Source organism: Saccopteryx bilineata, chromosome 3, assembly GCF_036850765.1.
Source record: "Saccopteryx bilineata isolate mSacBil1 chromosome 3, mSacBil1_pri_phased_curated, whole genome shotgun sequence".
Taxonomy (NCBI): Eukaryota; Metazoa; Chordata; class Mammalia; order Chiroptera; family Emballonuridae; genus Saccopteryx; species Saccopteryx bilineata.
The window spans coordinates 32,983,930-33,056,018 of NC_089492.1; the positions used below are offsets into that span (position 1 = coordinate 32,983,930).

Consider the following 72,089-nt stretch of genomic DNA (forward strand, 5'->3'; position numbering starts at 1 on the left):
AGCTCTTCAGATAACCCAGTTGTCCTTGTAAGTCAGGAGATTTCTACTGTATATCCTTTTCCATTTTCCAAAGAAAGGACATGGCAGAAAGCCTGACTTTTCCTCTTTAAAATGGCATTGCCAATACTAAGTTCTCTGGCACCTTACCACAGAAGAAAGCAAATTTGGAGAGCAGAGGAGAGGGGACAGAACCCAGGTGCCTGGGAAGGATTTGATGGCAGCAAGGGCTACTTTATCCGGTATGCTCCCAGCTTACAGAACCAGCTGGGCTCCAGTTCAAGCAGGAAGCCACTTATTTTTATTCACAACTGGTTTTTCTCACTTGTAAGCATTTCCTATAGCCCCCAAGTGAGATGTTGTAAGGCCAGAGGCCATTGCCATAGTGGCCATTCACATTCAGGTTCTCATTAAATTCGGGTAAAGAAACAGTGGAGTCAGAAGATGGTGGGCCATTCTGTTTATTGGTGTGTAAAGCCAGTAGCCACGGCCACCATCACAGCTGCCTGGCCCATGCAGGTTCGCATTGGATTTAGACAGTCGGTAAAGAAATAACAGAGCCAAAAACTGATGGGCCATCATCTTTAATCCTAACTTGCACCCAGCAGGCAAGTAAAAACAAACACTGGACTCCAAAACCCACTCATTCAGTGCTCACAAAGCTACTGACTTATCCGAGTTTCCTAGAATCAAAGGTTTCTAGCTCACCAGCCTTATTCTCCTCTGTTCCCCATCTCCTTCCTTCTCCCTGCACAAACTGGCCTCTCACTCAACACTCTGCCATCTTGGTTGCTTCTCCAGGCCTCCTCCACGTGGCCTTTCTCTGCTCCCTGCTCTCTAATGCTAATCTCAGGAACTGAGAAGGCAAGCTCCCATTCTGCCCCCATTTTATAGTGTAGAAATCAATACCTTTAATCCAATATACAGGCCCTGGCTGGTTGGCTCAGTGGTAGAGCGTTGGCCTGGCGTGCGGAAGTCCCAGGTTTGATTCCTGGCCAGGGCATACAGGAGTAGCACCCATCTGCTTCTCCACCCCTCCCCCTCTCCTTCCTCTCTGTCTCTCTCTTCCCCTCCTGCAGCCAAGGCTCCACTGGCAAAGTTGGCCCGGGCGCTGGGGATGGCTCCATGGCCTTTGCCTCAGGCGCTAGAGTGGCTCTGGATGCAACAGAGCAACGCCCCAGATGGGCAGAGCATCGCCCCCTGGTGGGCATGCTGGGTGGATCCCGGTCAGGGGCATGTGGGAGTCTGTCTGACTGCCTCCTAGTTTCCAGCTTCAGAAAAATACAAACAAACAAACAAATAAATAATCCAATATACAAAATAGGGAAGTCTCTAATCCCAGAGATATGATGGGATTGCACCACCCCACATCAAAAAGGGTGGGAAAGGCTTAGTCCTAAAACCAAGCCCCAGGCTACAAGGATCCTGCCTGCCCACAGCCACCCCCAACACACATTAATATCACCTGGGTGACGGCTTCCACGGGGGCAGCGCCATCTTTAACAAAGTGAGCATAATATATTTTATCTGCCCAATATGGTGTTTCACCAAGACAGGCAAGCCACAAGGAAAGCCAAGGGAAAAGCAGAAAATACCTACTTTTCCCATGGAGGGCAAGGGATCAGGGAGAAGAAAAAAAGAAACCCTCCCGCACCTCTCACCTCTTGGTGGTGGGGTGGAATCTCTCTTTCAGTCAACATTAGCAAGACAATGGCCCCTCCCAATCAGGAAGGCAATCTGCAACCTCACAGACCACTGTATCTGGCATTGCCTAGCCCCCAATGCAAACTATAAATGAGCAAACATAAAAATCATATTTACAAAATTCTTTGACCAACAGATGTCAAGCAGATTCCACAGATTTTCAGCTTATCAGATAAGCCCTGACTGATATGGAAACTCGGAATCCTGGTCCACTTGTGTTGGTCAAATAAGTTTTTAAATATGATATATGTTTGCTCGCTTATAGTTTGCATTGGGTGTGGGGACAGGCTGTAAGCAGGCAGGGTGATTATAGCCTAAGGCTTAGTTTTAAGACTAAGCTTTTCCCCACACCCTTGACTGATTGCATGATGTGGGGTGGTGCACTCACATGAGGAATCCCATTATGCCTCAGATAAGTGACTTTGTATATCAGAGACTTCCTTGTTTGTATACTGGATTAAAGGTTTTGATTTCTACACTATAAAGTGGGGCAGACGGGGAGCTTGCTCTCTCGGTTCCTGAGATTAACGTTAAAGAGGAGAGCAGAGTAAGGCTACATGGAGGAGGTCAGGAGGAGCCAAGATGGCAGAGTGTTGAAGGAGAAGCCATTTTGTGTAGAGAGAAGATGGGGAACAGAGGTGAATGAGACTGGTGAGTGTTGGGCAGATAAAATGTATTATGCTCACTTTGTTAAAGAGGCCGTTGCCCAGGTGATATTAATGTATGTTAAGAACTTGTAGCCTGGGGCTTGGTTTTGGGATTAAGCCTTTCCCACTCTTTTTGCTGTAGGGCGGTACAATCCAATCATGCCTCAGAGAAGTGACTTTGTAGTAGAGAATTCCCTGTTTTGTATATTGGATTAGAGGTTGTGAAGCTACACTATAAAATGGGGGCGGAACGAAAGCTTGGGCTCTTGGTTCCTGAGGTTAGCATGAGAGAGCAGAGAGAGAAGGAGTGACGTCACGGAAATGGCACGGTGAGAAGCGCGTCCGACAGCTCTCCCCTAAATCACAACAAATTTATCAACTAGAAACAGAAAAATTTATCCTCGGAGCATTCCGGAGTTCCACACAAACTGAAAGCAAAAGGACTGTTATCACTTGAATCTGAGAGACGAGGGTGTGGAGGAAGCTACCGCAGCAACGCTCATTCAAGCCGCCAGGGAGTGCGCCTGCGGTGAGTCAGCCCATATACTTGGGAACCGCAAGCTGCCGCGAGCGGCCGACCGCGAGCCGCCGCGAGCCCCCGCGAACCGCCACCGAGAGCGGCCGCCACGAGCCGCCGCGCGAGCCCGGTCCAGTTGAGCACCGCTGACGTTCCCAGCGGCCCGCACACTGCGAGTGGGGGTCGCCGGCCACTGGTGCCCGGAGCACCCCATTCGCGCGCGTGCCTTGGGCATTCCACGCGCCCAGGGCGCCCTACTGGCTCGCACACCCAGGGGGCTCCATTATCCTGCGCCTGGTGCGGTCCAACCGCCAGCGGCGGGGCGAGCGGGAGAGGCTTGGGAGATTCTCTCCATGGGCGGGGCACCTCACCCAGCCATTCAAGCTAACAATCAAGCGTTGGGGGAGGGGCGCGCGCAGGCAGCCTAAAATACCTTCGGAAACACAGCTGCGACCCAATCACTGAAATTAGCTTAACCCATAAAATCTGCGCACCCTCGGTTCTAATTGATAAGATCTCTCTCAGTTCAGCGATCCAAGACAAGAGGCGTGATATTTTTTAGTGCCTCTCGCTAAAGGGGCGGGGGCAACTTCTGATTGATAGAGCCTCCATATTCAGGGATAAACGCTAACAAGAAGGACTTGGCAGATAATAAGGTCTATACTACACTAGTCGTAAGCAGAGACTAGTGCCTCTTCTTCCCTGCAAAAACAGGCTACAAAGTGTGGAAAGCCTGGGTTGAGAGGTCCAACTAAATGATAGGCGCTGAACAGTCACCTTGACAACAATTGACTCCCACCCCCGCCTGATTACACTGGAGGCCCTGACTGTCAGAGCCTTTCCCAAAGCCTTGCACTGAGTGGGGATAGAGTGGGGATTTCCCAGCTCTTTGAGCCTCTTACTCCCCAGGCAGAAGCAGTTGCAGCCTTATAGCTGGATCACCAGGCTGCTAATTCAGAAAGGGGGGACTAGGAGAGAGAATCCAGGAAAGCAAACTCTCTCATCGTTGGACCCTGCAAACGCCAACAAGCCTTTACTTCCAGCAAGACTAAAGCCAATTATATGACATTGCCATAGAATCCCATCAACTGCAAATCCCTACCTAAGAGTGACACAGGGGCAGAGCCTGGGGTACAGAGTCACCGACTAGGAAGAGGGAGAGAAAAGAAAAAGGAAGAAGTTAACCTCTCAAAATCAAGAAAAACCCACAGACTTTACAACTTGATCCACTAATTTTTGTTGTTGTTGTTGTTGTTGTTGTTTGTTTCTTCTATCTTTTTGCCTTTATTTCCTCCACCTCGGTCCTTCTATTCTCTGCCCATCTTATGCTTCCCCTTTCTTGAACTACACTACCCATGAGTGTTGCATTTTATTTTTCTTCTTCATCCTCACCCTCCTTTAAGGTTATACTCCAAAACACTTAACTCTCACTCTCTCCTCTTTTGTTTTTTTTTTTTGTCTTGCTTTATTTTGTTTTTTTCTCCTCCTATTTTATTTCTTCCCTCGTTTTTCTCTTTTTCTTATTTTTTCCTTTCTATTCGTTTTTTCTTTTCTCATTTTACTTTCCTCCCATATAATCCTCAATCACGAACAAATTAGTTAATTTGGGACTCAAGGCTTTTTTTTGGCTTTATTTCTCTTTTATGCTTTTGTTTTTATTTTTTTTTCTCTTGTTTGTTTATTTTTGTGGCATTTTGGGTCCTCCCAACCCAAGGTCTCCATTGTATTTAGTCTTCGCTCCACTTAATACAACAGATTTTTACTTATTTTTATTTTTTCTTCTTTATTATTCTTTTTTGGTCCTTTTTTCTGATTCCCTCTTATCCCTCTCATTATATCTCTTAGTTGACCATCACTTACAAGCAAATCATCTTATGCTTGTCTAAGATTTTCTTCCTTTTTTTTTTTTTTTTTGCATTTAGTAGGTCCCTACTCCCTTTTTTTGCCCCTTGAACTCTTCACCCCAAATCAGGCCCTCCATTATAGGCACGATATTTCCCTGAGGAGGGGAGAGGAGGGAAAGAGAAGAGAGAAAAAAAGGGGGAAATAATAAATTATTACTGTTTTTTTTTTTTGTGGGGTGTTTTACCCTTTTTTTTTTTTTTCTTTTTACTCTTTATTAATTCTAATTAGTGCTATCAATAAGACCACCCTCAGATGCCGATAAGAAAGAGGAAATCGAATATTATGGATACAAAAGAAAGAGAGGTAACACAAATAGATGTGGAAAAATCTATGGAGAAAAGACTTAACATATTGGAAGCCTTGGAGCTAAATGACAGAGAATTTAAAATAGAAATCTTAAAAATACTCAGAGATATACAAGAAAACACAGAAAGGCAATATAGGGAGATCAGAAAACAACTCAATGAACACAAAGAATATATTACCAAGGAAATTGAAACTATAAAAACAAATCAAACAGAAATGAAAAACTCAATTCACGAGATGAAAAACGAGGTAACAAGCTTAGCTAACAGAACAGCCCAGATTGAAGATAGGATTAGTGAAATAGAAGACAAACAACTTGAGGCACAACAGAGAGAAGAAGAAAGAGACTCAAAAATAATAAAAAATGAGAAAGCCCTACAGGAATTGTCTGACTCCATCAGAAAGAATAACATAAGAATAATAGGTATATCAGAGGGAGAAGAGAAAGAAAATGGAATGGAGAATATACTCAAACAAATAATAGACGAGAACTTCCCAAGCCTGTGGAAGGAACTAAAGCCTCAAATTCAAGAAGCAAACAGAACACCAAGTTTTCTTAACCCCAACCAACCCACTCCAAGGCACATCATAATAAAGATGACACAAACCAATGACAAAGAAAAAATTCTCAAGGCAGCCAGGGAAAAGAAGAGTACAACATATAAAGGAAGGCCTATTAGATTATCATCAGATTTCTCAGCAGAAACTCTACAAGCTAGAAGAGAGTGGACCCCAATATTTAAAGCCCTGAAAGAGAGGAACTTTCAGCCAAGAATACTATACCCATCAAAGCTATCCTTCAAGTATGAAGGAGATATAAAAACATTCACAAATACAGAAAAGATGAGAGAATTTATCAACAGAAAGCCCCCACTCCAGGAAATACTAAGGGGGGTTTTCCAACCAGATTCAAAGAACAAAAGAAAACAACACCACAAGTAACAGCTCCACCAAGAACACAATAAAACCAAACTTAAACTGTGACAACAAAGGAAAAAAAGGGGGGAGAGGATGGAGATTAACAGTAGCAGAGGATGATGAAGTGCAGAAATACTTATAAGATAGGGTACTACAATGAATATGGTAGGTACCCTTTTCATTACTTAATGGTAACCACCCTTAAAAAAACCACCACAAAAACACTTGACTTAAAAAAGGTAGCAACAGAGGAAAGAAGTATGGAACACAAACAAACAAAAACAAATGATAGAAAAACAAAAGAGAAGAATCAAACTAGATACAAAACTAACAGAAAGCAATTTATAAAATGGCAGTAGGGAACCCACAAGTGTCAATAATTACACTAAATGTAAATGGATTAAACTTACCAATAAAAAGACACAGAGTAGCAGAATGGATTAAAAAAGAAAATCCAACTATATGCTGCCTACAAGAAACACATCTAAGCAACAAGGATAAAAACAAATTCAAAGTGAAAGGCTGGAAAACAATACTCCAAGCAAACAACACCCAAAAAAAAGCAGGTGTAGCAATACTCATATCTAATAATGCTGACTACAAGACAGAAAAAGTACTCAGAGACAAAAATGGTCATTTCATAATGATTAAGGGGAAGTTGAATCAAGAGAGCAGAGAGAGTAGAGCCAGCAGTGGGAGGAGGCCACGTGGAGGAGGCCAGGAAAAGCAGCCAAGATGGTGGAGTGCTGAGTGAGATGCCAGTTTGTACAGAGTTTGTATCTGGGATAAGGAAGGAGATGAGGAACAGAGGAGAATAAGTCTGGTGAGCTAGAAACCTTTGATTCTAGGAAACTCGGATAAGTCAGTAGCTTTGTGAGCACTGAATGTGACTGGGTTTTGGAGCCCAGTGTGTATTTTTACTTGCCCGCCGGATGCAAGCTAGAATTAAAGACTATGGCCCACCAGTTTGTGGCTCCATTGTTTCTTTACCGACTGTTCGAATCCAATGCGAACCTGCATGGGCCAGAAGGCTGCTTTGATAGTGGCCCTGGCCATGCCTCCTGGCTTTACAGTGAGGTTAGAAACGTTTGATTCTAGGAAACTCGGATAAGTCAGGGGCTTTGGAGCCCTTAATGGAAAAGGAAGTGTTTTCCCACTGTGTGTATTTCTTGCCCGCCGGATGCAAGCTAGGATTAAAGCTAATGGCCCACCAGTTCTTGCATGGGCCAGGTGGCTGTGATGGTGGCCGTGCGTACTGGCTTTCCAACTTGAAAACCTTTTTCCTCTTCAGCTTGGGCCGGCTTTGTACACAGAGTGTAAAGCCAGTAGCCGTGACCATCATCACAGCCGCCTGGCCCGTGCAGGTTCGCATTGGATTTGGACAGACAGTAATGAAACAATGGAGCCAAGAACTGGTGGGCCATCAGCGTTAATCCTAGCTTGCACTCGGTGGACAAGAAATACAGTGGAAAACACTTCCCTTTCCATTCAGGGCTCCCAAAGCCACTGACTTATCTGAGTTTCTCAGAATCAAAGGATTCTAGCTCACCAGCCTTATTCACCTCTGTAAGGCCAGTATTCACGGCCACAATCACAGCTGCCTGGCCCATGCAGGTTCGCATTAGATTAGGACAGATGGCAATGAAACAACAGAGCCAAAAATTGGTGGGCCATTAGCTTTAATCCTAGCTTGCACCTGATGGGCAAGTAAAAACACACACTGGGCTCCAAAACCCACTCATTCAGTGCTCACAAAGCCACTGACTTATCCAAGTTTCCTAGAATCAAAGTTTTTTTTTTTTTTTTTTTTTTTTTTTTTTTTTTTTTTACAGAGACAGAGAGAGAGTCAGAGAGAGGGATGGATAGGGACAGACAGACAGGAACTGAGAGAGACGAGAAGCATCAATCATCAGTTTTTCATTGCAACACCCTAGTTGTTCACCGACTGCTTTCTCATATGTGCCCTGACCACGGGTCTTCAGCAGACTGAGTAAACCCTTGCTCAAGCCAGCGACCTTGGGTCCAAGCCGGTGAGCTTTGCTCAAACCAGATGAGCCTGCGCTCAAGCTGGCGACCTCGGGGTCTTGAACCTGGGTCCTTCCGCATCCTAGTCCCATGCTCTATCCACTGCGCCACCACCTGGTCAGGCAGAATCAAAGGATTCTAACCTCACCAGTCTCATTCACCTCTGTTCCTCATCTCCTTTCTACATAAACTGGCTTCTCCTTCAACACTCCGCCATCTTGGCTGTTTCTCCTGGTCTCCTCCATGTGGCCTTTCTCTGCTCTCCTCTCTAATGCTAATCTCAGGAACCAAGAAAGAGCAAGCTCCCAGTCTGCCCCACTTTATAGTGTAGAAACCAAAACCTTTAATCCAATATACAAACAAGGAAGTCTCTGATACAAAGTCACTTATCTGAGGCATAATGGGATTCCTCATGAGAATGCACCACCCTACATCATAAAGAGTGGGAAAGGCTTAGTCCTAAAACCAAGCCTTAGGCTATAAGAATCCTGCCTGCTTACAGCCTGTCCCCCCACACCCAATACAAACTATAAGCGAGCAAACATATATATCATATTTTAAAACTTATTTGACCAACACACCTCTGTTTCCCATCTCCTTCTCTCTACACAAATTCTGCACTAACTGGCTTCTCCTTCAGCACTCTGCCATCTTGGCTGCCTCTCCTCTCCTCCACATGACCTTTTTCTGCTCTCCTCTTTCTCCGCTCTCCTTTAGCATGGGCTCCTCTAATGTTAATCTCAGGAATCAAGAGAGAGCAAACTCCCGGTCTGCCCCACTTTATAGTGTAGAAATCAAAACCTTTAATCCAGTATACAAACAAGGAAGTCTCTGATACAAAGCCACTTATCTGAGGCATAATGGGATTCCTCATGAGAGTGTACCACCCCACATCATGCAATCAGACAAGGGTGTGGGGAAAAGCTTAGTCTTAAAACTAAGCCTTAGGCCAGGGGTCCTGTTGGGCAGATAAAATGTATTATGCTCACTTTGTTAAAGATGGCGCCACTGCCCACGTGGAGGCCGTTGCCCAGGTGATATTAATGTGTGTCTCTGTGGGCAGGCAGGATCATTGTAGCCTGGGGCTTGGTTTTGGGACTAAGCCTTTCCCACCCTTTTTGATGTGGGGTGGTACAATCCAATCATGCCTCAGAGAAGTGACTACTAGAGACTTCCCTATTTTGTATATTGGATTAGAGGTTGTGAAGCTACAGTATAAAATGGGGGCAGAACAGAGTTTGCGCTTTTGGTTCCTGAGATTATCAGCAGAGGAGAGAGCAGAGAGGCGAGCAGAAAAAGGCCATGTGGAGGAGGCCAGGGAAAGCAGCCAAGATGGCGGAGTGCTGAGTGAGATGCCAGTTTGTGCAGTTTGACGCTGGAGAAGGAAGGAGATGGGGAACTGAGGAGAATAAGTCTGGTGAGCTAGAAACCTTTGATTCTAGGAAACTCGGATAAATCAGTAGCTTTGTGAGCACTGAATGTGAGTGGGTTTTGGAGCCCAGTGTGTGTTTTTACTTGCCCGCCAGGTGCAAGCTAGAATTAAAGGCTATGGCCCACCAGTTTTTGGCTCCGTTGTTTCTTTACCGACTGTCCGAATCCAATGCGAACCTGCATGAGCCAGGCGGCTGCTTTGATGGTGGCCCTGGCCATGGCTTCTGGCTCTACAGGTCCCCAAACTTTTTACACAGGGGGCCAGTTCACTGTCCCTCAGACCGTTGGAGGGCCAGACTATAAAGAAAACTATGAACAAATCCCTATGCACATTGCACGTATCTTATTTTAAAGTAAAAAAAACAGAACAGGAACAAATACAATATTTTAAATAAAGAACAAGTAAATTTAAATCAACAAACTGACCAGTATTTCAATGGGAACTATGCTCCTTTCACTGACCACCAATGAAAGAGGTGCCCCTTCCGGAAGTGCGGTGGAGGCCGGATAAATGGCCTCAGGGGGCCGCATGCGGCCCGCGGGCCATAGTTTGGGGACCCCTGCCTTAGGTTATAAAGACCCCACCTGCTTACAGCCTGTCTCCCACACCCAATGCAAACTATAAGTGAGCAAACATATATATCGTATTTACAAACTTATTTGACAAACACAGGGCAAAAAAGGAAATATAATTGTTTTTTCTTTTTTTCTTTTCACCTGTCACCCCAATTACTAGCTGCTGCTGTAGTTTTCACATGAGAGCATGTTATCAGCATTGGGGTCCTAGGTTTTCCAAGAAAGAAATTGAGAGAAAACCTTAGAGAAATTTCCAGACAGATTTTACTAAGCTGGTGCTCGAGCACAAGGGAGGCAGCACAGAGGAAAGGATGGTCTTCTGAACTGGCTCCGGGGATGGACCTCCTTGGCTGCTTTTATAAGCTGGGGACAAAGCAAGCTTGTGCAAAAAGGCAGGTTCTTTGCCTGACCAGGCGGTGGTGCAGTGAACAGAGCATTTGATTGGGACACAGAGGACCCAGGTTTGAAACCCTGAGGTCACCAGCTTGAGTGTGGGCTTACCAGCTTGAGTGCAGGATCATAGATATGAGCCCATGGTCTCTGGCTTAAGCCCAAGGTCACGGCTTGAGCAAGGGGTCACTCGGTATGCTGTAGCCCCCCCCCACCTCGTGTGGGTCAAATAAGTTTGCAAATATGGTATGTATGTTTGCTTTACACAGGGGGCCAGTTCACTGTCCCTCAGACTGTTGGATTAGTTTGCATTGGTGTGGGAGACAGGCTGTAAGTCAGCAAAGTCATTATAACCCATTATAACCTAAGGTTTAGTTTTAAGACTAAGCCTTTTCCGCCCTTTTAATCCTAAAATCTTCTCAACACTAAGCTTTTCCCCACACCCTTGACTGTTACATGATGTGGGGTGGTGCACTCTTATGAGAAATCTTATTTATGCCTCAGATAAGTGACTTTGTATCAGAGACTTCCTCATTTGTATATTGGCTTAAAGGTTTTTATTTCTACACTATAAAATAGGGCAGACCAGGCGCTCACTCTCAGTTCCTGAAATTAGCATTGCAAGAAGAGGCAGCCAAGATGGTGGAGTGCTGAAGGAGAAGCCTGTTTGTGCAGAGAGAAGGAGATATGGAACAGAGCTGAATAAGGCTGGTGAGGTAGAAACCTTTGATTCTAGGAAACTCGGATGAGTCAGTGGCTTTGGGAGCCCTGAATGGAAAGGGAAGTGTTTTCCCACTGTGTGTATTTCTTGCCCACCGAGTGCAAGCTAGAATTAAAGGTAATGGCTCACCAGTTCTTGTCTCCTTTGTTTCAATACTGTCTGCCCGAATTCAATGCGAACCTGCATGGGCTAGGCAGCTGTGATGGTGGCCGTGGCTACTGGCCTTACACCTTGTAAAGCCAGGAGCCACGGCTGCCACTATCTAAGCAGCCCGGCCCATGCAGGTTCGCATTGGATTTGGACAGTCGGTAAAGAAACAACGGAGCCACAAACTGGTGGGCCATAGTCTTTAATTCTAGCTTGCACCCGGCGGGCAAGTAAAAACACACACTGGGCTCCAAACCCACTCACATTCAGTGCTCACAAAGCCACTGACTTATCCGAGTTTCCTAGAATCAAAGGTTTCTAGCTCACCAGCCTTATTCTCCTCAGTTCCCCATCTCCTTCCTTCTCCCAGATACAAACTCTGCACAAACTCTCTTTTCACTCAGCACTCCGCCATCTTGGCTGCTTCTCCTGGCCTCCTCCACGTGGCCTTTTTCTGCTCTGCTCTCTAACGCTAATCCCAGGAACCAAGAGCCCAAGCTCCCGCTCCGTCCCCATTTTATATTGTAGCTTCACAACCTCTAATCCAATATACAAAATAGGGAAGTCTCTAATACAAAGTCACTTCTCTGAGGCATGATTGGATTGTACCACCCCACATCAAGAAGAGTGGGAAAGGCTTAATCCCAAAACCAAGCTCCAGGCTACAACAATCCCCAACACACATTAATATCACCTGGGCGACGGCCTCCACATGGGCAGCGTCACTTTAACAAAGTGAGCATAAAACATTTTATCTGCCCAACACACCTCGTCAAGGCACATATGAGAAAGCAATCAATGAACAACTAAGGCACCACAACGAAGAATTGATGCTTCTCATCTTTCTCTCTGTGTGTCACACACACACACACACAAAGGAAGGTTTTTTGAAAAAGGTAGGCTTGTGGTGTGAGGTCGGTTGGCAATGGGGGAAGGGCACCTGAGGAACCAGACCCGGGAACTTTGGCTGGAACCGCCCACGCCCATGCTTGCCAAAAGAAACTTCCCAGGAGTCCTTTGGAAAAGAGCGACCATCTGTCAGCCAATGAAATTTTGCCACATCATATCAACTCGACCACCCTAACGACCCTTTAAATTACCCCCCACCGAATTCTCTGGCCCCTGTCTTGCGGACCAGAGAACCTCGTCCAGGAAGCGCTCTACTAAATAAAGCTTTTGCTATTCCACATTTCGTGGCTATGCCCTTCCTTCTTCCTTGGTGGGGAAAAATACCTTACACGTGGCATTTTCTATTTAAGGGCCATGTGACTTTCTTTTCCAGCTGTGTTGCCTGGTAACTATGTCTGCACTTGTGCTGTGGGGCAATGTGAAATTTTCATCCCTCAGCTGTGGGCTTATATGTGTTACCAGTTTCCAAACATTAGGAAATAAAATATTGAGGGGAAGGGAAAAAGAAAAGCTGTGAAGCCCAATTTCAATCTGACGGCTGAGCCTCTCCAAGGCTTCTTAAATACTTCTTAAAAACTTTCTTTTTAGTTTGACCCCAGATGTGATTTTGTTTTTGAGCCTCTCTTTGTCTACTTTGGCCTCCTGGGTACTTGATATTTTTCATTCTGGGGCCCTGTGCTGTCTCAGGCAAATACACAACCCCCACTTCCTCCTCAGGACGAGGCCCTTAGGTAAGTACTTCAGAGCCCACGATCACTGGGGATTGTGTCCCACTGGGGTGGTGGGGGTCGGGGGCTTCCTTCAGTCTTCCGCTTACCATCCTGCAGGCCAGTGTGGGCCAGCAGCACAGGTGCCCCTGTCAGAAATGGAAAGCGTAGGCTCACCCACACCTGCTGAATCAGAATCTATGTGAACAAGAGCTCCAGGTGATGTTAGGTGCAGTCAAGTTTAAGGAATGTTAAAGAAAAACAATTCAAATGAATAAATTTAAAGATCTAATTGGTTTTATTGAACAATTCAAGTGTCGTCCAGCACCGTATCTAGTAGAATAGGTGCTCTGAGGAGCCGTACAAAACGTAAGCCTTTATAGGCAGAAAAAGAATTTTCAAAGAGTGAATAATTTCAGATAAGGCCACCTTCCCCTAGCAAAAGGTAGGGTTTCTGACCAGGCAGTTTATCTCACTATTGCTGATCAGGAAATTCCAGACTGATTGAATTAAATTTCCACTCCTGGGAGAGGCTAATACTGCGGTTAGATTAGGTATTGTGTCTATGGGGCTTAGCACAAGTGACTCCAGTTTGGGCCTGGTTTTTTTGTTTGTTTTTTGTTTTTCTACAGAAACAGAGGAACAGACAGGGACAGACAGACAGGAATGAAGAGATGAGAAACATCAATCATTAGTTTTTTGTTGCGTGTTGTAACACCTTAGTTGTTCATTGATTGCTTTCTCATATGTGCCTTGACCGCGGGCCTTCAGCAGACCGAGTAACCCCTTGCTTGAGCCAGTGACCTTGGGTCCAAGCTGGTGAGCTTTTGCTCAAACCAGATGAGCCCACGCTCAAGCTGGCGACCTCGTGGTCTCGAACCTGGGTCCTCCGCATCCCAGTCCGACGCTCTATCCACTGCACCACCGCCTGGTCAGGCTGGGCCTGGATTTTGTCTGTTTGTTTTTTAAATGGGTTCTCTGGCTTACAACTTCCCCCAGCCCCCTGAGTTCCAGTTGCGTCCCTCTTTGCTGAGTCACCTTGCCCCTTGTCCCTCCAGACAGCTCCTCGGCCAGTGTCCCTCTGTTCCCCTCCCCCAAGTCCAATTTCTTTCCACCCCTCTATACCTGGCTCCTGGGAAACAGATGTAGGGAAGAAATAATTTTATTTTTTTTTTAGAGAAAGAGATATACAGGAAGGAAGAGAGATGAGAAGCATCAACTCATAGTTGCGTCACTTTAGTTGTTTATTGATTGCTTCTCATATGTGCCTTGACCAGTGGGCGCAAGCCAAGCCAGTGACCTCTTGCTCAAGCCAGCTACCTTGGACTTCAAGCCAGTGACCTTTGGGTTCAAGCCAGTGATTATGGAATAATTTTGATGATCCCACACTCAAGCCTGCAACCCCACACTCAATCTGGATGTGCCCCCTGCTCAAGTTGGAGACCTCGAGGTTTCAAATTCCCAGTATGATGCTCTATCCACTGCGCCACCACCGGTAAGGTACAAATAAAATCTTTTGCTTCTAAGCATTTTAGGCTCTCTGGTTGGAGACCTGTAAATTAGACTAACAAAAGACAGACTAGCCAGAACAAACAGAAGTTTATCAACCTGTGAATGTGCATGGGAGCACTCAGCCGTGAGCAACTGAAAGGGGTGCTTAGAATCTGGGCTTATATAGCATCTTAACAGAGAATACGTTTTAGAGCAGTGACAACATAAAGGAAAAAGACTTTGACCTTCTAAGGGTGGCAAATTGTGGGAAGGCAAAGGAAAGCCAGTAGCGACGGCCACCATCACAGCCGCCTGGCCTGTGCAGGTTCACATTTAATTCAGACAGATGGTAATGAAACAACGGAGCCAAGAACTGGTGGGCCATTAGCTTTAATCCTAGCTTGCACCTGGTGGGCAAGAAATAAACACAGTGGGAAAACACTTCCTTTTCCATTCAGGGCTCCCAAAGCCATTGACTTATCCGACTTTCCTAGGATCAAAGGTTTGTATTTCACCAGCCTTATTCACCTCTGTTCCCCATCTCCCTCTCTCTGCACAAACTGGCTTCTCTTTCAGCACTCCACCATCTTGGCTGCTTCTCCTCTCCTCCACGTGGCCTTTCTCTGCTTGCTTCTCTAATGCTAATCTCAGGAACCAAGAGAGAGCAAGCTCCCGGTCTGCTCCATTTTATAATGTTAAATCAAAACCTTTAATCCAATATACAAACAAAGAAGTCTCTGATACAAAGTCACTTAGGGTGGGAAAGGCTTAGTCTTAAAACTAAGCCTTAGGCTATAACGACCCTGCCTGTTTCAGTCTGTCCCCCACACCCAATGCAAACTATAAGCGAGCAAACCTATACATCATATTTGCAAACTTATTTGACCCACAGCATACTAATTCATTTAAAGAAAGTTTGCTGTGACAGAGGAGCCTTCCTAAAGAAATGAAGATCTGAGTTGGGTTTTTTTTAACCTTTTTTTTCTTTTATTTTTTTTTACAGAGACAGAGAGATTCAGAGAGAGGGATAGACAGGGACAGAGAGACAGGAATGAAGAGAGATGAGAAGCATCAATCAGTTTTTCTTTGCAACACCTTAGTTGTTTATTGATTGCTTTCTCATATGTGCCTTGACCGCAGGCCTTCAGCAGACCGAGTAAACCCTTGCTCAAGCCAGCAACCTTGGGTCCAAGCTGGTGAGCTTTGCTCAAACTAGATGAGCCCGCGCTTAAGCTGGCGACTTCGGGGTCTCGAACCTGGGTCTTCCGCATCCCAGTCTGACACTCTATCCACTGCGCCACCGCCTGGTCAGGCAGATCTGAGTATTTTTATGCTAGGTCTGACAAAGAGTGGTGTTGGGCGGATAAAATGTATTATGCTCACTTTGTTAAAGATGCTGTCGCCCAAGTGATATTAATGTGAGTTGGGGGCAGGCAGGATCATTGTAGCCTGGGGCTTGGTTTTGAGATTAAGCCTTTCCCACCCTTTTTGATGTGGGGTGGTACAATCCAATTATGCCTCAGAGAAGTAACTTTGTATTAGAGACTTCCCTATTTTATATATTGGATTAGAGGTTGTGAAGCTACACTATAAAATGAGGGTAGAACGAGAGCTTACTCTTGGTTCCTGAGATTATCATTAGAAGAAAGAGCAGAGGAGAGCAGAGAAAGGCCACATGGAGGAGGCCAGGAGAAGCAGCCAAGATGGTGGAGTGCTGAGTGAGATGCCAGTTTGTGCAGTTTGTATCTGGGATAAGGAAGGAGATGGGGAACTGAGGAGAATAAGGCTGGTGAGCTAGAAACCTTTGATTCTAGGAAACTCGGATAAGTCAGTAGCTTTGTGAGCACTGAATGTGATTGGGTTTTGGAGCCCAGTGTGTGTTTTTACTTGCCCGCCGGGTGCAAGCTAGGATTAAAGATGAAGGCCCATCGGTTCTTGGCTCTGTTGTTTCTTTACCGACTGTTCGAATCCAATGCGAACCTGCATAGGCCAGAAGGCTGCTGTGATAGTGGCCCTGGCCCTGCCTACTGGCTCTACAAGTGGGCAGTCATGTGAAGATATGACAGATTAAGGAGTGTGGGGAAAATGTCGGCAGCAGGGGAAATTTAGCAAGGCCTGCTTGTCAGGATTCTTCCTGGCGTTTCTTTGTCCTCAGAGATTAGGGCGCACCTCTCCTCTCTGGGTACCCCACCACTTCCCACACTGGCTGCGGTGAGCTGGATGCACTCCGCCTGTCCCAGTGGTGTGGGCAGGAGGAGCAGGTGGCGCAGCTCAGCTCACTGACATCTCTGTCCAAGGAGGGCCTCACTGCAGTCACTTCCACACCCAGTGAGCCCCCAGCTCTCTCAGAGACGCTTGACGGGGGCGTATGGGTAGAGACAGATTCACACTTTCTTAGAAAGTCTCACCGAGGTGCTTATATTCATTACCTATTGCTGTACCAAATTGCCCCGTATCTTAGCACTTAAAACAACAAACATTTATTATCTCCCAGTTTCAGTGTGCTATGGATTGAACTGTGTCCTTCCAAAATTCATATGTTGAAGCCTTAACCCCTAGTACTTTAGAACATGACTGTATGTGGAGATAAGGCCTTTACAGAAGTAATTAAGGTTAAACGAGGTCATCAAGGTGGGCCCTGATCAATATGACAGTGTCCTTACAAGAGTAGGGAGAGGTACCAGGGCTTTGTGCACAGAGGAGAGGCCATGTGAGGGCGCAGAGAGAAAATGGCCATCTGCAGGCAAGGAGAGAGGCCTCCGCAGAAAGCAAAGCTGCCAGCACCTTGATCTTGGACTTCTAGTCCGCAGAACTGTGAGAAAATAATGTCTGTTGTTTCAGCCACTCAGTCAGTGACACTGACTGAGCAAACCCACAGTGACTCAGCCCCAGCAAACCCACAGACGAAGCTTAGCTGGGTGGCTCGGGCCCAGGCCCTCTCCCAAGGCTGCAGTCGAGGTGTCTTCTCAGGCTGTGGTCGTCTCAAAGCTCGGCCGAGAAGGATCTGCTTCCAAGCTCACTCTGTGGCTGTTGGTGGGCCTCAGGTCCCCACGAGCTATTGGCCAGAGACTCAGTTCTTTGCCACGTGGGCCTCCGTGTAGGGCAGTTCAGAACACGATAGCTGGATTCACTCAGGGTGAAAGAGGAAGCCGCAGTTTTTCTTTTTTTTTTTTTAAAAAAAAAATATTGATTGATTTTTATAGACAGAGAAAGGGAAGGAGGGAGAGAAAGAGACATTTCTTTGCTTTTCCACTTAGTTGTACATTCATCAATTGCTTCTTACATGTGCTCTGACTGGGGAGGGAACTCACAAACTTGGTGTTAGGGGACAATGATCTAGTCAACTGAGCTAACCAGCCAGGGCCTGTTTGTTTGCTTTTTTAAATGACCTAATCTCACTGCGGAATCCATCACTTTTCAGTGTATAAGGAGGGAGACACTAAGCCCAGCCCACCCTCCACTATACAGATGCACAAATACCAGAAAATGAAGATTACAGGGGGCTTAGAAACTGCCTATCCCTGTGGGCTGGCATTCCACTCTGAGATTTAGGACTGGTACTTAGCATCAATGTTATTTTTTTTCTTTGTCTGCAGTAAAACAAAAGACAATAAGGAAAGGACTTTGTAACATCCTATTACACCGGTGACAAAAGCGAAGGCAGAGAATATAGTTAAATCTGGTAGATACGGGGGTAGGAAGACATGGAAATGTCTTGACCGTTCCATTTCCCAGCGAGGTATGAAGTGTGGTCATTAGCTGGACCTGGGACTGTGGAGGGTATAACAGTGATGGCTGCTTGTACAGCGAAGACTCATCATGCTCTTTTCTGTTCCCCTTCTACATTATAGAGCTGCCCAGCCAGGGACTACATTTCCCAGACTCCCCTGCATCTAGGTGGGATCATGTGACTAGTTCTTGACAATTAACTATAAGTATAAGCAATTTTTGGCATTTCCTGCTTAATTGAAAGCAGGTCCTCCCTCCCCCGTTCTCATTTCCTCTTTCTTACACTTAAGCTGTTGGGCAGGTACAGAAAATTTCAAGGCTCTCAGAGGGAGGAGCCACAAGATGAGAAGTGCCTGGGTTCCTAAAAGCCAACTGCCAGCCAAGAATACTTGCCCTGCACTTTGATATGAGCAAGGAATAAACTTTATTTTCCAAGCCACTGAAAAATTGAAGTTTTATTATTGCAACAGATAGTATTATCCTAACTCATCCAGTGTATTAGGTTTGAGAATTGAGGAGCAGTATGAAATACTGTATTTCCCCATTGTTGGGCAGATAAAATATATTATGCTCACTTTATTAAAGATGGCGCTGCTCATGGAAAAGCCTATCGCCCAGGTTATATTAGTTGCTCTTCTTCTTGGGATGGGCATGATTATATTAATGTGTGTTGGGGGCAGGCTGTGGGCAGGTAGGATCCTGGTAGCCTGGGGCTTGGTTTTAGGACTAAGCCTTTCCCACCCTTTTTTTTTTTTTTTTTAATATTTTATTTATTGATTTTTTTTAGAGAGAGAGGAGTGAGAGAGAGAGACAGAGAGAGAGAGAGAAGGGGGAGGAGCAGGAAGCATCAACTCCCATATGTGCCTTGACCAGGCAAGCCCAAGGTTTCGAACCGGCGACCTCAGTGTTCCAGGTCGACGCTTTATCCCACTGCGCCACCACAGGTCAGGCCTTTCCCACCCTTTTTGATGTGGAGTGGTGTATTCTCACGAGGAATCCCATTATGCCTCAGATAAGTGACTTTGTATCAGAGACTTCCTTGTTTATATATTGGATTAAAAGTTTTGATTTCTGCAATATAAAGTGGGGCAGACAGGGAGCTTACTCTCTCTCTTGGTTCCTGAGATTAGCATTAGGAGGAGGGCAAAGAGCAGGGAGTAGAGCAGAGTAAGGCCACATGGAGGAAAGGCAGCCAAGATGGAGGAATTCTGAAGAAGCCAGTTTGTGCAGAGAGAAGGAGATGAGGAACAGAGGTGAATAAGGCTGGTGAGGTAGAAACCTTTGATTCTAGGAAACTCGGATAAGTCAGTAGCTTTGTGAGCACTGAATGAGTGGGTTTTGGAGTCCAGTGTGTGTTTTTACTTGCCCGTTGGGTGCAAGCTAGGATTAAAGGTAATGGCCCACCAGTTCTTGGCTCCATTATTTCATTACTGTCTGTCTGAATCAAATGCGAACCTGCATGGGCCAGGCGGCTGTCATGGTGGCTGTGGCCACTGGCTTTACACTCATGTATAAGACGCTTCCATGTATAAGATTCACCTTAATTTGGGGGCCCAAATTTTGGGAAAAAATGTCTTACATAAAGTTATTGAACTCAAATTTTACTCATCATAAAATTCATACAACTCCTCATCACTGTCAGAACTCCCATCCATTAGCTTGTCCTCATCTGTGTCTGATGACGAATCACTGTCTTCATATATTGCCTCATCCTCAGTTCCATCTATGGCATTTGAAATGCCACACTTCTACAACCACTGTATAAGACGCATCCAGTTTTTAGACCCCAAAGTTTTCGAAAAGAAGTGTGTCTTGTACATGGGGAAATACGGTATGTGTCTTGGTGTGTGGCCGCAGAAGGAGCACATACTCTCAGTTGGGCTGCGCACTGCTACCCAGAGGCCGATTAAAGTCAGTTGAAGCCCCGGGCACAGGAGAAAATATTGAGGCACTTGTCATTAGAAATAGTGTGAAGTTGGGATTTTGCGGGGCCCTTCAGAAGTTGGGTCTTAAAGAAAGGGCTAGGGGTCCTCTGCAGTCCTGCTATATGGTCTGGGCAGTGCTAAGAATAGGGCCAGGCCCACTACCTACTTGGGAAAACCACCAACCTCAGGATTCTCCCCCTACCTCTTTCAGGACCCAGGTTTTCTTCCCTGCCATCTTACCCCTTGAGCAACTCAGACTTCTGAAAAACAACAGCCAGCAAAGCAGGTTACATATGGATGGCTTCTGCTTTCTCCTTTTATTTATTTATTTATTTATTTTAATTTTATGTATTATTTATTTTTACAGAGACAGAGAGAGAGTCAGACAGAGGGACAGGCAGAGTCAGAGACAGACAGGAAGGGAGAGAGATGAGAAGCATCACTTTGTTGCAGCTCCCCAGTTCATTGATTGCTTTCTCACACGTGCCCTGACCAGGGGGCTACAGTAGACCGAGTCACCCCTTACTTGAACCAGCAACCTTGGGTCCAAGCTGGTGAGCCTTGCTCAAACCAGATGAGCCCGCGCTCAAGCTGGCGACCTCGGGGTCTTGAACCTGGGTCCTCTGCATCCCAGTCGATGCTCCATCCACTGCGCTACTGCCTGGTCAGGCGGCTTCTACTTTCTCATCCAGCAGCAGAAACCTCCCCTGAGAGAGAGACTCCCTTGAGGGATCCAAAATTCAGGGAGAACCGAACACAAGTGAATATATCAATGACCTCGTTCTGGCATCACTCTCTTAGGGTGATTGTGGGGAGGAGAAAAGAGAAAGCACGTAAAGCAGCGGCTTAGGGCCTGGCATCAATCCACAAGCTCTGTTGTTATTACTTGTTTTCTTCTGCTTCCCAATTCCTTAATCTTGTCATCACGAAAAACCAGCTGAATGATAGTTTCAGGCAAGTTCCAGATCAAGTTTAAAAGTCTTACTAGTTAGTTATTGTTCTTACCAAATAAGAGGTGCCACACTCACTCAATGGATGATGTCATTACCATAGTCCAAGCACAGACATTGGGCTTAGTTCACAAACACTGATAAACAAAACTAATGATCTCTGAGGTGGCCATGTGAATGCACCACCCATCTCTCTCTGCAAGGAATGTAACTGACCAACAGCCCCAGCCGCCCAGCTCACAGAGGCTATTCCAGAGACTACCTGTTCACAGAAGCCACATCTCCAAAAGTGTCTTCAGTCAATTGGTCAGTGAGGGACATGGGCCCATTGCTGCGGTGGGGGGAAGGGAAGGCGTGACTCATGGACTCCTCTGACAAATGACTTCGGCTTGGCAACTCCCTGACAGGTGTGCTGATGCTTCCTTAGACAGCAGAACAATCTTAGGCGGTCCTATCCTGACTGTCTTCCTTCTTTCTCTCCTTCACTCCGTGTCAGACCAGCTTTATGATCTGAAGCCAGACTCTTCCATCTTCTTTTGGCTCCTTTCCAGTTTTCTCTCACAGGTGTTTCCCCTAATAAATTTCTTGCACATTTTATCCTGTCTTGGGCCTGCTTCTGGGAAGCTGCCCAGCCTAACACGTTCTCCTCATTCCGTACACTCACTTTACCTGTCATAACCATATCATTCATTTAGATAGGAAATATTAGTCAAATGCACTTCTTGTACTTAAACTGTGAGCTGTAACATATGCATAAGGACACATGTTTTATGCATAATTGTTAAGACTGCTTCTTACCTTAAAGAGTTAGCCTTTTATTTATTTTAATTTTTTAAAGATTTTTAAGCGTCGTTCCAGAGTGCAGAGGTTGCCAGTTTGATTCCCCAGACAGGGCACATACAGGAGCAGCTCAATGTTCCTGTCTTTCTCTCTCTCTAAATAAAATAAAATAAAATAAAATTATTTCTTTCTTTTAGAAAGAGGAGAAAGAAGGGCATTGGGGGAAAAGTGGGAAGCATCTTCGTGTATGTGCCTTGACCGGGCAAGCCTGGGCGCCCTCAGCGTTCCAGGTCTCTGCTCTCTCCACTGCGTCACCACAGGTCAGGCAGAGTTAACTTGCTTCAACTGCAGTTAGGCATTTATTTTTGCCAAATTTGGCACCTGTTACTCTTCAGTCTGAGCTTTAAAATCGTAAGTGGCCATTCAGTTCCCTCATGGCCCTTCATTTTCCCTAGAAATTCTAAACTACTTAAAAACAAAATGCAAATGGCATGAAAAATATGTATATAAAGGCAATATAACATCATTCAAAGAAATTTAGGAGACATAGGAAGAAAATTCCCCAGAAGGCCATCATCCTAACATAGCAGCTGTCATTTTAGGGCCCTGTGTCTCCCAATAGGTCCTGCTCTCTGCAGAGCCCCCTCTTCTCACGAGCAGTGATTTCCACACAGTGTGCCGCAGGAGGCACAAGCGTGCTGCCAAGACTTTTAAAACATGCAGTGCCTGGCTATTTGGTCAAGGGCACTGTCCTCTTTTTCCTTAACTTGTCAAGAAAATGACAACAGCCAACACAGCAATTACCATTACTGTGAATTACTCAAAATTATGCCTTCTTTTGTGTGTGTCATACTGGCAAAAAATAATCAAGTTTTTGGTGTGCCACAGAATTTTAGTAATTAGTTTATGTGTGCCATGAGATGAAAAATGTTGGAAGTCGCTGCTTTAGGGGTTTATTCACAGAACGGCCTTTGTCAGCATGGGCCCCGGGTTCTCAGTCCTGGAGGCATGTCAGAATTCTCTCTGGAGCTTTAAACAGTGGCTCGAGGCCCATTCCTGAGCTGGATCTCGTTACCCTGCATCTGGCTTTGGAGCCCAGGTGCGGAGTTGAATTGCTCAGACTTGTACCGCTTGACATTCACCAGCACATTCATAGTGCCTCCCTTCTAAGTTTTTATTTACTGTACCTGACCTCTTCATTTCTGATTCTCACCCTCTTCCCCTTCTGCTAAGGATATCCACGGCTTTTCTATGTGCTCTTCCATGTGCGTTTATCCTTATAAATATTATATGTAGTGTTGTTTGGATGCATGTGTTTTTAATGTGCATTTATAAATTTCATTGTTTCTTACCATTCTCCCTTCAATACTATGTTTTTATTGATGTACGAATATCTAGTTCGTGACTTCTCATTTCTGTACCGTATCCCCTACACTTTACTTTCCATTCTTTTGGGGCTGGACAGCCACGTTGCCTCCAGTTGTCCTCTGGCCTCCAGTTTTGCAGCGAGCACACTCGTGCATGTCCCCAGTGGGCCAGCGTGAGGATTCCTCTGGGAGGAGCGTGCAGTAACCTCTGTGGATTGTGATGCACAGCTACAGCTGAGGACCACCGCCATCCCTCAACAAGTTTTATGATCTTCTAAGTTTTTCTTCACACTTCTTTCCAATGGGACTGACTCCTCCCTAGTGGAAATCTGAGATATTCAGGCTACTTCTTTTACCCCATAGAAAATTCCCTTCAGGAACTCAGAAGTATTGGATCCACCGAGTACGAGAACAAACGTCGGAAACTTTCAGGAACTTAGATCGTACTTTATTGGCCAAGTTTAACCTGCGCAGGGGCAAACTCCCCAGTGTCCTGAGACACCATACTCACAGGGAGATGCAAATGGGAGTCGTGCCTGGTGCTTACAGCCAGGTCCTTATATATCCTAAGTAAGCAAGCAATACACAGAAGCAGATGTGGCGGTTAACTATTCACTAAGGGGTCCGCATGCAGCATAGCAACTGGGGCTGGGTTTAGCTTAGTGGTGAATTTCAAACATAAACTTCTGATAAGGGTCTCTGACCAATGGAATGCAAATGTTTTTCCTCCTTTGTGCTGATCTTCTTTGTTCTCAGCCTCAGAGGGGCTCTATCAGCACCTCCCTGTTCTGGCTCCTTCAATAATTACTTCTGGCAGTCTCAGCACCCCTTCCTGAATCTAACAAGAAGTACCAATGAAGTGCTAGATCACATCTTAAATGTGATTCTGTATTTTTTCCTATTGTCGCTTTAACAAAGTATCACAACCTCAATGACTTAAAACAACACAAATTATATATTACAATTATAATATATATATTACAATTCTAGAGGTCAAGAGTCTTAAAATTAAGATGCCAGCAGTACTGTGTTCTTTTTGCAGACACCAAGGAAGAATCCATTTCCTTGCCTTTTAGGGACAACATGGAACAAGGAACAGGGAACACTATGGGCTCCTTGTTACCTTCTGGCTCTAGGATATACTCTAGGTTCTTGTATATTTCTTGCCCTATCCTAGAATCAGCTTTTTCTCCAAGGAGTTCTAGTTTCTTTTATTAGAGAATGGTATTAGAAACCAGGGTCTGAGCACAAAATATGATCATTGCTACTGGGGTGTTGTTGCTTCTAAGTCTTCTTAGCTGACAGAGCAAGGATATATTTGTGCCTACTAACCAGGAAGGGAGGGAGGGAGGGAGGGAGAGAGGGAGGGAGGGAGGGAGAGAGGGAGGGAAGGAGGGATAAAAATGCTGCAGAATAACAGAGGGCATGGAGGATAGCAACTGGGGGCTGAGAAGCATCTTGACTCTGCATTCTGAGTGGTCCATCACTTGGGCTTTTTAGAATCAGCTGTAAGGGTTTTCACAGGGTTCCTTCAGACACTCTAGTTCTACAAGCAAGGAACTATGTGACCTGACTTTGAGGAAGAAACACCAGACCCCACGGTTGTTTCCTGAGCTCATCCTCTCCATTTCGGCATCCCTTTATTTGTATGCTCCATGTATATCTCCCTCCTAGACTGTAAGCTCCATAGAATTGAAAACTAGGTAAGACTTGATCTCTGATTCCTGAATGCCTGGCTCGATGCCGTGTGGGCAAATAGGAAAGCAGGTAAGAAGGAAGGAAGGATGGATGCTAATGATTTTCCATTATCTCCAAAGTTCCATGTGAAGTTCTCCATTGTGCTGTAGGCTCTAGGTAGCTAATCCTGTTGAACTCCATCACCAGGGCTCCCTTGCCTTCTGGTCTCCCACTGGGGTTGGCTAGCGGAACACACTATCAGGGAATTGGAGGCTGGGAGGAAGGAGAGGTGGGAGCATTGGTCATTTCTCTTGTTCTGCACCTGTGGGCTGTCCTGGCAGCGGCTACGTCCCCGGCTCTGTCCAGCAGCCACTCATCCGGGGCTCAGGCTTTCAGCTGGGCACAGTTACACTGTTTCTTCCCTTGTCTCTGTGGGTCAGGTGTGAGAGCAGCTTCTGTTGGAAGTTGCTGTGGGCATCAACATCCTTTATTCCTCACGGGAAGCCACCCACACCTCTGTAAATGGTAACTTCATTTAAAAGCCTTTCAAAAACCCCAGCTAAGTGTATGCTGTTTCCTGTCTAGGCCTGACAGGTCCTTAAAGGGGAGAAATAGGGTAAGAAGCAAAAGGAGGCTTCTCAGAAAAGCTGAGACAAACCTAGGAGGAGCAATTTCCATTACTCTCATTCATCCACTAAGGGGCAGGAGGATTTAGAACGGAGTGTGACCTGCCACATGGTGGCCTGCTTGAGTCACCCCAGCTATCTTGTGGTTAGTGGCTCTGTCCTCTGTAAGTCCCTTGGTGCTTGGTTCTGCCTAGATAGGAATCCTTGATGAAGTGGAATTATAATTCACCAGTTTATGTGTCTGTCTCCAACACCGGATTGAAAACTCTTCAAAGGCAAAGGTTTTGGTTTTGGCCATCTCTGCCTTCTGCCTGGCTTCTCAGGCTGCCAGGCCCCACGCTGACCCTCACGTGGGTTCACAGGAAGAGGAATGGCGGTGTCTCCCACAAAGGAGTCCTATATGCTCACTTTTCTAGAACCCACCCCCTTCCTGGGAGGTAGAAACAACTCAGAAGCCCCTGGCCAGGCCCTGAAGGCTAAAAATATTTGACATTGATAATAGAGGAAGGTGACTGAACTTCTGACTCAAGAAAATCAACTTCCTCTTTCAAGATAATTGCCTAATCCAAAATCAAGTTCATTTTGCTCAGACAAATCCTGGCCTCCCACTTTCCTCCCACCCTTGAATGTCTCCTCAAGGACTGCCAATTTGGCCTGACCAGGCGGTGGCGCAGTGGATGGAGCGTCGGTCTGGGGTGTAGATGACCCAGGTTCAAAACCCAGAGGTCGCCGGCATGAGTGCAGGTTCATCCGTCTTGAATGTGGGCTCACAAACCTGAGCGCGGGCTAGACTGTGGGATCATAGACATGACTCCATGGTCACTGGCTTGAGCAAGGGGTCATTTGCTCTGTTGTAGGCCCCCCCCCAGTAAAGGCACATATGAGAATACAATCAATGAACAATTAAGGTGCTCTAACAAAAAATTGATGCTTCTTCTTTTTTTTTTTTTACAGAAACAGAGTAAGAGTCAGGGGAGAGGGGTAGACAGGGACAGACAGACAGGAATGGAGAGAGATGAGAAGCATCAATCATTAGTTTTTCTTTGCGACACCTTAGTTGTTCATTGATTGCTTTCTCATATGAGAAAAATGAGTCCTTGGGCCTTCAGCAGACCGAGTAACCCCTTGCTCGAGCCAGCGACCTTGGGTCCAAGCTTGTGAGATTTGCTCAAACCAGATGAGCCCATGCTCAAGCTGGGGACCTCGGGGTCTCGAACCTGGGTCCTCTGCGTCCCAGTCTGATACTCTATCCACTGTACCACCGCCTGGCCAGGCAGAATTGATGCTTCTTATCTCTTTCCCTTCCTGTCTGTTTTTCCCTATTTGTCCCTCTCTTTGTCTCTCTCTTTGTCTCTGTCACTAAAATAAAATTAATAAAATAAAAGGACTGCCAGTTTGGCTTAAACACTTTTTTGTCCTTGTACCTTTTTGTTCTCTTGTTGTCTCAGATGTTACCTTAATGATCTGTGATATAGTCCTTCAACACCTAGAGGCAATACCCATAGACCCCATGTTCCCATCTCCAAACCAGGATTCAGTCATTTGAAATCTGGGCTGTTTACAAAAATCTGAGATACACAGTCATTATAGAACCAATAGTAAACTTTGATCCATTTTCAATTTAAATAGTTACCACAAACATATGGAAAGAACCACAAACATATGGGGGGAAAACACAGTAAACAAAGCTTGTTCAAGTGTGCCTGACAGTAGTTATTTTATGGGCATGGTGACCATATTCCTATAATTTTCTAATGCAGTTTTAATTTCTAGTGTTTCATTAGTGGAAACATTTTGAATGCTGAATATTATGATTTTTATGTTGTCACATTGTTTTTCAATAAAAGTAGTTATTTGGAATATTTCTACAACACTGTAGACATTTCATCTAAAATTACAGACCAGATGACAGTGTCAGCAACCCCAGCCCTGGAATCATCCTAGCCCAGATGCCAGATAATGAAGAATCCTCCAGCCTGACCAGGCGGTGGCGCAGTGGATAGAGCATCCAACTGGGATGCGAAGGACCCAGGTTCGAGACTCCGAGGTCGCTAGCTTGAGCGCGGGATCATCCGGCTTGAGCAAAAAGCTCACCAGCTTGGACCCAAGCTCGCTGGCTCAAACAAGGGGTTACTCGGTCTGCTGAAGGCCCGCGGTCAAGGCACATATGAGAAAGCAATCAATGAACAACTAAGGTGTCACAACGAAAAACTGATGATTGATGCTTCTCATCTCTCTCTGTTCCTGTCTGTCTGTCCCTATCTATCCCTCTCTCTGACTCTATCTCTGTCCCTGTATAAAAATAAAAAAATAAATAAATAAAAATAATTTAAAAAAAGAATCCTTCAGAAGATTCTAGCCACTCGGGCCTTCCCAAATGGAGCAAAGACAAAGCATCCCCACTATACCGTGTCTGAATTTCTAATCTATGAATTCATGAATGTAAAAGAAAGTGGTATCTTACACCAAAAAAATTCACCAGAGTAAAACACGTCTCAAACTATTTTCCTTAGAGTATGAAGATCCAGTTGCCATGGCAGTTTTAGTTGAAGACAAAAAGTATCTCCTTCCAGATTTTCCAGACTAAAAATTCCAGATACTCTAGCAGGGGTCTCCAAACTTTTTACACAGGAGGCCAGTTCACTGTCCCTCAGACCATTGGAGGGCTGCCAAATACAGTGGTCCTCTCACTGACCACCAATGAAAGAGGTGCCCCTTCCAGAAGTGCAGTGGGGGCTGGATAAATGGCCTCAGGGGGCCGCATTGCGGCCCTTGGGCCGTAGTTTGGGGACGCCTGCTAGTGCTTGGTGGTCCCCATTCCACTAAGAGCAGTAGTTATTTCAACCATGTGGGGTCCTGCCCCTTCCAGTGGGGGAGCTCTCTACTGCACACAGAGAAAGGTGACCGTCCAGAAGAGATGCTCAGTGGTGGACCAGTTGCCTCAGGAATAGTAAATGCTGGATTCCAACCACAGTGTCTGGCATCCTGGCTGGAGGACTCTTTCTGTGACTGTCACATTCTCTGAAACACTCTAGGCCCTGGAATCACAGCACCATCATCTCTCAAAGGGCAGGTTTATTAGCTATCACGGTATGGCACTACATCTGCCAGGCGTGTTGAGCTTCGTGTGAATAATATAGGTACCAGGGCTTGAGACTGGTTAGGGAGAAGAGTACTTAAGTGTGATTTTCAAATTTTAGCTGTTCTTTAGGATCCAGAGACCTAAGCAGTGGATGTATTCTTTTGATTGTTTCGTGACTTTAGAGATAGAAACCAATACTTACTATACATCTCCAGACTGGAAAAACATGCTTCGGGGTCAGCTTCAAAAGCAGGTGCTCCCTGAGGGTAACTTCTCTTTTTATTTCCTTTTTTTTTTTTAATTTTTTTTTAAATTTATTTATTCATTTTAGAGAGGAGAGGGAGAGACAGAGAGAGAGAAGGGGGGAGGAGCTGGAAGCATCAACTCCCATATGTGCCTTGACCAGGCAAGCCCAGGGTTTTGAACCGGTGACCTCAGCATTTCCAGGTCAAGGCTTTATCCACTGCACCACCACAGGTCAGGCTATTTCCTTTTTTTTATTTAGTGAGAACAGCGGAGGCCAAGACAGACTCCCGCATGTTCCCAGACCGGGATCCACTGGACAAGCCCACTAGGGGGTGATACTCTGCCCAACCGGGGCCCTTGCTCTATGGCCATTTTTTAGTACCTGAGGTGGGAGCCATGGAGCCATCCTCAGCACCTGGGCCAACTTGCTCCAGTTAAGCCATGGCTACAAGAGGAGGAGAGAGAAAGATAGAGACAGAAGTGAGAGGGAGAGGGGTGGAGAAGCAGATGAATGCTTCTCCCGTGTGCCCTGATGGGAATCAAACCTGGGACATCCACATGCTGGGTCAACGCTCTACCACTGAGCCAACTGGCCAGGGTGGAGGGTAACTTCTGAGTCCATCTTCCACCCATGATCTCAAATCATGTGACTTATCAGGAGTCTCTTGAGAACTCTGCTCTGATAAATGCTCTAAACCCTACAAACTTCACTTGAGTCCATCAGTCACCCAGAAACACCCTCCCTCCTTACTTGTCCTATAAACCCACAGTCTTCTCATTTCAGTACCACTTTTACCTCAACTTTCAGCATGTTTTCAGCCAAAAGTCTGAATCAGAACGTCCAAATCTTGTCCAGTCTGTGACACTCGTGGGATTTGTGTGGGAGAGAGAGAGAAAGAGGGAGAGACAGAGATGCAGAGAGAGAAGGAATTTCTATGTAGGGAAGATAAGCTGAGATCATTTAAAACTACTTACTCCACTATTTCTGGAGCCATGAATAATTCACTAAATAAAATTATTTTACAATGAAGAGCAGTCAGTTGAGGATCTTTAATGTCATGGTATAATATATTATATGAGTTTTGAAAGAATTCAAACAATACATGATAGCCATTGGGTATGGTTTCCCCTCAATCCTATACCTGAGAAACATTTTATTTATGATACTATTAAACAGCTTTTCAGCTCTAGAATGTATTTTGTGATCACTAAGAAGTATAATTAACTTCAGCTCCTACCTCAATATTATGATATTTATTGTGTATCAGAAGGTGGCATATTTACTTAATTTATATGTTCAGTCATTATAACATGGTGGACAGTGAAGCAGCTCACAGACTTACCTTGTGTTTACTTTCTGTTCTAATCTCTTGCCTCTACTGACGCCAGAGTTATATCATGCCTCAGTTTCCCCCTTCGGCCTCCCACCCTGGTAGATGGAGTGGGCATTTTCCACTCCGTTGGACGTAGATCTGTGAGTGCAGTAAAGGCCACAGCAGAGCTGTCCAAGCTCAGCACTCCATCCTACTAGTGAAAGACAGGATTGGAAACAGCAAAGGTTTCTCCTTCCTCCTCCCTTGGACCCACTCTCTCCTCCTTCTCGGGACCCAGTCAGTTCAGGGAGTGAGCCCTGCCTTGTGACTTTCCTCGAGGACTCAGAAGGCCCACACCCACGATCCACCTCCTCTGGCTTGCTTCACCTCCGCCACGCATTCTCCGATGTTGGCAGCCACTTCACATCCACACCGTGCAATTTAGTTCTTGATTACATACTGTCAAGTTGCCTGACAATTATATCACAGGTGTTAGTCAGTCTGGCCTTCGCTAGGAGAAGCTCCTGGAAAGGTACTTCTCACTGTCAGCAGCTCCTAGCAATGTGCTTTGCTCATAGCAGGTGCTCAATAGGTAAACACTCGACTTTCTATCAAGTCTTCCCCTGTGGGGGTGGTGAGCAGACTCAGACAACAAACCCACCGCAGGCCAAGCTCTGAGCTGGGGCTGGGCCCCTGGCTTCCCTGAGGTGTCCTGCAACGCAGTGATGTCAACGCCCATGGCCTGTCTGGAAGGCCCCTCTGGCCTCGCCTAACCCTTGTAAATTCGGTTTCTTTGGGACTCCCTCCTCCCGAATCCCTCCAACTACCCCTCTTTGAATTTTATTTGAGGCATTTGTGAAGTGTATTTTTCTCTCTCCATTGCTGCTGCAGAGCACAGTTTTCTGGCATTTAAAATGGCAGGGTGGATGAATGAACTGCTGGACTAGCAGGTGGGTGAGTAGGACAATGGGTGAATAAAAGGATGAACCGGGTATGTCCTGGAATGTCATCCTCCAGGGGACAGAGATTCCTACATGCTCAAGACCACCCTGGAATTCCATTGACTCCACAGAGTGAAATTCTTTTCAAAATCATTTTAAAAAAATCGATAGCTTAGAAACTAAGACATTTAGGAACATGTAATCAAAATATAGCATGACACAAGGGCAGCTCTAGAATTTGGCACACACAAACGTACTCATGTATATCTGGGTGCTAGGGAATATGTTTTTTGAAATGTTCAATGCTTTTATTCACTATCTATATTAGAGGTCCATTACTTCCCACGAAGGAAAGCAAAATATGTCTGCTATCACCATCGGTGTTCTTTAACCTTGAACTTGAAGGAAGTGTTTATAGAAAACACTTAGGCTGGGAGGGCTCTAAGATCCTGTGCAGTTTCTCAACTTCGGCTGCACGTTTAAATTACCTGGGGAGGCTTTGAAAAGCCTTGATGCCCAGTGAGCACTTCACATCTATTACATTAGAATCTCTGGAGATGGGACCAGGCAATGGTAGATTTTTCCTTTTTCAAACACTTTTTTCTTTTTAAGTCTTTTCTTTTTATTTCCTTTTATGGTTTGGCATCCCTATTTTTAAAGCTCCCCAAGTGATTCTCAAGTGCAGCCAAGGCTGGCCACGGCTGTAACCCACATGCTGCTGAGACTAATAAAAAGACTTACCATGCACATGTGAGGCTTTTATGTTCCCTGGAAGAGTCAGGTCTGCAACCAGCCCGGATCCTCACTCTGATCCCTCCCTGTCATCTCCGACTTCTACCCGGATTCTGTCTTGGCAGTCAAGAATGCCTCATACGCTGTGTCCATGAGGATCCAAGTTCAGGTGAACTACACTATCATTTTGTGAAAGCTGTACTTTCCACTCAAGAACTTCTGTGCTTAAAAAGGAGTTCCAGGAATTGAGAAAAGCAGATAGTTGAAATAAATACTGAGGCGGTTGCAAACCACTCTGAACCAGAACTGCCATTCCCCCAAATCACAGGAAAGTTGAGAAAGGATAAGCTGCATGCCCCTCCCCTCAGGGCAGGGAACAGGCTCCCAGATATTTTGTGTGTGCGTCTGAGTGTTGCGGGGTAAAAACGGGGACCACAGTTTGCCCGGGAAGTCCTAGCCCTCCCTACTGCAGCAGCTTTGAATAAGCACCTGCCTTTAACCTTCTGTTTCTGCTTTGACAGTTTGGTTTGTGGGCTGGATCATTTCATGGAACCATTTGGAAAATCAGTGTCTGGGGACACACACCGAAAGAGTTTCTTTTCCTGGAATTTGGCAGCAGCTGGGGGTAAAGGAGGACCCAGGAGGGCAGATCTCACTGTCTTCCATTCCCACCCATTAACTCCTCCGATGCGCTCTACCTGGCAGGGCTTTAGCGGTGGGTTGAACCAAAAGACAGTCACACAACACGAGTGCGTTGCAGTTATGTATTCAGTTTCCTACGCGCTAGAATAGCTAGAATAACAGGGGCCTAGGAAGGGGACGAGAAAAACACTGAAAGAACTAACTACCTGGCTGGAGAAACTGACTTCTACTACGTTCCGGCTTCCTACGCTTTACAAAATCATCTTCCTACAGGAAAAGCGGCTCCCGCAGGGATAGCACGGGTTGCAAGGGTCACACGGACTGCAGGGGCTGCAGGGGCTACAGGGGCTACAGGGGCTACAGGGACTGCAGGGGCTGCAGGGGTTGCAGGGAGACGTGCAGGGGTAGCACGGAGACTCGATCTTGACGCAGCTGCCGAGCCCGTAGGAGTATGTTACGTCCTTCTCGTCCACACAGGGGGGCAAGCTGAACTCTTTGCAGATGTTCATGTAGCTGTACTTTTTCGACCCCAGGCAGTCGTACCTGTTCTCCCTCTCAGCTGACACGCACACCTTTCCGTCCTTCACTCGAACTTTCACTTGATCAGGTTCAAAGCCGCACACGTTCACCGAGCCTAAAACGTTACTGCTACAGCAAGAGGAGGCCAGAATTCTATTGGTGGTTCTTCTCAGCCTGAAATTGGGAAGATGGGAAGGGCGGGAGAAGGAAGCTCAGGCCTCAGAACTCAGACACAGCTTGAGAAGCAATATTTTGGTCTCTAGGGGTTTTTTTTTTCTTTTTAAATAGCGAAAGTAAACACTAATTATTATGAAAAATCAAACTTTGCGGAAGTGCATAAAGTGAAAAATAAAAGGCCCCCTGTGTAAATCACACTCCTCACAGGTAAACCTCTGTTAACAACGGATAGATGCTTGGCCTTCCAGGTCTTTTTCTTGCATTTAAATCCCAGCTCCTCCTCTTATTAGTTAAGGTAACTTGGCAGGTCCCTTAACCTCTCTGTGCCTCAGTTTCCTCATCTGTAAAATGAAAATAGTAACAGTACCTACCTGATGGTATTGGAGGGTTTGATGAAATTACATATTTTGCTTACCATTGTTTTTGGTGCTTTATAAACCCTGCTTCGTTATGACTGTGATCATTATTATTACTACTATTACATGTAGACCCTTTGAGTTTGTTTTTTTAAGGAGATTCAACTAGTTATATACCATTTAAAATTGGCACTTCAATGACGACTGTCAGCCCCAGAGTCCATCACACAGTCTCAGCCTGAACACTCCCAGCAACAAACCACCAGGCCGGCGACTAGGGCCTGGCTATGTCTCCTCCCGGCTGAGGCTGCTCCAGATTTTGAATGGCTGGCCCCAGGACGGTGTCAGCTTGGAGGGCAGCTGGATCCTACCGGCTTGCAGAGGTTGGTTGTGGACAGCCATTCCTACCTCCTCATCCAGTGACTTCATGTTGATAGCTCGAAATCTATCATGGTGAGAATATGTACACCACGGAACTCGGTAAATACCACACATCCAGGGTTTTTTCTTCCCTACGCTCAGCTGATACTGCTCGTGGCCCCTGAAACGGCTAACGCAGATCTCCATGGTTCCTACAGAGCTGCCTTTTTGCTGCTCAGCGGTCCTGTGTATGAATCCTTAATAATAACACAACAATAACAACAGCTCACATGAATAGATCACTTATGATACATCAAGAGGCAGTCAAGTGAAGTGCTTAAGGGCACAGGCTCTGCAACCATACTATTTAGGTTCAAATCTCGGCTCTGCCATGTGAACAAGTTACTGAGTCTCTATGCCTCAGTTTCCTCATCTGTAAATTTGAGAACTACTTCTGGGCTATTGTGAGGCTTAAATTCGTTAATGAGGGAAAAGTATTTATAATAGTGCTTGGCACATGATTAAGATCTTGAATTTTGTCTTTTTTATCCCCACCATGTTCCACGGAGAGTGCTAAAGTGTTAAAGGCATTGTTTCATTTCATCTTCACAGTAACCCATCAATGCAGTTGTAATTATCACCATTCTACAGGTGAGGAGAAGGCAAAGGTGGTGAATAGCAGAGTCTGGATTCAAATTCAGGCTTGTTAATGCCAAGATTATGATTTGAACCCTCTGTTAGACTCAGCTGGCTGAGTCCTGTGTGCCCCGCCTGCCCCAGGCTCCATCTTCTATTTGCCTGATCCTTCCAAAGACAACCTAAAGCTCTGAAATGAAATGGTCTTCTTTTTATTCCTTAACTTTAAAAACAAACAAACAAAAAAAAACACACCTGTGTCCTAAGAGATACTCCTGGCAAATCTTCCATCTCTCGGTCTCCAGAAGAAGGCCTTGGAGGCTATGATTTCTAGAACTTCTTCCAGTTTGGGTTATTGGTTTGAGATACATTTTTAAGTCTTTTTATGTTGAACTTTGTTCACACTCTTACTTCTCTTTGTTACATATAACTACAAGTTCATTGTGGAAAACTTAGAAAATACAGTTGAGCAAAAAGATGGTATTATTTTAAAATACCCATAATTTTATATAACATTTAACATTGGGGCGTTAGACTTTCTTCTGTGTGCATGTGTGTGTATATCTATTTCTACATACATATAGAGAGAATTTTGTGTGTGTTCTGATGAAATCATGCTATAGTATTGCTTTCAATCTATACTTTTTACTTGATTAGCCCTAACATGATTGATTGAACAACAATATGAGCCCTTGCACTGAAGGTTATGAACTGAGGCTCTTAGTAACTAATTAAAATGGTCAAATAGGATGCTGTCCTAGAAGATGCTGAGTCCAACAGAAAATGTATTCAAGGCACGTAGAGAACTGTGACTGTCATTCAGCTCCATTTCTACCCCTGGCCCCAAGGAACCCAGGGCAGAGGGTAAATGGGGCCTAGACATCTTTCATGCCCTGGGTGTGCCAGGGTGCCCAAAGGCCATACTGAGAAGAAAGGATGACAAGTGGGCTGTTTTTAAAATCTGTATCTATCTCTGTGAGAACAATGAGAGAACAAGCTCTCTGTCTCCCTGGATGGGCAGAAAATAGACACAGAGAGACACCATGGCCCCTCTGGAGGGGCCACAGGCTTGAAGCCCCAATGGCCAAAGCCAAGAGTGAAGCACTGAGCAGATGAGTGCCCTAGGTCTCTCAAGACCTCCCACGGTGCATGTGTGGGCAGAGTCAAGCTCTTCTGTTCAGCTCAGACCTTCCAGTCGGAGATGAGAAGCATCAAATCCCACCATCGAGGCCGGGATGAGCCTCACAAAGGACAAGGGCCACCAGCAGGATTGCTAGACTGGCTATGGCCATGACTGCTTCTCCCTAAGCCCTCAGGTTCTCCACGGGAGGTAGATCTGGGAGCCAGATCGGCAAGCCACAGCTCACTTCCAGATCCATCTAGCAACCTGAGCCGTGGGGTACAATTTCACGGATTTTATTGCTTCGATTCCCCCTCTTTCTCTGTTCCCATCACTCTATCTCCTTGGCCTGCAGCAGCTGCCTAGGAGTCTCTCCTATGTGGGTCTTCAGAAAATGGCCTAACAAGTCTTGGAAAGGTCAGGTTTCTTCTTCTGTTTGCTTCTAGGCCAGGGGTTATCGGTGGGCATGTGTGGATTTAGGAGAAATTGTCAGAGCGGCATCAGACTCCATTCTGAACTTGCAACATGACTCCGGTCTAGGACGTACCCATCGCCTCACATAGGATTTTCCATGGCTCTGCGGGGATCGCCTTCTTACTTACCATGAGGGTGGAGTTTAGCCACAGTAAACATGGGGACACGGCCACTGTGGTTTGTGGCAGAAGCCTCTTGGGAAAGCTGGGGCAAGGCGAGTGCACAGCCAGGGTCTCTGTGTGCTCCCTCCCTACTGACGCTGAATTTCCCCTGAATGCACCAGCAAGCTCTGCGCTGTGACACATCCTGCCCACAGCAGTGATGAGCGATAGAGCGAGCCATCTTCACAAGATATAAGTCAGGTTCAGCCTGGTGATGAATACATTTATGAAGATGTCAAAAGGCCTATCTTTACCCGAGAGCAAAGCGAAGTAGGCTTTCCTCTAGTCATCCTTGAAGTACTTTGTTTTCTCTCCCAACTTAGACCCCTTCCTAAACCTATTAAACTGCATTTCTCCCCTTTTCTCTTTCTTCCCTTCATGGTTGATACTGAGGAGCAGTGTCACCTGCTCACCTGCAGGAACAGAGTAGCACAATGCAGGTGCATCCAAGTCCCCAACAGAACTTGTCCCCTGCCCAGAGTTTCTGACTCAGCAGGTTGGCCAGAGGAGCTGAGAGTTTACATTTCTCCTGAGCTCCAGGTGGTACTCTCACTGCCGGCCCAGAGGCCACTGTGAGGGCCACTGAGCAGACTCAGCAAGCCTGGCTTTGAGCTCGGATCTCCCACCTCCCAGCGATCAAGGGCATGTCCGCTAAGTCTGCCTCGCTATCTGTAAGATGGCCAAGATGGTACAAGGATGAAATGAAGTGGAAGTTCGAGGGACATAATTTTCACTCAATAAAGGGTAAGTTTATCAGGCTAAACTAAGCTCCGCATTACACAGACTTTCCCAAAGTCTGAGGCTTTAGTGACCAAACCCCAAGTCCTGTATCATGAAACGAGGTCAAACTAGCTAGTAGACATGCACTTGGCCTAGATGGGCAGCAGCTCCTACCCCTGCCGTTCTGGGGTGACTGGACTCTGAGACCTGTGAGTATGGAGAGATTGTGATCAGAGGGGACCGCGAGAACCAGCTGGCTTCCACGGAGGGAAGAAGGAGAGCTCTCCCCTCAGGGGAAAGCCAACCTTCACCAGCCATAAAGCCACCAGGCTTCCCCTCTTTAACTGGGCCATGGCTTCTGAGTCAGTGAGTGGGGGATGAGATTTCCCTAGGGCTTAGAACTGGGCCAGGCACTGCCAACGTGGCAAAGGAGTCCTCCCGCGGGGGATGACGTCATCAGCCTCAGGGTGAGGAGTGAGTCAGTGAAAACCTCATTCTCAGAGTGTGAAGGGGTAAAGCAGAAAAGGAATGAGAAAGCAGATTTTGGGGGGTTTTCAGAAGATGAGGTGCCCCTCGCGTGGGAATCTTCAAGGGAATTTTTGTTGAGACTCAGGCCAAGCACCGGGGTGAGTGGAGGGAAGTGCAGTCTCAGGACCAGTTTCCTGTGTTAACAAAGGGTGCAGGGTTGAGGCCACTGAGGTATGGGGACAAATCAAGGATCACTTATCCCTAAAGACTACTGCCAGGAGTCAGGGTGGCAACGGGGCATCATTGTTAGATAATAAGCTCCCACAAGGAGGGCTGAGTGGGGGCTGGCTCTTGTTTCTCCCACTTCAGCACAGAGGACAGGAGCCCATGAGTGTGGCGGTAGGGTGACGGGCCCACCAAGGCAGGTTTGTGGCACAGCCTATTGCAAAGGAAACCAAATTTTCAGTTACCTCAGCCCTTCTAAATCCAGAAGAAGAGGGGAGAGTCGGAGAAACGGTTAGTATGTGCTTGCTGTGCAAAAGTTCATTTTGGGGAAAAGAGAATCTAAAGAAGCTAAGGAAACAAACTATCAACAAATCAACAAACAACAAGTGCTGGCGAGGATGTGGAGAAAGGGGAACCCTCCTGCCCTGCTGGTGGGAATGCAGACTGGTGCAGCCACTGTGGAAAACAGGATGGAGAGTCCTCAAAAAATTAAAAATGGAACTGCCTTTTGACCCAGCTGTCCCACTTCTAGAAATATATCCCAAGAATTTCAAAACACTAATTCAAAAGAAGATATGCACCCCCATGTTCATTGCAGCATTGTTTACAATAGCCAAGGTCTGGAAACAGCTGTCCAGCAGTGGATGAGTGAATAAAAAAGTTGTGGTATATTTACAGAATGAAATACTATGTGGCCGTAAAAAAGAATGAAATCTTACCTTTTGCAACAGTATGGATAAACCTGGAATTATTATGCTAAGTGAAATAAGCCAGGCAGAGAAAGACAAATACCAGATGATCTCACTTATATGTGGGATCTAATGAACACAATAAACTGAGGAACAAGATAGAAACAGAGGCAGGGTCACAGGGAACAGATGGACAGCTGTCAGAGGGACAGGAGGAAAGAGGATGGGATCAAAGGAGGTGAAGGAGGAGGCAAAACATATATATATATATATATATATACACACACACACACACACACACACACACACACACACGGCATATGTATGCAGACAACAGGGTCGCAGTAGCCGAGGAAAAGGGGTGGGAGTGGGGGTGGAAAGAGACTTTGCTTCGAGTGGGCAGGAGGCAGGATGCGCCATGTCAATGGTGCTATATTGAGTTGTACACTTGAAAAATGTGTAGTTTGGTGAGCCATATCAACCCAATAAATTAAAACAAACAAACAAAAGATATAAAAGTACTTACTTGGGTCTCTACTAAGGAAGATAGTGCCAGTGTGTCTCTTGAAGTAGCTGCTCAATAAACAATGGAAATGGATTGGACCTTCCACACGCAGTTTAAAAAAATACAACACCCACATGCACACAAACATGCACACACACAGATGCAGGCACGTACATCAATCAGGTAATGTACACTCAGCAATGCTTAAGACACGCATAGGGGGAATGAAATTGTTGGCCAAGCCTTCTATCAGTGATTAAAAGAGCACCCAGAGACAGAGCAGACTGACTCCCCCACAGAAAAACAATTCCAATGGGGCCGTGGCAACTGCAGAGCAGAGTTGCCATGAGAATGTTACTTTCTGGTTTTAGCACAGAACCTTCTGGACAACACAGCCTGGCATCTGAAGGGACCTGTCATAACCTAAGCAAACTGCTAGCATTCAGTAAAGGAATAAAAAGGTCATGTGAATATGATTCCTATACTCAAAAGGCCTCGGGCAATGTTTCACACCAAAAATTGTTTAAACAATTCAATGAATATGTTACTTCTGTATCTATTTAGTCATGGATTGGGAGTTAGCTGAGAGATCAGAAAAAAGAGGCATTGCTCTGGAAGAAAAAATATTAACAGTGAGAGTCTTCTGGGATTGGAGCTAGATAAAGGTTAGACATTTTCATCCACATTCAGGAAAATTAAATATAGGTTTGCAGGTGACACTAAAGCCCTTCTGGACAGTGAAATGTCAAGCTGTCTGAAACAGCGCAGAAAGGTTGCACAAGGTGGTTTGTATGTTCTGGAAGAAAAGTGTCTGAGAGAAGATACGAGAGGGAAAGGCTGAGGTCACTTCTAAGATGGATCTATCACTTCAGAGATGTGGGAATTCATGTAAAAATATCACCAGCTTCATGTACTGCTGCAGGTACAGAAAAAAATTAGCAAAAATCCAGACATTGTCAGAGGAGCTGTCTATCACAAACCATGGAAAGCATTACCTCGTGTATAAGCCACTGCTGAGAATAAATCTGAAATTATGTTTACCACACACCAAGAAATAGGGCCCCCTGGAGGAGTCAGAGGGTGCCCTCTGGTAAAGGACAGAAGCATTCTCCTCTGGAGAGTCTGGAGAGTAGGGGCAGCCAGGAAACTAAGGCTGGAAGGACTTGGATCGAAAGAAATCAGGTACTCAAAGGTGTAGGGAGGGCAGACACAGATCTACTCACCCTTTGTTTAGACCAAATATTACAAAAGAATCCTTAACTTAATGTGCGTAATTTTTGTTAACTTGACACGCTAAGAAGTAAAAATAAAAATTAGTTCAAATTGAGTGAAGATGAGTTTATAGACAACAGGCTCACCCCAGACTATGAAGGAAGGTTTGTTCCTGACCTTTGGTAACCGATGACCTGGACAATAATTACCTTATTGCCCTTTCCAGGGAAACATCACTGTCACTGTTGTCAAGGGTTTTTCTCTGTTCCTCTGCGTCTCCCTGCCTATCTATCTATCTATCTATCTACGTCTATCTATTAATTTAACATCAGGATAGGACACTGTTGTTTAAAGCTACAAACTTGCAATGAGAAATAAGTTCTAGATATCTAATATTAGTACAGTATAGTGAGTATAGACAATAATATTATATTAGAATCATCAACTTTGTTAAGGGACTAGAACTTAATTATTCAAACCACTAAAATATAATCATAATTATGTAATGTGATAGAAGTGCTAATTATATAAATGTATAAAATTAACATTGTACACGTTAAATTTATACAATGTTATACATCAAATATAGTTCAACAAAAACATGTATCATCTATTTGTGCACATCTTTAAAAATAGCATTTTAAATAGTTTTTCTGCAACTCACTTAGAACATCCATACAGAAAATACTTCATCGATCATTGTTACATCTACATTATCATTCCAACGTATGGATGGACCAGAATTCATTTCACCAGAGGACCGTGCTTTCAACCATTTTTTTTTTTTCAACAATAGTAACAGACTAAATGGCATACATAGAAAGTAAAAAAGAAAAGCTTTCTCCAGGCCAGAAAGAAAAATGTTGATCAAACAAAAAAATTTTAAATAACTTTTAAATTTTCTCAATTCAATTAAAGCCTTTTTCTCTCTGTCCTGAAAGCTGAGAACTCTCCAAGTCCTGCAGTTTATGTGCACAAGTCTTGAGGGAGAGGCCACCACAGTACATCTGATTCCAGATGAATTTTAAGTCTTTGTTTGAAGCTGGAGAATGGGAGGAAGTTTTCCTATAAAACCCATAAATGCCTCTATTGTTCAATTTGCTCCCCTGCTCTTAAAGCCTCTGGCTAACAGTAAGGATTTGATCAATTATTATTACTTCTCCTGCAGTCATTTCTGTAAGTCCAAATACACTCAAAACGCTTTATTCATAACCAGAAAAAATGTGTAGTTCGCTGCTTCCAATAGCTTTTTAATGACATCCCCTGTTTTTTCCCCTTATTAGAGCCATATTATTTATCATGTTGGCACTCCTGCTATAAAGCAACAACAACCCTGCCAATTGACATGATTATATTGCCTTTTGAGAATCTTATCATTCCCGTCACAAAACCCATTTGCTCTTCTTTTCTTAAATCTTTGCTAAGCCACTGGAGTCATTATCTCAAACCCTCTTCATCTTTGTTCAAGTATGAACTGTCACATCCCCCTCCCCCATTCCAACTTATCAGGCTAATAATCTACCACCCATAAAAACCTTAAAAAGTTCTTTTACTTGGCAAGCTCTCTCTTCTCATCTTCTATGGCTCTAATGGCTTTCCTCTCCAAACTTCTGAGAGATGGTCGCAGACAGTAAAGCTTGACATCACACAGGCAGCACGGGTAGAGGTCGCAGAGCCCGCAGGAGCGCGACCGCTTGGAGTAGCACATGCAGTAGGGGTAGGGGTGCAGGTCGCAGCAGCAGTAGGGGTGCATGTACAAGTCGCACAGGCACCGTGTGCTGAGTTCGTCGATGCATCTCAGTTGCCTCAGTTCTCTGTCCACCTTCTTTATGTCCCTTCTAACGCTGTCCAAAAGACAACTCAGTGCAGCCATGACGGTCACACCTAATTGTTCTGTGAGTACCTTTGGGAAATGGCACCCAGGGGAAAAAATTGTTCTAAGCTCGTCTCAGAAGCTTCCTTTAAAAATAAATGAGGCACACATGTTTCGCTTACTTTAAAGCTTGTGTTCTGTGACCTCACCACCCTCTAAGTGTGTCATAATCTTTGGGTTGCCATGTGAATCGCACACAGGCAGTCTCCAGTGACCCTCCTTAGAGGGATAAAGCTACTCTCAGAACTATACTGATGTTGAGATTTCACTCACCTTGAAGTTAGATGCCCCCCTCCAAGCATTCAGGGTTCATGGGGTAACCTTTAATGTCCTTGGCTATGTGTGTGTGCCCTGAGGACTGGCCACGCTGTGAAGACCTTAGTGTGGATGATGGAGGAGCTGCCTGGCTCCTTCTCTACGCTCTTCTAGCTTTGCTGGCCTTGATTCAAGCTTAGTCTTGCCCCTCACACTCTGGGATTCATTCTGGCTCCCAGTCTCTTTATATGTAGAATATAAAGCACTTTCCCATGCTTCTCCTTACAAAGTCATGCTCACGTCAGCCTTTATTCTTGACCACCTGAGCCCCAAGTCTCTGCATCCTGCCTTTCTTTACCATCTGGAGTCCTGGTTATCCTGGGGCAGAGTTCTCCTGTGGTCGAGGTTCTGTTCTTAAGTGCCCATGTCTCCATGCTCAGGGTCCCATCCTTGGTCCCCACTGCCCAGCAACTACACCTCTGGTCTTGTGTCCAAGCCTCCAGATGCCTTGTCTGGAGTGCTTCCTTTCTTTTTTTTAAATTTATTTTGTGGCAGAGACAGAGAGAGTCAGAGAGAGGGACAGACAGACAGGAAGGGAGAGAGATGAGAAACATCAATTCTTTTTTGCGGTTCCTTAGTTGTTCATTGATTGATTTCTCATATGTGCCTTAACCGAGGGGCTACAGCAGACCAACTGACCCCTTGCTCAAGCCAGCGACCTTGGGCTCAAGCTGGTGAGCTCTGCTCAAACCCAATGAGCTAGCGTTCAAGCCGGTAACCTCAGGGTCTCGAACCTAGGTCCTCCGTGGCCTAGTCCGACACCCTATCCACTGCGCCACCACCCGGTCAGGCTGGAGTGCTTCCTTGATATTCTCGTAGCCAACTTCCGGCAGCCCGCACGTGGGCAGGCTTCCTGTGCTCGCAGCCGGATCAGCGCGCGGGACCTCGGCAGCCTCCGCCCTGGCTGGAGCATGTGGGCCTTTCCCCTCCAACTGCTATCCAGCTCTCAAACCCCCTTTTTATGGACTCAGACACGGGGTCCTTGAGGACAAGTGATTGGATGTGACACTGGAGAAGGAGACAGGGACAGCTTTGAGGGACTTGTGGGCCAGCTAAAGAGTTTGAACTTTACGGTATTTTGAACAGAATGAAGATTCACCGATTTTCCTTTTTTGTTGAGAGAAGTTGTAAAGTCAGTCTGACAGCTGTACTGAGGGTACGTGGTGAGGAGACAGCAGTAGAGGCGGCTTCTGCTGGGAGGCCAGAGACAGCCAACACCTAGACTGGGAGCCCCAGACAGAGGGCTGCAAGAAGGAAGCCCATGGAATCACCGTGCACACCCCCCCAGGCCCCATCCAATCCATTCCCCATGTGGTGCCTAGAGTGATTTTCATATTTAATCGGTCATTCTGTAACCCTGCCTCCCCAAAAGTTTTCAGTGCCCTTTCTGTCTTTTTAAAGGGGCCAAAATCCTTACAAGGTGCTGAGCAATAAGGCCTCTACCTACCCCTTCAGTCTCCCCTCCATCATTGTTCCTGTAATTCATTATGCTTGAGTCACAGGGGCCTTCCTTGACGTCTCACTCACTCCATCTCATTCATTTAGGACTTGTGGGCATTCTGATCTGTCTGCTTAGAAATTGAACTCCCATATCACGTTCTTGATCTAGTTAACTCCCAATGCATTCTTTTGATCTCGTCTTAAATTTCCGTTCCTTAAACTAACCACTCATATAACTCTGCATGTTTCTTTCACACCATCATTTATGTTTCCCTAACTATAAAGGCAGGGACCTTAAAGGCAGGGACCTTGTCTTTTTTTACTCACCATTAGTTACCTACCTATGTACTAGGGGCACATACTAGGGGCTTCAGATATATCAACTGAATGACCAAATTAGTGAATTAAACAGAAATAAATGAATAGCGTGAGGATAGAGGGAGAGCTTGGCAGAATCATGGTGCCAAGAGTATGTTTGGGGGACATGCTGAACTTGAGGAGTGTGTGACAACTTTAAAGTAGAAATGTGTGGCAGCTTGTGGATGATTAGGTGTGGAACTTGAGGGAAAGCTGGACTAGAAATGTAAACTCAAGAGCCACATTTTCATAGGTAGTTGGAACCCTGGAGTGCGCAAGATCATTTAGGAGAAAGAATAGACTGAAAAAAGAAGAGGATGGAGGCAGACTCCTGAGGAGCAATAATAAGAAATGAGAAGTAAAGGCGCTCATGAAAGGCTCATAGAAGGAGAATCAGAGGGGTAAGAGCCCCTACACCACAGTCCCATACTGCACCAGTAGATCAAGCCCCTCCTTCCCCGGTGGACCCCAGCCTTGACCCAGGGGCCCCTTTCTGTGAGGTGAAGTTTCCCTTGGTGGTATTAAAATGGGAAGCTGGCCCTCAAGTCACATAGGATGATGAGTTCAAGCAACAAAGATGAATAATACTCCTCTACAGGCAAATGAAGTCTTTCAAGGGTGAGTCCACCTAATTCTGAGAGTGGCCTCTGTTGACAGGACTATGACCTACTCTTTCTTGAGAGTTCACTGCAGAGGTTGTACAGACTTCTCTAGTTCCGAGTGATGGACTTCTGAACTCTTAATATCACCACGAATCCGATCCCTTAGCAAATATCAGTAAAGGTTAACATAAGCAAGCTCTCAGTTTTAGATTCTTAAATACACAGGTTTGGGAATTTAAGTACCCACATTTGTAAATACATGGTACATTATGAAGATGGTTACAGTTTTATTTTAACTAGCTTTCTTCCACAATTCCATTCTTCTAGTCATTTCACTTTTCGTCATGATGCATATTCTTGACATCAATTCAAGTGATTTAACAAAGGTTGTGACTCATTTAAAGATTAGATGGAAAAGTGATCTATTCGTGTCAGAAGGACAATATAGAAGGTAATTAGAACCTGCAGAAACCTACAGGTAATAGAACCTACAGAAATCCATGGTAATGATCTAGAATCACAGTCTCCTGAAACATAAACACAAGGAGCTTCTGTGATTTCTAACATGAAAGTGAGGGGCCCTTTCTTACATGGGACTGTGCTTGTGGAAGTACCTTTCCACCTTTGCTGGTGTCCCGAATGAACCTCTTCTGGGGTGGAGGGCAGGCCTTGTCAATTTCCCAGGCTGAGCAAAGTAGATGCTTGATCCCCAAGGTGGTGGAACTATGGGCCCAACGGGGTCTCCTCTGCCTCTTCCACCAGATAGGACAGCTGCACATCTTACCCATTTGCTGGGCCAATGTTACGAGATACTCCTCTAACAGCTGTTGGTACTTAAACATCAGATACAAAATGGTACACACAATGTGTCCTCAACTCAGTTAACAGCAATCCATAGAAGGAGAGAAGAACCCTGAAAAATTAACCGTGGTTATTTCTGAGTGGTGGGATTACAGAAAACTTTTTAAATTCTCTTTTCCAGACTTTGCTGTGATTTCTGAGTTTCTTCAAAAAGGCTATCACCAATTCCATAATGGAGAACTGTGGCGATGTGCTCTGTCACACTAACACCTTTGCACCGAATTGCTCAGCCACCTCCGGCTTCTGCCTCTGAAACTGAGGCGGGCTTCAGAGCCATCCCTCTGAGAGCTCTCCTGTGGTGGACATCTAGCGTTTGGCCTGCCCATCATCCATGGCACCTTCCTTTAATAAAAGATCTCCCCTCCTACCCCACCCTCCACCGTTAGGTCCCACCGATGAAGTTGACCAGTCAAGGGGCAGGTTCTAACCAAAGCTGGCCAATCATACTCTTCTGGGAATTTGTTCTTTCACAGAGAGACTGAAGATTGTTGAAACTGATTCAGGCTGAAGCGGACCCTGAAGAGACAATAACTTAGTTTCGGCCCTATTCTGTCATCTTCCAATTGGTTCTTTTTAAACAATTCTTTAAAAGATTGTTTAAAGTTTTATTTACTGATTGATTTTAGAGAAAGAGAGGAAGGGCGGGAGAGGGAAACATTGATCCGCTAAGTCACCCAGCCATACATCCCCCGGATGCCTCCTGCGTGTGTCCCAACAGGGAATCAAACGCACAGCCTTGGCGTATCAGAATGACACTCTAACCAACCAAGCTACCCGGCTAGGTTACAGATTGCTTCTTCAGCTTTCTTTTGAGTCTGTGAACTCTTTGTATCCTTCCAATAAACACTTGTTTCTCTTAAGTTCCCATCAGCTTCTGATATTTCTAACTAAACAACAGAGCAGGTATGATAGCCCATCCCCCTGGCCCAGTCCAAGGAGGACCAGTCTAGGCTGAACTTGTAGGTCAGTTGTTACTCCAGGGGACATTGTCCCATTCTAGTGCAGCTCCTCCCTCTGAACCCAGAACTAGCTGCGTCAGAGCCACCATTCCTGAAGACCCTGGGGGTACAGGACAACAGTGGGGGAAATGTCTGAAAACACCCTAACCATGGGCTGCCCCCAAAGGAAGAGAGGCTTCACTGGAATCAGAATCTCAGGACTTTAGTTTTTGAAAACTCAAGTTAACCAGACTTAAGAGGAATTCTCTGCTCAAGCACCAGGGCAGAGAAGCAGGGAGGAACTGGGGGCTTGTGTGTGGGGTGAGGGGCCCATTGATTGGTCAGAACCAGTACTCTTATGACCAATCACACTGTTTCATCTTTTATCTCCTCCTGCTAACAAATACCTCCCTGCTCAGTGAGGTGAGGGAGAAAGAGGAGGAGGGTGTCGGTAGATGACTCTTAACGCCTGCACCCCGCAGGAGTGAACTCGGGGTCCCAGTTGCTGCAGTGGCAGGTTGCTCTTGGCTGGCAGGGTCTGAAAGAGCATCTCAAGAGATGTTTTCCTCTTTCTTTCAGCAAATATGATTATTCAGGTGTTACTGGGAAGGAGTCATGGGAATTTTATATACCAAGTAAATACACACACACACACACACACACACACACACACACATATATATATATAAGTGAATTTCCTCAATAAGATTTGAGGAGTGGGCGGGGGTGTTAGCGATCACCATCCTGGTTTGCTCTGAATGAATGCTTTCCTGTGATGTGGGACTTGAGTGCCAAACTAGGGCAGGAGACACAGGCTGGAAATGGGGGTAGAAATTCAAAGTGCCTGTGGTGGTCCATCCCCAGTGAGCCCAGTTTGGACAGAGTTCCCTTAGCGGGGTACAAACCTGTGTTTCGCCCCCTGGCTCTAAAGGGAGTAAGCAGTCTTATTACATTTTCTGAATCTTTCATGACGACTGTCGTCTAACTCCTCTTTCTCCCACTCTGTCATAGCTCCACTTAACCCAGCCTCCCCTTTAGCCTCGTGAAGTCTCCAAGGAAAATTGTTAGCTTCAACCTGTACTGTTCTTGAGGACAGAGACCAAAAAATGTCCTTAACTTCCTTGAACTTCATCCCAGAGTCATTCAAACATAAGAGCACATTTTCACATCATTTTACAAAAAGAAGGGCTCTCTTCTGCCACAGACGATGAAGCTCGAGGGCGCTGAGAATTTACATCTTCCTACCACCTCCATCCCCCCACCATAGCTGCCTAACTCTTGGTAGATGCTTACTTGGATAATTATATTTCACATTTAATGAGTGCTCGAGCCTCTGCCAGGCTAATCCTCACAGTGACCCTCTGAAGTAGGGACTCTTCATCCTCATTTTCAGATAAGAAGACCCAGGCACTGAGCATTTACATGGCAAGTGACAGGGCTGGGGCGCCCCCCCCCCCCCCCCCCCCCGGCAGTCAGTCTCCAGTCTCAGTCTTTGAAGACCAGTGACCCTTGAGAAGGTAATGTCTCTTTATTCTCATCTTAAAGATGAAAGAAGAGTTAGGTTTGAACATTAGGCCTTCCAATTTCCCACTGCTCTCATTGACCACACACCGTCAGCGGCGCGTTGTGCTGTTCAAAGGGAGCGACGCGATTTTCTCCTCTGCGGCACACGGCACACCCCTGTGCCGCTGCAGTGGCTCTGGGATGAGGGACGAAGTGCTTCTTCAGCAGCTGGAACCCTCTCTCTGCTCTCAACAACGGAAGTTTCCCTTTCCCAAAGGAACATTTCTCACCAAGAAATTTTCCCTCACACAGCACGGATAACTTACTTTGTAGAGAAGCAAGAATTTGCTCAGTTAATTCATACCAAGGAAACCGCGTTCCCGCAGAGGAGACCCAGTCTTCCGCCCAGGAAAGTGGATTTTCTTCCTCCAGCTGGGCTTGCTCTTAACCAGAGGGCATGAAATACAAACTCTCTTTATCCCCAGTGTTCTGGGTGACTCAGTCCTCCAGGGAAATCTCCCTTGGAGGGCGAGGGTACACTGAGATCCCTCACTCTTTCTCATCTCCCTGAGAAGCCCAGCAGAAAGCCAGCGAGGAGGGAGTCCCAGTGCCAGAAGCTGGACAGAGGCCAAGCCCCAGGGTCCTGCTGCGCTGAGGGACAGGCGGCTCAGGGAGGAAGGGAACAGAGAGGGACTGTGGTGCCTGTCTTCTTGCTGTCACTCAGCGGTTCTCAAACTTCTTGGTCTCAGGACCACTTTACACTCTGCATTATGGGAGGACCTCAAAGAGCGTTTGGTTCTGTGGGTTTTATCTATTACTACTTATCATATTAGAAATTTTACAATGAATAAAATTTACAGAATATGTAATCATTTAAAAAAGAACAATAATGAACACAACAAACTTCTTTATGGGAATTCAGTTTCCAAAAAAAATTTCTTTTACAACAGTGGCATTGTTTTACAATTTTTACAAAATGTTTTGATGTCCCGGCCTACAGAGCACCACTGAGACACCTCCTCTGCCGTCATTCGTTGCACTCTGTCTTCTGTTGCAAAATGTTTGCTTCAAGTGCAGACGAGAATCCAGCCCTGTACAGATGTGCAGCTGGAAAAGGAAGGGCCCCTCAGACCCCTGACCAGGTGGTAGGGATCACATGTTGAGAATCGCTGCTTTAGTTCATATTCTGGAAGTTACACAGTACTATGACAACTCAAAGCTGCAACCACTAACCTTTTCCTAAATTTAGCTGCACAGAGCAGAACCCTGTTATAGAGCTTTGGGGGAGTCTGCCTACTCATTCCTCCGCTTCTCTAAGGATTGAGCCCTACTCCTACCACTCGTGAGGAAGGTTGGGAGAACTCTGGCAGAAATCCTCCTAAGAGAAGACCTGCTTCCCATCCAAGGCGTAAGTTTCTGCACCTGGAGAGGACCCCAACAACAGCTGGTCAGCCAGCTTCTCTCTTCTGGGACTTCGGCACTGAGAGACGTGGACAATGGGAGTTTAAACTCAGAAATACAGGCTGCCATTGTGGGGCCCTTGATTCTTCAAGGCTTCTAGGTCCTGCTACATAGCTCTCAAATGAGGAGGCTTCTGTTTTAACGTGTTGTTAATTGAGTAACTCATTCATCTGTTCTTCTAGTAAACATCCAAATATCAGTAGTAACAGTGGATCTCAAGAATAGGGAGAGTTAAAAGTTCAAAATTCAGTTGTGAATTATGTCTGTGTGTGCACATCTGAGTGTGTAAAAGAAAGAAGGAAGAGAGTTTATTTGTTATGGTGAAATTTTAAAAACATTTGAGGAAGGGGCCTAGGTTAAGCCAGGTTGGGAGCCTTTCAGGGATTTAACTGGACTGGAGTGGTTGGAGGGAAGTCTAGGTTCAGTGCAGCCTGGCATAGATTCAGAACCTGAGGGCCTGAATCTATTCTCAGCCCTCAGCTACGCCCACACCTCCTCTGCCTAGATTCATGGTGCAGTATTTATTTATTTATTTATTTATTTATTTATTTATTTATTTATTTATGGGAGGCAGAGAGATAGACTCCTGTATGCACCCAACTGGGATCCATCCGGCATGCCCACTAGGGGGCAATGCTTTGCTCATCTGGGGCCCTTGCTCCATTGCAACTGGAGCCATTCTAGCACCTGAGGTGGAGGCCATAGAGCCATCCCCAGCACCCAGGCCAACTTTGCTCCAATGGAGTCTTGGCTGCAAGAAGCAAAGAGAGAGACAGAGAGAAAGGAGAGGGGAAAGTGTGGAGAAGCAGATGGGCGCTTCTCCTGTGTGCCCTGGCTGGGAATCGAACCTGGAACTTCCACACACTAGCCTGATGCTCTATCACTGAGCCAACCGGGTGCATGGTGCAGTCTTACACACAGGTTGATGGCCAGGGTGTATGACAGCAAAGCATTAACAAAACCGGAGCTCTTTTCATTAGATATTCGGTATGTTTAGGGCTTCAAAGCAGTGAGGGGGAGCAGAATAGTTGACCCCAGAATGTGCCACTTTGGCATGTGGATTATTATGAGCTGAAAGCAATCGAGACCCAGAACAGCAAAGGGAACCATCAACAAAACAAAAAGACAACATGCTGTGTGGGAGAAGATATTAGCCAATGATTCATTTGATAAGGAATTAATATTTAAAATTCATAAAGAACTAAAACAGCTTAACACCAGAAAAACAAACAAAATTATTAAAAAGTGTGCAGAAGACCTGAATAGACACTTCTCCAAGGAAGACATACTGATGACCAACAGATACATGAAAAGCTGCTCAGCATCACTAATCATCAGAGAAACGCAAGTCCAAACCACAGTGAGATACCACTTCACACCTGTCACATGGCCATTATCAATAAATCAACAAACAACAAGTGTTGGCGAGGACGTGGAGTAAAGGGAACCCTCGTGCACTGTTGGTGAGAATGCAGACTGGTGCAACTGCTATGGAAAACAGTGTGAAGTTCCTTTAAAAATTAAAAATAAAATTGCCTTATGACCTACTGATTCCACTTCTGGGAACATATCCAAAAAACCCCCAACAAAACACTAATATGAAAGAACATGTGTACCCCTATGTCCACTGCAGCATTATTTACAGTAGCCAAGATTTGAAAGCAGCACAAGGGCCCATTAGTAGATGAGTGGATAAAAATGCTGTGTTACAGTTACACAGTGGGATACTGTTCAGCTATAAAAAAAAGAAATCTCCCCTTTTGTGACAGCATGGGTAGACCTGGAGACTATTATGCTAAGAGAAATTATTATGCTAAACCAGTCAGAGAAAGACAAATACCCCAATTAAAAAATGGGAAGAGGACATGAACAGACACTTCCCCCAAGAAGACATACAAATGGCCTACAGATATATGAAAAGATATTCATCTTCACTAGCTATTAGAGAAATGCAAATCAAAACTACACTGAGATATCACCTCACACCTGTCAGATTGGCTATTATCAATAAGACAGGGAATAACAAATGTTGGAGAGGCTGTGGAGAAAAAGGAACCCTCATTCACTGCTGGTTGGAATGTAAACCGGTACAGCCATTATGGAAGAAAGTATGGTAGTTTCTCAAAAAATTAAGAATAGAATTACCATATGACCCAGTAATCCCTCTACTGAATATCTACCCCAAAAACGTGGGTAGGCAAGGACACACGCACCCTCATGTTCATCTCAGCATTATTCACAGTGGCCAAGACATGGAAACAATCAAAGTGTCCTTTAATAAAGGATTGGATAAAGAAGATGTGGTACATATATACAATGGAATACTACTCAGTCATAAGAAATGATGACATATTGCCATTTACAACAACATGAATGGACCCTGAGAACATTATACGAGTGAAATAAGTAAATCAGAAAAAGCTAAGAACTGTATAATTTCACACGTAGGTGGAATATAAAACTGAGACTCATGGACATAGATAAAAGTGAAGTGGTTACCAGGGGGACCAGAGAGGAATAAAGAGGAACAAATATACAGTGACAGAAAATGATTTGACTTTAGGTGATGGACACACAATGCAATCAACAGTTCAAATTCTGTAGAGATGTTTACCTGGAACCTACGTACTCTTTTTTTTTTACATTATTTCAAATGTTTACTATTCTTTTTTTAATTTTTATTAATTTTTAGAGAGGAGAGAGAGTGAGAGAGAGAGAGAGAGAGAGAGAAGGGGGAGGGAGGAGCAGGAAGCATCAACTCCCATATGTGCCTTGACCAGGCAAGCCCAGGGTTTTGAACTGGCGACCTCAGCATTTCCAAGTCGACACTTTATCCACTGCGCCACCACAGGTCAGGCGAATGTTTATTATTCTAATGCAACTAAAAGATGGGCATATTGTAAAAGCAGTGTTTATTTATTTTTTAGGGTCTTTTTTATTATTATTAATTTTAATGGGGTGACATTGATAAATCAGGGTACATATGTTCAGAGAAAACATCTCCACGTAACCTATGTACTCTTATAGATCAATGTCACCCCATTAAATTTAATTTTCTAAATAAAATTTTTTTAAAAGTGTGCTGTGGGCCCTGGCTGGTTGGCTCAGCGGTAGAGCGTCAGCCTGGTGTGCAGGGGACCCGGGTTCGATTCCCGGCCAGGGCACACAGGAGAAGCGCCCATTTGCTTCTCACCCCCCCCCCCTCCTTCCTCTCTGTCTCTCTCTTCCCCTCCCGCAGCCAAGGCTCCATTGGAGCAAAGATGACCCGAGCGCTGGGGATGGCTCCTTGGCCTCTGCCCCAGGCGCTAGAGTGGCTCTGGTCGCAGCGCCCCCTGGTGGGCAGAGCATCGCCCCTGGTGGGCGTGCCGGGTGGATCCCGGTCGGGCGCATGCGGGAGTCTGTCTGTCTCTCCCCGTTTCCAGCTTCAGAAAAATACAAAAAAAAAAAAAAAAAAAAAAAAAAGTGTGCTGTGAACTATCAAAAAAAAAAAAAGAAAGAAAAAGACAAATACCCCATAATTTTGCATATATATGGAATCTAATGGACAAAATAAACAAAATAGAAACAGACTCAGATACAGAGAACAGACGAACAGCTGTCGGGGGAGAGTGAAAAAGGTGAAGGATTAAGCAGTACAAATTGGTAGTTGCAGAATAGTCACAGAGATGTAAATTACAGCACAGGGAATAAACTCAATAATACCAAGATAAATAGCTATGGGGCCAGGTGGGTACTTGAAGCAGCTGGGGGACCACTCTGTAAAGTACATGATTTTCTAACCACTGTGCTGGTATTTGAAACTAATACAGAATAATACTGAATAGAAACTGTAATTAAAAATAAATAAATAAACAAACAAACAAACACCATCAAATTTAAGAAAAACCTTTCTCTTTACTACTTAAGAGAATTTAGATAGAGGCCTGGCCCAGAAAGAGCACTATTCCCAGAGATAACTTTTATTTGAATGACCTATCTGTATGGCAGGACAAATATCTAATTACCAAACATCTGCTTTTCTTATCGTCCTGTGAATTACCCTTCCCCTCTTTGGACTCCCAGGCCCTATCCCACTTATTAACTCAGGATATAATTAAATTTGTTTTCTCCTGTTGATATATCTTATGCCGATTTGATTATTAGACCAGCCAAAGACCGTAGAAGGGCAGAAGGAATATTTTTCCTCTTCTATAGCAGTAACGATAGCTGCATATCCCAGAGAGTAATATAGGTGCCGGTCATATGTCTTTATACTGGATCTTCACCGCCAGCCTCTTGACGTGGTGCCCACATTGTTGCTTTCTCACAGGTGAGGACAGAACAACAAAGTCATTTCCACAGCTGCCCGGCTGGCAAGTCCCAGATGCAGAAGCGTCACTGGCGATGTCCCATGCAGCACTGCAGGGCTGCCTGCTCCTCTCAGCCCCCCATCACTTCCGGTGGGAGGAACACTGCATTATTAGAAGCTGGCACAAGAAATTATCTTAAGGTGGAAATTCTCTTTATTCAAAAAGGGATGGAAGAAAAGGGGACCCAGGCGAGTGAAGCCTGAGGGGACAGGAGCCAGGGCAGCCAGACAGCTCACTTCCTGTGCCTTAGAAACCAACCAGCAGGCCCTTGGGGCTCCAGCAGATGAGTGGGAGAAGGAAGGAGGAGAAAGGTGGGAGGCAGGCCGACATGGCTCGTGGAAAATCCCACCGTGGCAGGAAGCCTTTCTTTTATTTAATGTAAATTTCATTGAAGAGTAACATACATATAGAAAAGTGACACATCATCAGTGTATATAGCCTGGTGAATTTCCACAAAATGAACATACCCATGTAACCAGCACCTGAATCAGAAACAGAACATTCTAGCATGCCAGAAGCCCTGTTCACACCTCCTTCCTAGCATTAGCCTCCCCTCCTGCTTTCTAGTGCCCAAAACTTGTTTTGCCTGGTGTTGAATTTATGTAAATAGACAGATACAAAATTTATTCCTTCGTGTCTTCTTTCTCTCAGTCAACATTATAGTTGAGTCTTCCCTATGCTGTTGTCTATAGTTGTATTCCACTCCTTTTTATTGCTGTGTAGTATTCTATTATATAATATGCCATAATCCATTTCTGCTTTCTCTATGGGTGGAAATTTATTGATGGACATTTGAGCATTTTTTCATTTGGAGCTGTGGTTAGTACTAGGGCTGTATGATCATTCTTGTACATGTCTTGGTAAATATTCTTAGCCTTTTGTTGAATGAAATTGCTGGGTCATAGGGTATGTATGTATTCAACTCTAGTAGATATCATTAGACAGTTTTGAAAAGTGTGTTTATCCATATACAATTAGTGGTAGGTTATTTTATTCATTTTTTGAGAGAGAGAGAGAGAAATATCACTTGTAGTTACACCACTTGAGTTGTTCATTAATTGTTTCCCATATGTGCCTTGACTGGGGGTGGGGGACTCAAGCTGAACTGTGACTCCTTGCTTAAGCCTTGGGCTTAAGTCAGCGACCTTGGGATCATGTTGATGATCCCACACTCAAGCCGGTGACCCCGCGCTCAAGTTGGCAACATTGAGGTTTCGAACTGGGGACCTTAATGTCCCAGGTTGATGCTCTATCCACGGTGCCAAGTGGTGGGTTATTTTTAAAACCAAAGAATGTCCAATCTCTTTTTGAATTTGTGCCGCTATGCTGTAAACTTCCATCCTCTCCCTAAGTGTTCAGTATTATCTAGCACATTTCACAGATCACTTATATAGTGGAGACTTTCTTTTTTGAGAAAATCAAAGACTAGGCTGAGGTTCATGGTACGGACAAGTTGATGTAAAACTAAATACCATGTGGAAGATGTGAGGGACCCACGGGCTGCACTAACTGTGAAGCAAGGAGCTCGGGCCTCAGGCGACTGTGAAAAAGCCAGCCTCCTGTAGGGATCCTGGAGAGTGTCTTAGGAAGTGCACCGGGGCCCCAGACTCTAAGTCATCAGGGCCAGGGGAACTCCAGCTGACTCTTGGAACACACATACAAAAGGGGGTGAAACAGTCTCCCTGCTTTGACATGGAGCGGGGGGGGTGGCTTTGGTGTGTCGGAGGCCCCAGAGAACACAGCACATCTCTGTTGCCTTTCACCCTTCTGCTTGTTAGCAGTGGCCCCGATGTGCCCAGAAAGACCTGGAGGAGGTCCCAGCGGTACCAACAGAGGCATCCAGGGAGGTACTGCTTGAGGGAAGCAGCTAGAAGCAGTGCCAATGCTGGAACCCCCAGGAGAGGGCACCCTTGGAAAGGATGTCAGAGTCCTCAAGTTAGAAACACCACAGGGAATGTGAGGAGAAACCCTCAGGTGATTTCTAGACAAGACCAGACACCTCCACAGAGTGAGCTGGGAGCCAGGCAGGAGAGGGCCCTTGAGAGCTTCCAGAAACAGCCCGCAGCACTCTCAGAAATAACTGGGAGAGACCCAGCAGAAGGCCAGGGAAGCTGGCCTTGGGTGGAGGCCACACGAAGAACTGTGGCTGACTGCTGTTTAGGTTACCGCTCTGGGCCAGCAAACCAGGCACAGTCAAGTGCCTCTCTTTACATTTCATTCACTCCGAGGTTTGCACACAGATGCTCATCTCTTACACATATAAAACTAGAGTGCTGTTCTTCTGATATTTCTCGGAGATCTATCCTTAGCCTCTAACACAATCCCAGTAATGCTAGTTCCTCCCACTCCTCCCACCCCCAGCAGAACAATTCCCCATTGGAGGCAGGAAACTGGCGAGGTGTGGTCTGCAGGCCATGCAATCTGACCTCAGAGCAGTGGTTCTCAAACTTTATGAAGTCGGGGTGCATTTAAAATCCTACAAATAATTGTAGGCGCACTATATACAAATTTCTGAGAAATATGTTATAATAATTAAGTCAAATATTAAAGAAAAATATATAAAATCCAAGCATGCTTTTATGGTAATTAAATGAAATAAATACAACAAAATTAAATTTATTCTGACATTAAAAGACATTTTTATGTTATGCATATATATGAAAGGCAAACTTTCATTTTCTCATCAATACATGGAAGAATTCCTCTCTTTTTACTCTTGTGTTGAGGGTAGAATATCCTAATTCACATAAATAAGATGTTGAAAATTGTAGTAAAATGTTCAAAGCTTTTTTAGATATTGCCACATGTTCTTCTTTTATAGTAATCCAAAAGGCTTCAAGAGACAATTCCTTATGTTTAATCATCAATCCAAAACCCCCACCATACATATCTTAACTTTACACCAAACAAAGGATAGAAGAAACTTGCCTCCAGTCTTTCCGGGGAACATGGGGGGTAGTGTAAACAATCCAGCACCACAGCTTAACAGCCTTTTGCAACCTAATCAGGCAAGTGAGGTGGGGGGTTGGGCAGACTGTCAGCTTACAGCCAATTCCCCACATGTCTGTCCCCCAAAAATCTGAACTCCAAAAGCCCTGTTGGTTTTTTGGTCCCCAACAGGCACATATTTCTCTGTAATACCATAGGGCGCACCTGGAAATCTTGAGTTTCTAGCCTCCAGTTCCTTTCACCTCAGCACCCACTGCCCAGGTCCCGCCTGAAACTGCTTCAGATCTTCATTCTGGAAGTTCTATCATCTGATCACAGTCTCTTACTCTCTGGCTTTCTCATTCTTTTAATAATACACTGAGGATCTCTAAAACCTGTCTGGAGTACGTTAGTCTCCTAATTCAGCAGCAGTTTGCACTCCATCTTTGTCTAGTCCACGAGCTCTTCCTCGCCTCTTGCCAGCTCCCTGCCAAACAGGACTCAGTCACCATCTGGGCTGGGGCAAGTGGAGGGTGCAGAGAATTTCCCAAGGAGAAGCGGAGCACTGACTGCAGACGGTAGGCCATACCTCTCTTTCTACCCCAGTGCCTTTGCAAAGCTGCTTTCTCTGGGTCCCCCAAGCTTAATCCCCTCTCAACTTAGCTAGCTCTACTCCTAGTTCAGACCCCTGTTCAAATGCCACTTCCTTGAGGTCAGCCTATTCCGTCCTCCCGCGACATGCTCTGTCTTGGGCACACATCACAGTGGCAGTGACAAGCTATCTGCCAGGGTCAGACAGGGAGATTCACGCTTCTGGGCCCTCAGCACAGGAGCCTCAAGTGACCATCTCGGGCACGGAACACCTCACCCTCCTCCTGGCCTTCTCCCCCTTTGCTGTTGACTGCTGCCTCGAACCGGGGGCTGTCCAAGCTCCGCCGCAGAACGAGAGCAGCCCCTCGGACACCCCTCCTGACTCCGAGGGAGGCCAGGTCATTCTGGAGGTTTCTTGGGGCTCTCACATGGCTAGACCCTCGAAGGAGATGGCTGACGAGGCCTTCCTCCGGTTCATTGCCACATCCCTGTCCTGCAGGGTATTCCCTGCTCCTGGCACTCCGGTCCCACTTCCCTATTCACGTGGACACGCGGGCTGTTAGCTGATCAAGCTAGGGACAGCCAGGTGTTTGAATCGATGCAGGATAATGTCACTGAAACACTGCATACAGGTTACACGAACTACCCCCACACCATACAGAACACTTGTATTATCACCCCTAGAAGATTATTTTTATTGTAAGTAACAGAAAACCCAGTGAAAACTAGACTAAACAACACAGGGAACTTCTTAAGTTACGTAATCAACTCACATAATTTGCATGTGTGCAGATGAGGGGGGCAGGCACGGTCTGATCTAGACTATAGTTCTATTTCTCTGAACTTCTTTCTTTTCTGCCCTCCTTAGAGTGTTGGTTTCATGCTCAGGTCAGTTTCCGTCATGCTCACAAGATGGCTAACAGCAAAAACCAAAGCTACATGTTTCCTGGGTGACACCTGAGAAAGAGACCGTGTGTACTCTGCAACTGTCATCAAGAGTCCTGGCTTTCATTCTGATTGCATCCACTGATGTCACATGGCCACACCTTACTGCTGTGGAAGGTCATGACAGTGGTCATAGTGCTAGCAGGTCCTGTGTCAGTACTGAGCTAGAAATGTCAAAGTCTGTGTTTCACCATGGTCCCTCGCACCTTTGAGAACGAGGCCGCTGCCCTTTCCCCTCTATTCTGTTTCACAGAGTTGTGAATGATGCAGGCTCACCACCAGGGCTTCCCGGGGCTTCCTGGGAAATCATAACTGTTTCCTAACAGCTGTGTTGCTAGCAGGTTCCAGATCGAAGACTACTTCACTCCACAGAATTGTAGCTCCTTCCATGCTCCGCCGTGCTAGTGGGCTTGAAATGCCTACACTTGTACTGCCCTGACAATAAAATGCTTCCTTCCCAAGTGCCTGAAACATGGTCCTATGAACTGGATTGTTTCCACGTCAGAATTCACCTGTTGAAGTCCTAGCCCCCAGTGTGATTGTATTTGAACATTGGGCCTTTAAAGAGGTAATTAAGTTCAAATGAGGTCATAAGGGTGGGGCCCTAATTCAATAATACTGGTGCCCTTAAAAGAAGTGGAAGAGACAGGAGAAGTGTGCACACACAGAGTGAAGGCCATGTGAGGACTCAGTGAGAAGAAGGACATCTGCAAGCCAGGGACAGAGGCCTCAGGAGAGACCAACCCTGCCAACACTGGGATCTTGAACTCCCAGTTTCCAGAACTCTGAGAAAATTAATTTCTGTTTTCCAGCCATACAGTCTATGGTATTTTGTTTTGACAGCCTGAACTGAACTAAGACACATGGTTTACCAGGAAGAGGGGAGTAAGGGGGGACAAATATATGGTGGCAGAAAATGAGTAGACTTTGGGTGATGGGCACACAATGCAAGCAACAGTTTAAATGCCATGGAGATGTTCACCTAAAAACAGAAAACAAAGTAACACATGGTTATAATCCAACCTCTCAGTAGTAAAACTTCCCATCCAGCAGCAGTGTGGGGATAGATATGTAACAACCAGCTCTCCAGGGACAATGCCTGATCTATAGCTTTGCTGATTACTGTGGTGTAAATACTCTTACTATGGCTGATTTCAAGTTGTCAGTGTGAAATCACTGGGTACTGAGTTGGGAAGAGACGTGCACGTTTGGCTTTTACCACCAGTGCCAACTGGCTTCAGTACACTACTGTCTGTCAGCCGATCCCAGGACGAAATATTATAGCAGCTCATTGTGTGACAGAATCTCATGAGCTTACTTTTTAAATAAAACTTTAATAAAGTTTACTAGCTTTTCCCTACTCTCACCCCAAACACATACACATGCACACGCACACAAACATACATACTTGGGCACCTACACACTCTGGTCGAGGGCTCTCGGAATAGGAAGTGATTTGAATATAAAGTGGCCCATGGATTCTGCTGTTCCTCTAATTATTACCTTACGCTCCACGTCTGTTCGGCATATTAATGGGAGATAGGAACAGGGCACAGTTGTATACATTTTGCTGGCTTTCGTTTTAGGACCAACCAGCACTCCTTGAGGGCCAAGAGTGGGAAAGATATTTCCCAACCAACCTGAGACCTGCATTTTCATTTCTTCATTGTTCCTTTATTCATGCAAACCAGGTAATTCCCAGAAAACACTGTTTTCTTTTCTTTTTGTTTTTGAGTGAGAGACAGACAGACACAGACAGATGAGACAAGAAGCATCAACTCATACTGGCAACATTTTACTTGTTCATTGATTGCTTTCTCATTTGTGCCTTGACCAGGAGGGGGGGGGGCTCCATCTGAGCCAGTGGCCCCACACTCAAGCCGCTGATCTTTGGGTTTCAAACCTGGGTCTACACTCAGCTCCCCAGGTCTACGCTCTATCCACTGTACCACCACCTGGTCAGGCTGGGTTTTTCTCATGTTTTAACCTACTTGGGCAAGTATGTGCTAATTTTATATTCATCTTGGGCTTCACTTCTCTCCCATAGAGCATTTTTTTTTTTTTTCTGAAGCTGGAAACGGGGAGAGACAGTCAGACAGACTCCCGCATGCGCCCGACCGGGATCCACCCGGCACGCCCACCAAGGGGTGATGCTCTGCCCCTCCGGGGCCTCGCTCTGCCGCGACCAGAGCCACTCTAGCGCCTGGGGCAGAGGCCAAGGAGCCATCCCCAGCGCCCGGGCCACCTTTGCTCCAATGGAGCCTTGGCTGCGGGAGGGGAAGAGAGAGACAGAGAGGAAGGGGGGAGGGGCTGGAGAAGCAAATGGGCGCTTCTCCTGTGTGCCCTGGCCGGGAATCGAACCCAGGTCCCCCGCACGCCAGGCCGATGCTCTACCGCTGAGCCAACTGGCCAGGGCCCCACAGAGCATTTTTTAAAAGTACTTGAAATTTCTAATTGAGCATCATGGTTCCTTAGACACAAATTCGGGTGATTTATTGTATATTTTTCATTCCCCTCCAATTCAGGTTGTGTAGAATGTGTTATACCAAGCTTCCCCCTCTTCCTTGGGCTGCATGCAGCTCATGTTGAAGAATCCACTTGTCCATATACCAGGGCTGTAGGCAATATCTCCATTGCCTTTTTTGGAACTCTTGGTCTTTATTGAGTATTTACTAGCAGAATTCAGAAGAACCCTCTCCCCCCACCTAAAGTTCTTAGTTCCTGCTGCCTCGGCATGTCCCCACTCCCGTAGGAAACTGGGCTCGCCTGAGGCAGGCTTCTGGCTTGTGGTTCCGGCAGTGTGCACTTGGCCACTGCGCATGTGGTCCTGACGTGGCCCCAGCTGATCACCGCACAGTGTGACCTCTGCCTGTCCCTTTCCCATGAGATTTCAGTATGGCCATATTTTGGTGATGTGGCCGCAGATCCTGCTGTACTTTGTTCAGGAACATGTCCTTTGAATTAGGGAAGTATCCCAAGGTGGGCTGGAGCAGGCGCATACCAGCACAAAGAGCCAATTGTGTGCCTCTTCCCAGCCTCACGCTTGGTGACATCACATTGGTGGCTTAAAACTGACCATGGAGGGAGAATTTACTAGAGCAAAATCATCAAACATTACAAATCAGGACCTTTTTCCCCTTTTTTTCAGCAAGCACTCCCTCACGGAACACCACTGGAAATATCCCTTTAAAAAAATAAAGAAAGGAAGAAAAGAAAAGAAAACCCCTCCCAGAGCCAGCAGCCTGTGAAACCCCAATCTCCACCCCTCCCTCAAGCATTCCAGGAGCCCCTGGTGCTAAATGGGAGCAAAACAAGTATGAACTACACAACCTCCTTTGAAGGGACGTCTTTCTTTTCAGCCTCACTGACTGCCGTCCCCTTTTAGGACATGTGGCGGACTCCAGGGCTGCAGGAACACTCGCAGAATCCCTGCCATCTGATGGCCCTTTCTGATCTTTCCATCCACTTCTCTGTGGGTTTATTTCTAATCACCTCCCGATCCAGCAAACAGTAGTTGGGGAGAGAGGACTGCTGTGAATACAGATTTCAGGGCCCAGCTTCCAAGACACTCCATCAAGGACTCCGGGCTGAGGCCCAGGAATCCGTATTTGCAATAAACCAGCCAAATCCAGAGCCTGGGTTGGGCTGATTTTTGGAAACCACCACACAGACATCTGCAGATGTGTTGGGCTTCTCTTCAGCAGCGTCTGAGAGTTCAAACCCAGCCAGGGTGAGGGGGCAGACTCACTCAGCCTGTTGTGTTTTCCTGGTTGACAGGAAACATTTCTGAGGGCTGCAACTCAATCATCCTGCAGCTCACACATGGGGAGTCTTGGTGACATTCTTGATTACCCAGGGACACAGACTGACTCTGAGGCACAAGAGGGGGTGAACTGATTAACTGCCTTGTGAAAGCCTTAATTGCACATCATTTTCTAATTTGTCATTTCCAAATAAAGCACAGGTGAGCTCAGCTGCATCCAAGCAAAGGTCAGGCACTCATTCCAAAGTGACTCACGATTACACCCTAACACCGCCACCCCATCCCGCACTGATAATGAGTGGGCGTCCTCCTCTCAGTGACCCCAAACTTTAGGATGCAAATGAATCACTGGTGAGCAGGCGGGGGGGGGGGGGGGGGGGGGGGCGGGGGAGGACAGACACGGGATGGATGGAGGATGGGGGACTGAAGACTGGGGGTGGAGCTTGTGAGGAAGCCCAGTTGCCAGGCCCCTGTGCAGGTTTCTGTAGGTCCAGGGTGGGTCTGGGCGTCCCCTTTGTTAAGAGGCTCCTCAGGTGAGTTTATTTGATATAGGCAGTTTCACCGAAGCCAAGTTTTTCATGAAATGTCTGGTCTTAAGGGTATTATCTTCCCTTAAGAAATTCCTTGGAGTAACAATGAATCAACTTTTTCCTTTACTCTTTTTTAAAAATAAATACAGTAGTACTGGGTTTTGGAAAACAAAGCATGCATTTCAGCAGAGGCACACGTGTAATGCTGAGGCCATTGGGCCAGCCACACTTCCACTCACAGACTGGTATATGGTGACAAGGGAACGTCCCCAAACAGGTGGGCTGTTCCCTCAGAGGAAGGAGGGAGTAGATGGAATGTTCCCTCACCAGAGTTAATTCAAATGATTTCTTTTTGTGAGGGTAATCACCAAATTAAATGTTTTAATTACCGAAATTATATGTGCATTTCTTCTAAGAAAAGAGGGAAATCAGAACAGTTTCCACTCCCCAGAGGGCAAAGCTGCTTTGCTTGCAGGGTAGAGAGTGTCTGGAGGAGTCCATTTTAATTGCACGAGGAAACCAGCCTGAGAAATAAAGGCATGGATTGGCAAGTATTCCCAGCCAGCTGTGGCTTAACAAATACAATTCAAAGCTTGGAACCTGCGAGTCACATCCATATTAATATGTCTGTGGGAAAAAAAAATAACAGGGGAAGCAACAGCCCGCTATTCCTAGTATTTGAGATGAATATTAAATTACTGTGAAAATGGCTAATCGCTGGTGAGCATCACTGTGAAGCAGCCATCAGCCTCCCTGCCTATCCAGATGCCCCTTGCAGCAGGGGCAGGAAGGCACTGTTTGCACACTGACCAGCAGACCCCGAGTCCTGGGGACAGGTCGGCAGATTCAGCAGCAGAGGTCAGCTGCTAGGCTCCTGGTTCTGAGCTGTATCCATCCCCACCACCCCGAGTCACGAGCCACGCACACCACTACGCAAGGCTGTTATTTTGAATTGCTTGTTGCATAACCATCCAAGTCATCATGATCATAAGAGTCTTTGTGATTCTGATTTCCCCAGTTGAGAGCACATGAAAATAATAAAAATGTCTTGTTCCAACATTCTGAGGTCCTAAAAATAAAAAGTGCTGGGTAAGCCTGCAGTGTTAATCAGTACCAGGCAAGAGGGTGGGTGTGGGTGTGGGGGGGAGACAAGGAAATGTGGCATGAAGAGAAACCTCAGACTCTGTATTTTGACATTCAACTCGAAATAGCCACCTGGTCAGGCCAGGGGAGAGGCCCCAGGCAGATGAGCCATTCAGGAAGTACCCAGTGAGTGGGGGCAGGGCCCCTTCTGGTTGTGGAGAGCAGGGTGTCAATGCTCTCACGGTGAAGGTCTTTGCATTCCCCTGAACTTGAACTCTGCTGAGTGTTTGTTGGTGACGGTGGTGGGGGTGGGGGTGGTTGTGGTGTGGTGTATGTATGCCTGTATGTGTGTGCGTGCGTGTGCATGTGCGTGTGCACGCGCGTAGCGGGAGGGCCGTCATAACTCAGAGCATGGACTTTCAAATCAAACTAAACCCCTGGGACTCCATTTCTTTCCTCTGGAAATAAAATAAAAGACCAGTCTCATTGGGCATTATCTGATGGTTAAACGAGAAAATGTATGTATGCGCTTAGACTCAGGGCCTGGCACAGGTTGAAGCTTTTTGATACGATCTCTGACACGTGTCTCAGTGGCATAGAGTTGCAGGTTATTCTTCAATTAAAAACATCTTCCAACATGTTGGCCACTGAGAAGTCAGCATTTCAATTCAATGCCTACTCATAAAAACTCTCACAGTTGTGACACCTTTGTGAAAAGGGGCAAAATATTTCACTTCTGCTTTCATATGATGCTTGTGGTTAAATCCAGGTGAAAGATGCAGCCCAGTGAGTCATGTCTAAAACGAGGAGAGCGGCTTGACTGTCCAACTAGATTCTAAACCCACCAACAGCCCAGGGATGAAGTGGGAATGGAGGTGACATAGTCACCAGCATAAGCAGCAGACGCCACTTTCCCTAGGAGCCCACAGCTAGAATCCCAAACTGATCAAGTCCTAACCTATTGATCTGATCTGACCCAGCGTCACCTTCCTCATCTGTGAAATGGTCACCGTAACACCTGCATCGCAGGTGGATTTAACAGGTGGTGTCTGCACCGTGCACATGCCAGCACTCAGCACGCGCTGGTTCCCCTCTCCAGCGGGTGCGTCTCTCACCCTCCCACAGCCCTGCAGCCTGTCCGGTCCCTTGGGCCACCTAGGTTGTTTAGCAGACTAGACACTCTCCATTGCCTTCTGTTACGGGTTGAATTTGTCCCCGTGAAAAGATAAGTAGAAGTCCCTCCCCTAGTATCTCAGAATATAACCTTATGTGGAAATAGGGTTTTTACAGAGGTAATCGAGGTGAAATGAGGTCATTAGGGTTGGCTCTAATCCGATCTTACTGGTATTCATATAAAAAGGGGACATTTGGACACACAAGATGATTTGAAGATACACAGGGGAATTCCACGTTGAGACAGGTGCCCGTACAAGCCAAGGAATGACAGAGGTCACAGGCGAATCACCAGAGCTAGGAAGAGGCAAGGAGAGAGTCCCCACAGGTTTCAGAGGGAGCCCGGCTGCAATGCTTGCTCTCAGACTCCTGGCCTCCAGAACTGTGAGAGAAGTGTCTGTTGTTACAAGTCACCCAGTTTGTACTGATTTGTTAGGGCAGACCTAGGAAACTATTACACCATACTTCTTCCAGCAAAAACTTGATTATGCAGAGAACAGAAATGAAGACTTTGGAATTAGGTCAAAGCAGGGGTGTGGACACCCACCAGAGGGTTCCTCTGGGATAAATTGAGCAACCAAACCAAAAGGAGGAGGTCATTTGGCTTTGGGATGAACAAACACACTCATTTACTCTTGAACCACTGTTTTTCAAACTACCATTGACCTTTGAACAACCTAAGTTTAAACTGCATGGGTCCACTTATGCAGATTTTTTTTCAGTAAAACACTATAAACATATATTCTCTTCCTTATGATTTTTTTTTTTCAGAGAGAAGGCTAGATAGGGACAGACAGACAGGAACAGAGAGAGATGAGAAGTATCAATCATCAGTTTTTCGTTGCGACACCTTAGTTGTTCATTGATTGCTTTCTCATATGTGCCTTGACCGAGGAGCTACAGTAGATGGAGTGACCCCTTGCTCGAGCCAGTGACCTTGAGTCCAAGCTGGTGAGCTTTGCTCAAACCAGATGAGCCTGCACTCAAGCTGGCGATCTTGGAGTCTCGAACCTGGGTCCTCCGCATCCCAGTCCGATGCTCTATCCACTGTGCCACCGCCTGGTCAGGCCCCTATGATTTTTTTTTAATTTTTAATTTTTTTACAGGGACAGAGAGAGAGGGATAGATAGGGACAGACAGACAGGAATGGAGAGAGATGAGAAGCATCAATCATCAGTTTTTCATTGCGACACCTTAGTTGTTCATTGACTGCTTTCTCATATATGCCTTGACCGCGGGCCTTCAGCAGACGGAGTAACCCCTTGCTGGGGCCAGCGACCTTGGGTCCAAGCTGGTGAGCTTTTTTGCTCAAGCCAGATGAGCCCGTGCTCAAGCTGGTGACCTTGGGGTCTTGAACCTGGGTCCTTCCGCATCCCAGTCTGACACTCTATCCACTGCGCCACCACCTGGTCAGGCCCCTATGATTTTTTAATAACATATTTTCCCTAGCTTACTTTATTGTAAAAATACAGTGTGTAATACATATAATAAACCAGACACGTGTTAATAACAATAGGATATTAGTAGTTGAGTTTTGGGGGAGTGAAAATTTATATGCTGGTTTTTGATCATGAGGGGCATTGGTGCCCATAAGCTCTGTGTTGGTGAAGGTTCAACTGTATAGTCCCTGAAATCTTGGGGTTCCTTGGAGAATTCTGTAAACATTTGCTTTTGATTTATATTTCTTTAGTATATTCTAGTTATTTTACTGACTTTAAATCATAAACCTTTATCAAGTTCTTTACATGATTTTAATCTTCATGACTGCCCGCTGAAGTGGGTGCTGCTATTAACCTCATTTTACAGATGAGAAAACTAGGGCACAAAGAAGTTAAGCAGTTTTCCCAAGGCCATGTGGCAACTGAATGATGGAGTTGTAATTCAAACACAGGGAATCTAACTCCAGAGCCTTCATTTGCAATTATATATGACTCTGAACAATGTGGGTTTGAACTGTGAAGGTCCACTTATTCACAGATTGTTTTTTCTACTGACCTCTGTTCAGTTGACCTGAGCAGTTCAAACCTTTGTTGTTCGAGGGTCAACTCCATGGTTGGGAATCTGCATTGTAGTTAGCTCAGAGTTTTGACTGTGAGGTAGGCCAGCACATCGAACCCCAGAGCTCTTCAAGGGTCCGCTGTAGAGTTGGCCATCCAAGATTCAACTAACCACCCGCCATCAAACAGATGCTAAAAACTTACATTGTTGCTGATGTGTACTATGTAGCTAGGTCTATGACAGTTGAGTGTGTAATGAAAATATACAGACATTTTTTCTTGTCATTATTCCCTAAATAATTCAGTATAACAACTATTTACATAGTGTTTACATTGTATTAAATAATATAAGTATCTAGAGATGACTTAAAGTACAGGGTTGGGCAAAAGTAGGTTTACAGTTGTTCATATGGAAAATAATACAATAAGAAATAATTCAAGAATAAACTCTGCTTTGTATACTCACACCTGTAAACCTATTTTGCCCCATCCTATATACAGGAGTGTGTGCATAGGTTACATGCCAATGCTATACAATTTTATATAAGGGACTTGAGCATCTGAGGATTTCAGTATCCATGAAAGATCCTAGAATCATTATATGGTCTTCAGAAACTATAATAAACACACATAAACACATACACTTAGATATTCTCTCTTTCCGTTTTTTTTGTGGGGGTTTTTTTGAGAGGAGGGGAGATAGAGAGACAGACTCCTACATGCGCCCCCACTAGAATCCCCCCAGCAACTCCCATCTGAGGATGATGCTTGAATCAGTCGAGCTAACCTCAGAGCCTGAGGCCAACACTTTAACCAATAGAACCCACTGACTGCAAGTGGGGAAGAGAGAGAGAAGGGGGAAAGGGAGGAAAAGAGAAACAGATGGTTGCTTCTCATGTGTGCCCTGACCAGGGATTGAACCTCGGATGTCGGCATGCCAGACCGTTGCTCTATCCACTGAGCCAACTGGCTAAGGTTTCAGATGGTCTATATCATATTTTAACATGGTGGAGACCACCACAGCACAAACTTGTGCTGCCAGACTAATTGTTTTGTAGAGAAAACCTCATTCATTAATTCAATTAATAAATGTTTATTGAAAATGTACTATAATATATCCTTCTATGATTGTCCTGTAACTATGTTGGTTAGAAAGATCATAGCTCCTCCATTGGAGCAGAGATGGCCCGGGCGCTGGGGATGGCTCTGTGGCCTCTGCCTCAGGCGCTAGAGTGGCTCTGGTCGCAATATGGCGACACCCAGGATGGGCAGAGCATCGCCCCCTGGTGGGCAGAGCGTCGCCCCTGGTGGGCGTGCCGGGTGGATCCCGGTCGGGCGCATGCGGGAGTCTGTCTGACTGTCTCTCCCCGTTTCCAGCTTCAGAAAAATGAAAAAATGAAAAAAAAAAAAAAGAAAGAAAGATCATAGCTCTCCTCTCATTTCTTAAAAATAGTCAGATCTGTGCATATCCATTCACTTAAACCAGACCCAACATGACAGTGAGCTGTGCAATAATTGGCGCTTCAGGTGGTAAACATATCATATTAACTGTATATTTTAATGTTTACTATATTTTTGGATGATACTTGATTGACTTTTGCATTCATGGGAAGAAATATTGGCAGTTGGAAGAGAATGCAAGTGATTCCACCTTTGAAGCAAAAATTTTCTACTACTCTTTTTTTTAAACTTTTAGATCAGTTGAACTGACGGAGATCCCAAGCTTGCAAAACAAACAGTTAAACGCTACTATCTTTGGTAATCCCATGCGTGCAAGAATCAGGATTTTATTGAGTCCATGCAACAGAAACATAATGTAGAAGGACAAACTTGACCTGAGGCCAATCTTAATCTAAGTTTTTAATTTTTATCTGAACAGCCTCATTTCCTTTGTTGTTTGGTTATTATAAACAGTGAATATTGCCATTTAAAACTATAAAACAAATGTATACAGATAAAAAACCAAATTTATATATCTATAGTAATTTAGTGTAAAATTTCTTTTGAAAACAGATACAAAGTTTGTGAACCATCACACCAGACCACCATGGCACAAACTGTTACTACTGAGCAAAATGGACTGAGATCAATTTTCATTCCCTTTCAGCTGCCCCAACCTCCTCTAACCTGTGGTCATGGGTCAGGCCTGAAATACTTTCTTGCAATTAAATGTGCAATCTGCGATAGAGCCCTCTCAAGAGGCAGGATGTTAGTTAGATACTGTAACGGGAGGTCTCCTCCTAGGCCACCCATTCAGCCCCAGAAGGCTGAGCTGGGCTTCTGAAAAGTCTGATTCAACCTTGTGGCAGATGAAAATGTCCTCCTGGAAATTCTCTGTTCTGACGTAGTTCTGAGCAAAACCTCATAGGAAGTCCTCAGTTTAAATGCGATGTTCCACTCCAGATGAGAAAGACAATGACTTTCATAGAAGCGAGCCTACTCAGCCACCAGGAACGGAACAGAGTATTTCTGCTAGTGATGCACTTACCAACTTGATTGAAGGAATAATTTCTCTTTATAGAACTGACTATATAGGTAACTTATTTTCTTTGTTGCATAATTAATGTATGTTTATTGCCAATAAGTACAAAAATACAAATAGCAAGAATAAAAAGTAAATTAAAATATTTATAATCTAAATACTTGAGAAAAACCACTGTTAACATTTTGATGTATATCTTCTATATCTAAGGTCAGCAAACTTTTCTGTTAAGGACTAGCTAGTAAATGTAAGCTCTGTAGACCAGAAGTAAAATTGAGATATTATGTAGGCATATATGCAACAAGAACATTACCATAAAAGTCTTTTTTGGCCCTGGCCGGTTGGCTCAGCAGTAGAGCGTCGGCCTGGCGTTCGGGGGACCTGGGTTCGATTCCCGGCCAGGGCACACAGGAGAAGCGCCCATTTGCTTCTCCACCCCCCCCCCTTCCTCTCTGTCTCTCTCTTCCCCTCCCGCAGCCAAGGCTCCATTGGAGCAAAGATGGCCCAGGCGCTGGGGATGGCTCCTTGGCCTCTGCACCAGGCGCTAGAGTGGCTCTGGTTGCAGCAGAGCGACGCCCCGGAGGGGCAGAGCATCCCCCCTGGTGGGCAGAGCGCTGCCCCTGGTGGGCGTGCCGGGTGGATCCCGGTGGGGCGCATGCGGGAGTCTGTCTGTCTCTCCCAGTTTCCAGCTTCAGAAAAATACCAAAAAAAAAAAAAAGTCTTTTTTTTCTTTAAAGATTTTATTTATTGATTTTACAGAGAGAGGAGAGATGGGGAGTGAGAAGTACCAACTCGTAGTTGTTTCACTTTGGTTGTTCATTGATTGTTTGTTGCATGTGCCTTGACCGGGCAAACCAGAGTTTTGAACCAGCAACCCCAGCATTCCAGGTTGATGCTTTATCTACTGCATTACCATAGGCCAGTAAAAATTCTTACTGACAGAATTCAAAATATAATAACAAAAAAACCCAATAATAATTGAATATATTTGTTGTTGTTGTTATATGGGTCTATTAATTGTAAGAATGGAATTCTTTTCTGGGAGAAGATAACAGTTTCTTTAATTGGAGTTCAAAGTTAATATTCCCAGTCTTCACCAAAATTTATTGCAAATGTTCATCTTTTTAAATTTAAATTTTTTTTATAGAGAAAGAGGGAGAGAGACAGAGACAGAGAAACACCAACCTACTGCTCCACCCATTTATACTGTCATACTGTCATTGGTTGATTCTTGTATGTGCCCTGACTGGGGATCGAACCCTCAAACTTGACATGCTGGGACAATATTCTAACCAACTGCAAATGTTCATATTTTAATACTAATCTGTAATGAAATCTTATATATTTCACTTTTGAAAATGTCTTTTCTCACAGCTAGGTACTACCAAATACTGATAGCAATCCACAAGCATACAATTTTAATTGAGCATTTTCATTTTTTGGAAGGTATTATTAGAATTCTATTATACTGCTCCCAAAAATTAGGAGATATTTTATCGCTTCATATTCACTTAAAAATATCCCCTAAAGCCTGACCTGGCAGTGGCACAGTGGATAGACATTGGACTGGGATGCATAGGACCCAGGTTCAAACCCCGAGGTTGCAGGCTTGAGCATGGGGTTAACCCAAATTGAGTGGTCGGTTGCTGGCTTGAGCATGGGATTATAGACATGGCCCCATAGTTGCTGGCTTGAGCCCAAGGTTTCTGGCTTGAAGTCCAAGGTCGCTGGCTTGAGCCCAAGGTCGCTGGCTTGAGCAAGGGGTGACTTGCTCTGCTGGAGGCCCCCACACCCCTACCCCCATCAAGGCACATATGAGAAAGCAATCAATAAACAACTATGGAACTACAATGAAGAATTGATGCTTCTCATCTCTCTCCCTTCCTGCCTGTCTGTTCCTCTCTGTTCCTCTCTCTGTCTCTGACACACACACACACACACACACACACACACACTCCTCTAATTCTACTCACAAAAATTAGGGAATATTTTATTATTTCATATTTATTTTGAAATATCTTCTAATTTTTGTGAGCAGTATAGGTGCTTCTTACTTTCCTTTTAGTATGCCATTACAATGCAGATTAATTACTTCCCATCGAAGATTTTTGGAAGCTCCTCTATTGCAATTAAACAGATTTTGAAACATGGAAATCTTCTTTACAGTTGCATGGAGGTTCAAACAAATGCTGTTGGAACTATAGTTTGAGCTCTGAAAATAAGTCTACTAAAACTTTGCAAATGAGAACTCACTTATCATTTTAACTTTTGTTGTTTTTTGGGGGGGGTTGTTTTTTTTTTTTTTCAGAGACGGAGATAGAGTCAGAGAGAGGGATAGACAGTGACAGACAGGAACAAAGAGATAAGAAGCATCAATCATTAGTTTTTCATTGTGCGTTGCAATACCTTAATTGTTCATTGATTGCTTTCTCATATGTGCCTTGACCGCGGGCTTTCAGCAGACTGAGTAACCCCTTGCTCAAGCCAGTGACCTTGGGCTCAAGCTGGTGAGCTTTTGCTCAAACCAGATGAGCCCATGCTCAAGCTGGCGACCTCGGGGTCTCGAACCTGGGTCTTCCGCATCCCAGTCAGACGCTCTATCCACTGCGCCACTGCCTGGTCAGGCTCATTTTAACTTTTGAAAGAATAGAAAATGTAATGAGTAGCTTGACATCACTTGTGATTCAAATAGAGTTAGTTGTCATCAAAATGACTTTATTGCAATATATAAGTTTGCATATAAACACTGTTTTGTCTTTTAATTTTAGGTTGAATTCATTAAGAAGCATTATTCAGTCTGCAACAGAAGTTAGTTTTCAAAGCCATTCAGTGTTCAAGAATAATGATTGCTTAATAAATAAATGAATGAATAAAT

General features: G+C 45.4%; 1 protein-coding gene across 1 annotated transcript; it reads right to left on the reverse strand.

Moving 5' to 3' along the window:
* Positions 1-32,652: 32,652 nt before the first annotated feature.
* Positions 32,653-41,896, reverse strand: ODF1 (outer dense fiber of sperm tails 1). Its single transcript, XM_066264636.1, has 2 exons — positions 41,577-41,896; positions 32,653-33,094 (listed from the first exon to the last, which is right to left on the reverse strand). Exons 1-2 carry the CDS (start codon positions 41,894-41,896, stop codon positions 32,653-32,655), a joined length of 762 nt encoding a protein of 253 aa, XP_066120733.1.
* Between the last annotated feature and the right edge of the window lie 30,193 nt (positions 41,897-72,089).

What these genes read in the sequence shown, in the direction of transcription:
- ODF1 (XM_066264636.1), bottom strand. Translation starts at nt 41,896, where the DNA reads ATGGCTGCACTGAGTTGTCTTTTGGACAGCGTTAGAAGGGACATAAAG. An exon ending in GAGAAGAGAGAGCTTGCCAA is followed by an intron (nt 33,095 to 41,576) that starts GTAAAAGAACTT and finishes TCCCAATTTCAG; the next exon opens with GCTGAGAAGAACCACCAATA.